Raw genomic sequence first — 63,291 nt, forward strand, 5'->3', positions numbered from 1 at the left:
ATGTAAGAGATATGATCATATTCTGATTTTAAACTGTAATTTTGGCAGCTCTTGAAATACTGATATTGGACTGAGCACTGAGCAATTGAAGTAAATAGAAAACTCGGCTCATGTAAGGACACAGTTATTGCATGGACAGAGCAAGAACAATGTAAGTGTCTAAAATGTAAGTGTCCTCACCATTATTAACAACAACACTAAAATACGAGCGCATGCATTTTTACATGCATCTTATTATAAGTGCATCTGTCAATCAGCTATAGCAAAAGTGGACTCATTTTCAGTAAAAAAAAAAGAAAAAAAAAGAGCATTTTATTTAACATGATAACCCATTCCCCACTTTATTTATTTATTTATTTTTTTTTACTGGCACCTTTTTATTCACATTGTTTTAATCCATTATTTCTTTGATCAAACCTCTTCAAACCACTTACCCTTCGTTTCTTTTGCCCTTCAGAAAAAAAAAAAAAAAAAAAAAAAAATTCAAATGATCTTACTTGGACACAATCACTCCCTGGTAACAGGAATAGCTTGTATATTTGCTTAGCATAGCGTCAAATATGACAATTTATTAGACTAATATCATGTTTTGCTCCAAAATCATTATATAATGTCAGTCGTGTTTGAAATAACTTCCTTCTGTGGCCCCATGTTGCTTCTTATCACAGAATGAAACAGAAAATATATTATTTTATAAAATTCTATACTGTGATACAGGCTGTGTAGATTAGTGTTGCATTATAAATATACATCATTCTTATGAAAATACCTGAGATGGCTTGAAGAACACAAATAAACTCAGATATATCATTGCAGTCATGTGTTTACTGTATTTATGTTTCGTCAGTCAAAATGTGTCTATCTGCATGTTATTCAGCTAACGATATCTTATACATTTGTCCTTATGTCACTTGTGGACGTTCTGTGCAAGGGCACCCTCCAGCTTCCAGTATGAATGAAACAGACATTACATGAGAGTGTTTAACTTTCCATAATGCTCACATTGCCGTATTTTGTAATGTAGTAACTGGAGTAGTTTTTCAGCAAACTACTTATTTACTCTAACTTGAGTCATATTATTTTTCAGTATTTCTACTTGTACTCAAGTTAATTATTTCTTAAGTAGCAATACTTTTTACTAAAGTAAATTTTTTTAGCACTCTTTCCACCACTGTCAGAAGGGTCTTTTGTGGATCTGAGGGAATGCCTGCCTCATTAGCTCTGCCTATGCTCAACCACAATGGGCATAGCATTATTGACTCTCAGAGTCAGAAGCTTTAGTCATACAGCTGACAAAGGTGCCTAATAACAAAAAGAGCTGCCAGAAGGCAAATTAACCTTTACTTGCCAGGTTCTAAGGGACCAGTTTAGGCTCCAGCGGGGAGTGGAGGACCCTACTTTAAAACCCAGACAGTAGGGGAGTGTTCTACTCTACACTCCACTCAGAAAGACTGCCTGGACCTGTCCAGGTTCCCAAGACTTCCAGCTCCTGACAAAAGATGTCTGATAACAAGAAAAGCTGCTAAAAGGCAATTTAACCTATACATGTTAGGTTCTACAGGACAGGTTGAGGCTCCAACAGGGAGTGGAGGATCCCACTTTAAAACCCACACAGTAGGGGAGGGGGCTACTCTACTCTCAAACCTGTCCAGGGTCCCAAGACTCCCAGCACTTGACAATAGATGCCTGATACCAAGAAGAGCTGCTCTGTGAGAACAGATTGGAGTTTATTACAGATGATGTTTTTGGAGAGCGGGCATTCCACACCAGGTTGAAAATCGTGTTTGAGGCCAGACAGTAAATAATTAGTGAAGTCGGTGTCCAGGTGGTGAGCTAGTTCAATAGATAAGCCAGAAATATTCACAGGAGTTGATAAATCATTTTTAGAATTTGTATTGGCTGTTTTAAACTCTAGGCAAACATGAAGGCCATGAGCGCTGCCACAGAAGTAGCAGATAAAAAGATAGTGGCAACTCTGTCTGTAACACTTTCCAGTGTTAACACTGTTGCAGAGATGCCTGCTGTTTGAAAAGGAGGGGGCTCTTCTTCCAAGATCAGGATTTGTGCTGGTTGTAGTTCTTGGCACATAGCTGGTGGATTTAACTGGGGCTGTGTCCGGGCAGGGGGGAATGGAGAGGTTAATTTGTGGGCATGTCATGGTGGAATGTGTCACTGACCTTATTTCTGTGAAATGGCTGAAAGCAATGGTGAATGTGGATTTTGGTTGGCCCATCACAGTCAACAACATGCCGAGGTCTGATTGTCATTAGCCCTGTGCTTTCTTTACTTTCCAATCTTATGGTTGCCACACCAGAGTCTGTTCACAAGATAGCTGCCACGCTATAGCCTGTGCACAACATGGCTTCCACACCAAAGCCTTCAGCCAAAATGGGCGCCACACCAGAGCCATCAGCCATCATGGGGTCTCAGTGGTGGTCCCACAGTCAACTGTACTCCCTGTTAAGGCGATGGCTGTTGTGTGTGTTTGGGCCACATACTGCTCTTCAGCCATGAACCTGTTCCAGCCAATGAGTCCACTTCAGCCCATGAGTCCACTCCAGAGCCCACTCCAGTCCAAGAATCCGCTCTAGAGCCCACTTTTGCCCCTGAGTGTCCTGTCTGTCTTGATGCGACCACTTAGGTCGTCCCTGAGTTTCCTGTTTGCCTTGATGCTACCACAGAGATCATTGCTGAACTTCCTATCTGCCTTGACGTGATTGCAGAGGTAGTATCTGAACTTCCTGTCTGCCTTGACGTGATCACAGAGATTATATCTGAACTTCCTGTCTGTATCAATGCGACTGCAGAGGTCGTACATGAACTTCCTGTCTGCCTCGACGCAACCACAGAGGTGGTATCTGAACTTCTCGTCTGCTGCGACATGACTGCAGAGGTCTTCTGATCAACCTGAGACACCTTGCCGGACCCGTTATGTCCATGGAGGACGCCCTCAAGCTCCCTGCCTGTTTTGACATGGCCCCTGTGGCCAACGCTAACCTATCTGTGCTCTATGTTTCAGTTTCACCTTATCAACCTTATTTATAGTTTATAAGTCTTTAAATATATAGTCAAAATTTAAATAATTTATATTTGCAACAATGTTAGAATGCGCTTTACATTTCTCAGAGGTAGTAATGACTGGTAGCTTGTGTTTGTATGTACGTTAGTGGATGTGTATTTGTGTGCATGCATGATCTGTATCTGGTTAATGATCTCACTGTCTGATTGAAAGCTGCCTTGTCTTACTGCATTTCCCAGCCAGCCAGATGTGTTTTATGCTTTACAGTTGTTAAAGAAAATACAATAAACTCTTATTAATCTCCAAAACTGTTATGACTGCACTATATTAAAACTGACAATATAATCTGAAGTGTATCAATTTTATACCTAATACAGAGAAATTAGACTTCTTGTGTACAGTTTTAATAATATATGACATTCCACTGGTTACAAGCTGTGCAAATATCAGACAGTTTTATTATGAAACTCTCCAACTTTTTCTTTCTCTTCTCAGTCAATCCATGCAAAAAATCCACCCACTAATGGCCAAGAAACGTAGTCCTGGATGAGTTATAAAAATAGGTCTGGATTGAAATGTTTCTTTTTGTCTGTCAAGGACACATTTTTATGTGACCTGTTAAAATTAATTATGACTTGAACATGCTGGACTGAGCTGACACAGAAAAAATATGACAGTGTTGGTCTGTGTAAGACGACATGACAAAAAGGCATAGTCAAGACTGAAAGAAAAAAAAACTCATATAGGATGATTCAGACAATACAAATATCTTGTGGTTTTGCTCTAACTGTGACTTGGAAACACTTTTAGTTCTGAATCACAAAATAAATTTAAATAAATTATATATCATTCTTTTCAGCTTATCAAACCATTGGAAACAAATGTTACAAGGCACTATTCGCACTATTAAGTTGTGGTTTTGCTCAGTGCCATGTGATTTTCTATAATTTTGGCAGCAAAAAGAGTATGTTCACCACCAGCATTTTAGTGCTGGCTGGAACAAAACAGATTTAACCCTCTATGTGCTGCTGAAAAATGTAGTAATTCAAATGAGAAAGAATTTTTAGCGATAATTTGTTAAATACAGACCTACTGTGAGCTACAAGGTTGTTAATCAATGGTGTATGCTTTTGTTGAAGCCATCAGCCCACATTATTTAACCTTTCTTTTAAAAAAACATTTTAAACAGTGGAAATTCCAGGTGAAAAACTACATTACCGATGATTCAGCAAAACAATCTCCACCAATCAAAGAACTGAAACAAGCAAATTGCACCAAAATATCCAGGTGTGTTTGACTTGAAGCAGCACTACATAGACAGATCGGTCTATGGCATCAAATGCCACCAGCTCTCTAATCACTCTTGGGGTACTTTGATGTCATATACGATCGGTCTGCACACCACCTCTTCAAGAATTAACATTCAGAAACTTGGTTCAGGCAGTAAGAAGCATATAATTCATTCCCCAATTATTGTGTGCTATGATTCAAAGCATTTGTTGATTTAGGCTCACATAAATTGTTCTTATAACTTAGATTAAAGGAAATTAGTTCAGTTAAATGCAGCATCTGTGGATATTTGCCTTTAGATGCAACAAACCACAGCAATAAAAAAAACTGATTGAAAGAACACAAAAAGCAGCACAAAAAAATCACACTACTGTTCAAAAATTTGGGGTCAAGGCAATTTTTTTTTCTTTTTTTTGAGAAATTAATACTTTTATTCAGCAAGGACACATTAAACTGATGAAAAGTGACAGTAAAGACTTGAATTACAAATAAAAAAATTAATTTCAAATAAATGGTGTTCTTTTGAACTATTTATTGAAATATTCATCAAAGAATCTTGACAAAAGTCATGGTTTCAACAAGCAAGCAAACAAACAAACAAATAAGAAGCACAGCTGTGATAATATTTAGAAATGTAACTTGAGCAGTGCCAAATAAGCATATTAGAATGATTTTTGATGGATCATGTGACACTGAAGATACAATTTTGCTTTGAGATCAGAGGAATAAATTATATTTTAAAATATATTAAAATAAAGAAAAATAGATATTTTGAATTGCAATAATTTTTTACAATAAAACAGCTTTTACTGTATTTTTGACCAAATATATGCATGTCTCGGTGAGGATAAGAGACACACACACACACATACACACACACACAAAAAAAACAAGTAAGTTGCAGAGTAACACTGCTTACATTAAAAAAACAATGTATGATTTTCGTAACTGGATCCACTGAGGACTTGTTTGCACCAAGGTATCACATCATAAAGACTGTACAGTGTTACTGAGGTGTTTGAAACTTGATCCCATAGCAGCACAAGGTTCATTGCCCACTGCTAACGTGCGCCAAAGGTCTGACTACGTGTTCCAAGGCTCTGTTAGTCCTGAAGTCTTTTTACAGAATGTTTTGTGTATCTTTATTGATTCCAGGCATGACTACATTTGAGCAACTTACGTTTTCAGAAATTAAGAGTAATGTTGTGAACATGCGTTGAACTTCATGGCATCTCTTTTTCAATAAATCTGTTTTGTGTTGATAAATATTCTGAGTTCACTTTCAGTATGAAAATAATTTTCCATTGCTTAATGGAAAATTAATTTACAGCAGGAGTCCTGGTTTATGAACCAAATCAAATTCATATTATGATCAAAGTTGTTTTCTATCATAAGATTTATTGGTTGAACAGTGGTTTCTGTTGCTAAATTTACTTCCTCGGTCAAGAAATATATGAAGTTGGTTATTGAGGAACAAAGAAAGATCTGGGTTTCTGTGTGAGGTCGCTAAGCCATGCTTATGTAACACAGTGCATGTGCAACCAATCAAAAAATGAACTCTCTCCATATAGTCAGGGCTCTGGAGCATGTGGTAAATTAAGCCCTTGTTTCACCCTCTCTTTTTGTTTAAGTCAGAAGCTATTAATGATTAAGTACACCATGAATTGCTTACGATAACAGTGTCCTTCCTTTCAAATGCAGCTTTTTGCTTAAAATTGCACATGGTACTTCAAACGAAACCCCTATGCTGCATTTGCATCAGTGATTAATGCCGGACCAGCTGTGGTCTGATGCCTCCACATGCCTTGGGAAGATGAAACTCGTTCCTTATACTGCATCAGGTACCAATTGGGATCTGGCAAACCATGGGAGACCTGGAACAACTTGACCTATACTGTATAGAGTCTGTGAACCTCCGCAGAACATATATGGATTGTTTCCTGCATGATTTAGGCATTGTGGGCCAGTGCACTCATTACCCTTGTCAGTCACACGCCAGCATACTGCTCACCCCAGCAGGCCATTTGAACTGTGGACTGCCAGGGTGTAAATCAAAAGCTTGCTGGCCTTGACCTGGCTACCGCCCTGGCTAAAATGCATTCTGACTTCTAAAAGACTGGAGTACATGGGTCAGTCTAGGAATCCCAGTGTGCACAAGATGACTAGAATGATAAATGTTTGTGGGCCTCCTCAAAGCCAAATACTCCACCTTCCCAAATTTTGCTCCCTACTGGTTGCCTGACCCAAAAAGTTACTCTTCAGCAGAGGTCAGTTTGACATATGTATAGTCACTCTACTTGTTTTCAGTGAGAGTTAATCAAGACAGAGACTCTGAATTACATACATTTATCGGTAATCATAGATATTTGTATGGTAATATTCTAGCATACATATGTGCACAGGCATTGAAACATGCATTATTTATATTATTTATATTTATATGTATTTATCGACAACCTCTAAGGTCCTGTTTACGCTAGTGCATTTTCATTTTAAAACGCTTAAGTTTTGCTACGGTTTACACTACGCCGGCGTTTTCAAACTTTGAAAACTGAGACTTTTGAAAACGCTGCAGACTCCGTTTTACTTTGAAAACGCCGGGGTTGCATTTCAGTATAAACGGACCAAAACAGAAGTTGCGTCCCAAATGACGCACTATACACTATGCACTTATACACTATGTACTTGTGCACTATGCACTCATCCATGTAGTGCGTGAATTGTATAAGGTTATTTTGTCATTTAGCAACGGAGTCCGATCCTCCCTTCCCCTCCACTACGTAATTAAAGCTGAAACAGTTGAGTGCACAAAGTGTTTTTTCCGTTAATTTAGTGCATCATCCGGGTATTTAAAGTGTACTTTTTCTTTTTGGAATTTTCAGTGTGAACGCACTACTCGCACTATTTATACTTAAAAACGTCATAGAATAGTGCATAAGTACGCGAATTGGGACGCACCTAGAGACTTTTGAAAGTGATGTCGTGGCTGCCCATGTTCGTTCTGTGTATCCTTGATGACCGTGTAAACAATAACATGGAGACTGAACTGTAATCTTTGCTGGCTTTGCTGTAATTTTTAGCAGCCATTGTGCAGTTAAACTGCATTTTTTTCAGTACTGCAGCAACCTACATGCGAAAGAGGCAACTGTTTACACTTGCACGCGCATACCCAGTGAGCATGAACAGTAATGTGAGTGTAGGAGGCGTGGTCAGGAGAAAAACTTCATAATTTAAGTGCATTTAACTTACATTTATTAACACATTCAAATACACCCACAAATTAGTAGAATATACTTATAAAATATAAGTAATGCAATCAAACTTAAATATTTTAAGTATATTGTAATTGTATTTTTAAGTAAATATAAAATGCGGGCTAAGAGTGTGATGCTGACACAGGAGCTAGCCAATAATGAGTCTGCATTCTGGCGTCAAACAGAGAAGTGCTTAACTGTGTTCACTACATCAACTTATTGCTTCCTAACATTAAGGTTGAACCACTGTAGTTCACTATTTTAAAAAAGTCTTTGTACCTTTCTGGACCTCAAAAGGTGCAATGATGTTACTGCCTATGTGTGCGGATTTCATCAAAAATATCTTAATTTGTCTTCCGAAGATGAACAATGGTCTTAAGGGTTTGGGACGACATGAAGGTGAGTACAGAAATTCCATTTTTGGGTGAACTAACCCTTTAAACAATATTTTAGTTACCATATATTTCATTTTTTAGTTATACATATAGTTACCATTTTTCAAAGACAAAACTTTTTTTTTTTTTTAAATTACATCATAATCTGAGTGTTTTGTAGAAGAATCAGTAGGTTTTTTTGGGTGAACTAACCCTTTAATGTAATTTCTTTTGAAACTTGTATGTCATGTAAAACAGTTGTAATTATACATTTGTAATGATGAACTTGCAATTTAGTACAGTGCATGAAAACATTTTGACTTTAAATGTAATATCGGATAACACTACATTTGTTAATTATAATCGGGTACTTGCCTGTGCTTTAGTATGTTACTTAACACATCAAGATTTAAGATTTGAAGTAAACTAACAGTGCAGATTCAAATCAAGTAAGTGCTTTTCTTTGCAATCTTTTCTTTGTATATGCAATGGTAAAATTCTACAATACAAATATATTTATAATATAATACAAAGGATCTGTGAGATTTTAACATTTCTAAAGCTGCACATGCATTTTTACGCATATTCAGCACATATTCAAATGTGGGTATACAAACCCGATTCCAAAAAAGTTGGGACACTGTACAAATTGTGAATAAAAACAGAATGCAATGATGTGGAAGTTTCAAATTTCAATATTTTATTCGAAATACAACATAAATGACATATCAAATGTTTAAACTGAGAAAATGTATAATTTTAAGGGAAAAATAAGTTGATTTTAAATTTCATGGCATCAACACATCTCAAAAAAGTTGGGACAAGGCCATGTTTACCACTGTGTGGCATCCCCTCTTCTTTTTATAACAGTCTGCAAATGTCTGGGGACTGAGGAGACAAGATGCTCAAGTTTAGGAATAGGAATGTTGTCCCATTCTTGTCTAAAACAGGCTTCTAGTTGCTCAACTGTCTTAGGTCTTCTTTGTCGCATCTTCCTCTTTATGATGTGCCAAATGTTTTCTATGGGTGAAAGACCCATTTCAGTACCCAGATCCTTCTTCTACACAGCCATGATATTGTAATTGATGCAGTATGTGGTCTGGCATTGTCATGTTGGAAAATGCAAGGTCTTCCCTGAGAGAGACAACGTCGGAATGGGATCATAATGTTGTTCTAGAACTTGGATATACCTTTCAGCATTGATGGGGTTTTTCCAGATGTGTAAGCTGGCCATGCCACACGCACTCATGTAACCCCATACCATCAGAGATGCAGGCTTCTGAACTGAGCGCTGATAACAACTTGGGTTGTCCTTGTCCTCTTTAGTCCGGATTACATGGTGTCCCAGTTTTCCAAAAAGAACTTCAAATTTTGATTCGTCTGACCACAGAACAGTTTACCACTATGCCACAGTCCATTTTAAGTGAGCCTTGGCCCAGAGAAAACGCCTGCGCTTCTGGATCATGTTTAGATATGGCTTCTTTTTTGACCTATAGAGTTTTAGCCGGCAACGGCGAATGGCACGGTGGATTGTGTTCACCGACAAGCCCATGTTGTGATTTCCATTACAGTAGCATTCCTGTATGTGATGCAGTGCCGTCTAAGGGCCCGAAAATCACGGGCATCCAGTATGGTTTTCCGGCCTCGACCCTTACACACAGAGATTGTTCCAGATTCTCTGAATCTTTGGATGATATTATGCACTGTAGATGATGATAACTTCAAACTCTTTGCAATTTTTCTCTGAGAAACTCCTTTCTGATATTGCTCCACTATTCGCCGCAGTATTGGGGGAATTGGTGATCCTCTGCCCATCTTGACTTCTGAGAGACACTGCCACTCTGAGAGGCTCTTTTTATACCCAATCATGTTGCCAATTGACCTAATAACTTGCAAATTGGTCCTCCAGCTGTTCCTTATATGTACATTTAACTATTCCAGCCTCTTATTGCTACCTGTCCCAACTTTATTTGGAATGTGTAGCTTTATACAGTTTGCTTTATACAATAAAGTCCTATTGATGTTCTTGCAATGCTATGAACATTGTGACCACATTATGATACACTCCATTCCAACATATGGTCAGGAATTAAAATCTGTCAAACTAGCTGTTGCCAAAGCAAAGAGATAAATCACGAAGTAGCCACAAACATTGTTTTCCCTAGTTTACAAGAAGAATTCTGCAGCTTTAAGGACAAAAAAAAAAAAAAAAAAAAAAAAAAGTAAACAACTGCAATATAACTACTGCAATGCATGGCAATACAACTTCTACATAGCAAACAAGTATGAACCGAATAAATCAGAGCTGCCAACTAGGACTACTCTGAGACTCTAAAAATCGAATCTGCCACAGGCCTTGATAATCCAGTTCCTCTATCATTGAAACTGTTGTCACCTCATCCATAACTGTGAAGAGCCAGACATCAGTGTGTTATCTAATCAGCAATGTGATTCACTGGCTGCAGTGTGTCAAGATCATAAATGATAACCCTTCACCTCTCACTCTGATCTTTTGGATCTCAACCTTAAAGAAACATTTCAGAGTCATTAACACAGCCAATGAACAACCAGGCGCAAATAGTTTCTTCCAACTGGGAAGTGTCTGTCATCAGCAACTTCATAATTTAATACATTCAAGTAAAAGAAAACATATTCTCATATTTATTCCTATAGTGTTGTATTACACTTTTATGCTTCTACAAAACATTTAAATCATGTTAAACACACTGGTCACCAAAGTAACTTATAGCTTTATATGTTTTATTTACAGTGTGTAATATATATGCTTGTACTATTGTGTAAACAGATGTATAGTATATTGAAAACATTTTTAGATTTTTTTGCTCTATTAGTTATGTAGCAGGTCAGCATGTTTCTTTTTGTTTTTATTTTTTTTGTATGCGATGTGTGAGAACCAGTGAAGTTTGATGCTAGTTGATGTTTTACATTGGCCTTACTTAAATCTAGCAGACTGCATTTTAGAGAATTGCATTAACTGAAAGCACAAAAATCAAGATTAGAGTAGAAACACAAATTCGTAGTGTAGATCTCAAATATATGACATATGGACCTTTCCCTTTCAAGGGAACTCGCGTTGCGTCGAGATATTGACGCTTTGGGAACGCAACGCGTGATGTCGTCATGAAGCACATGTGAAATCCGTCCAATGGTGTGACGAGACGTCAGAGGCGGGTGACGTCACGACCAGGAAACTATAAAGCACACTCAAACAAAGCAGCGCTAGCTTCTGTGTCTTCAGTAGCGCTTTATGTGACTCGTTTGTCTTATTTGGTGTTGTTTGTGACTCTCTATATATCTATATATTATGGCGAATCAGCAGTTCAGACCGTGTGTTCATCCCTGCCCACGTTTTATTACGAGTGGGGACACACATGGTCTTTGTGTTGCTTGTTTGGGAGCGGAGCATGCACGGTCAGCACTCGAGGGTGCTGGCTGTGAGCATTGTGAGCTGCTTCCTTTACGGACGCTCCGCTCCCGCCTGGCACTCTTTGAGGAGGGCGCTCAGGCTCGCGGTCCTCAGGGTTCGGGTCCCGCTGTTGCCGAGGCACAGCGTCGATCTAGATCTTGGGGATCGCAAATGGATTTATCAGAGGGGTTTGAGACGGGCGCTGCCTTATCTCAGCCTTTACCTGATAGATCTAGTGCCTTTTCTCAGTGTTTGGAAGCACGCCCTGCGGTTCCTTCCACACTGGATCAGGCACCGGTGCTCGAAGCGTACAGCTCTGAGGAGTTGGATGTGGAGAGCATCGATGCAGCGGAGAGTGTGGACTCGCCATCCCACTCTCCGGCTTATGAGGAGTTGGTGGAGGTTGTTACTCGCGCTGTTGCTAGATTAAATCTTGACTGGCCAGCAGAAAGGCAGGACGTTCGTCCCAAAAGCAAATTAGATGAACGCTTCCTGCCCTCGCGAGCACAGCCTCCGCGTCGGGGTCTCCCGTTTTTTCCAGATCTCCACACCGAGGTGTCGAGATCTTGGAAGAAACCAGCCTCGTATCGTGTGCATAGTGCTCAGACCACGCACTATGCATCGATAACGGGGCTTAAAGAGCACGGTTATGGGGCGATGCCTAAAGTGGAGGAGACGCTCGCGAGCTATCTTTCTCCACAGTCAGCATCGTCCCTAAAGGCCCGACGCTGCCCACTAAACCAGTCAGAGTCACATCTGGTTTGGTGGGCAAAGCTTATACAGCTTCTGGTCAGGCGGCAGCATGTCTTCACACCATGGGCGTGCTGCAAGCCTACCAGGCTGAATTATTGGGGGATATTGATGAGAACGGGGGCATTTCGCCCGACGTAGTCGATGAGCTACGTCGGGCTGCAGATTTATCTCTCCGTGCCACCAAAGAAACGGCCAAATCTGTAGGCCGCGCTATGGCAGCTCTAGTGGCCACGGAGAGACACCTATGGCTGAATCTTAGTTCCATCAAGGATAAAGATAAAAACTTCCTTCTGGACGCCCCACTTGCGCCCCCTGGCCTTTTCGGCGACGCCGTCAACACTGTCGTCGAGAGGTTTCAGGAAGCTAATAAGCAAGCGGCGGCGTTCCAAAAGCTCCTCCCCCGTAGATCTCATATCCCCGGGGCTGCTCAGCAACACCAGCAGCCCCAAACATCAAAAGCCAGCTCCTCACAGCAACACCGTGCCACTCAAAAACAGAGCGTCACTACCCGCGCTCCTCCTCAAAGATACGGGGGGTCGGGTGGTCGTGCTCAGCCGCAGCCTTCAAGGGGTAGGACAGATCTGAGGAATGTCATTATCGCCAAGAAGGCTGCGGCGAAGAAGTCCTGACGCCACGAGTATCAGGACTCTGAGGGCAGCCCCCTCTGGAGGGAAATGGTGTACACCTCCTCCTACAGTGCCCAGTTCCCTTCAGTGCCCTCAGGGGGCCGTTCTGCTAACCCTGCCACCTCGTGTGTTTCAGGGCGCAGTGGTTCCCAGCGAGCATTTATCCATGTGTCCGCCCGGAAACGTAGCGGCACTGGGGTGCTCGCTCCCTCTGAGGAGGGTCTCAGAACAGTCAATTCTGGTGCCCCCTGCCGGTGCGCCGCTTCAGGGCACCGAATTGATTGTTCAAATTACACCAGAGGCCAGCCTCGAGAGACTGGTTCCCTTAGTAGAATATCTGACAGCGTGGAAACTACTGCCAAATATTTCTCAATGGGTCCTGCGTACAATCGAAATAGGTTATGCCATTCAGTTCGGGTCTCGCCCGCCCAGGTTTATGGGGGTCCTTCCCACAGTAGTGGGTCCCGAGCAGGCTCTGGTTATGGAGCAGGAAGTAAAGACTCTCTTGGAAAAGGGGGCCATAGAATATGTACTCCCAGCCAACAGAGAGAGCGGCTTTTACAGCCGGTACTTCATAGTTCCAAAAAAGGATGGGGGGTTGCGTCCCATTTTGGATCTGCGTCTGCTGAACCAGTCAGTGATGAAGCTCAAATTCAAAATGTTGACTTTACGACAAATCGTGTCACAAATCAGGTCCGAGGACTGGTTTGTCACGATCGATCTCAAAGACGCGTACTTCCACATCTCCATCCTTCCACATCACTGGAAGTTCCTAAGGTTCGCTTTTGGGGGCAAAGCTTACCAGTATCGGGTTCTTCCGTTCGGCCTAGCACTTTCACCCCGCACTTTCACCAAATGTATGGATGCAGCCCTGGCACCTCTTCGTCTTCAGGGAATTCGCATCCTCAACTATATCGACGATTGGCTAATATTAGCGCAATCACAGCAGTTAGCGATTCGGCATCGAGATGTCGTCCTCGCTCACATGGGAAAGTTGGGGCTCAGGTTAAACGCCAAAAAGAGTGTGCTCTCTCCGGTTCAGAGGACCACTTTTTTGGGTGTGGTTTGGGACTCAGTAACGATGCAGGCGCGTCTTTCGCCTGCTCGTATAGAATCGATCCTTTGTACCGTAAACCGAATGAAGCTAGGCCAGTCACTCACTGTGAAACAGTTTCAGAGACTATTGGGGCTGATGGCAGCAGCGTCCAACGTGATTCCGTTTGGCCTGCTGTACATGAGACCCCTACAGTGGTGGCTCAGAACCAGGGGGTTCTCTCCGAGGGGGAATCCTTTTCGCATGATCAAGGTCACGCGGCGATGCTTACGTGCCCTCGACATGTGGAAGAAACCCTGGTTTCTATCCCAAGGCCCGGTGTTGGGAGCTCCTTGTCGTCGCAAGATGCTAACGACAGATGCTTCCCTCACGGGTTGGGGAGCGATCCTAGATGGACGCTCAACTCAGGGTCTGTGGAGCAGACATCACCTCTCCTGGCACATCAACTGCCTGGAGATGATGGCTGTTTTTCTGGCTCTCAAGAATTTTCTCCCAGACCTCAGGGGCCACCATGTTCTTGTCCGGTCAGACAACACATCGGTGGTTGCCTACATAAATCATCAGGGGGGTTTGCGTTCTCGCCAGCTTTACAAACTGGCTCACCAAATTCTCCTGTGGTCCCAAGGGAAATTGTTGTCACTTCGTGCAGCCTATATTCCGGGGGTCCAGAATATCGGAGCAGATGTCCTGTCGAGGCAGGGGCTGAGGCCGGGGGAATGGAGGCTCCATCCCCAGGTGGTGGAACAAATTTGGGGGGTATTTGGAAAGGCTCAGGTGGACTTGTTTGCGTCTCGGGAGATGTCTCACTGTCCGCTCTGGTTCTCCCTCACGCATCCAGCTCCTCTAGGGCTGGATGCCATGGTACAGACGTGGCCGAGGCTTCGTCTGTACGCTTTTCCCCCGATCACTCTGCTCCCGGGAGTCCTAGAAAGAGTTCGCCAGGACCAGGTCCGGCTCATCTTGATAGCCCCTTGTTGGCCGGGCAGAGTATGGTTCTCAGACCTAATATCCCTTCTCGACGGCTCTCCTTGGAAGATTCCGATCAGGAGGGATCTCCTGTCTCAGGCGGGGGGCTCAATATTTCACCCTCGCCCAGAACTTTGGAGCCTGTGGGCTTGGCCTCTGAGGGGGCTCAGCTCATAGACTCTTGTCTTTCAGCCGAGGTTGTTAGTACCATTCTTCATTCTAGGGCTCCCTCCACGAGGAAGTTATATGCGCTGAAATGGAAGCTTTTCACTGCTTGGTGTACTGTTCGTCAGTTGGACCCAGTTATCTGTCCTGTTGGTTCAGTTCTCGAATTTTTGCAGGAGAAGTTCTCTGCAGGGTTATCTCCCTCCACCCTTAAAGTTTATGTGGCGGCCATTGCGGCTTACCATGTACCTTTGGCTGGGGTATCCCTGGGGAGGGACCCTCTGATCACCCGCTTCCTTCGTGGCACTCTGAGGCTGAGGCCTGCGGTACGCTCGAGGGTTCCGGCGTGGGATTTGGCCGTGGTGCTCCAGGGCCTTTCCCTAGCTCCCTTTGAGCCTATTGAGGAGGTGCCAATTAAGTTTGTCACTTTAAAAACTCTTTTCCTCCTCGCTATTTCTTCTCTCAAGAGAATTGGGGATTTGCAAGCTCTTTCGGTGTCTCCGTCGTGCTTGGAATTTGCACCTGGTATGGTTAAAGCTTTCCTTTATCCCAGACCTGGGTACGTCCCTAAGGTCCCCACTAATGTGGCTAGACCCATTGTACTGCAAGCCTTCTGTCCTCCCCCTTTTAGGGATTCAGACCAGGAACGCTTCAATCTGCTTTGTCCTGTTCGGGCATTAGACACTTATGTACACAGAACTGCCCTGGGGCGTAAGTCAGAGCAGTTGTTCGTATGTTTTGGGTCCCCTAGTGTTGGGGCCCCGGCGTCTAAGCAGAGAATGAGTAAGTGGGTAGTTGAGGCTATCTCACTTGCGTATGAGTCGGCCGGGCTTCCTTCCCCTTTGGCAGTCCGGGCCAACTCCACTAGGAGTATGGCGGCTTCTAAGGCTCTGCTTTCAGGAGTATCCTTACAAGATGTTTGTGATGCGGCAGGCTGGTCCTCACCACATACATTCGTCAGGTTTTATGACCTTGACCTTGGCTCCACTCCTGGGGCCAGGGTTCTGTCTAGTGCTGACGAGTCACATTAGACAGGCATTGGTCAATATGGCTGCGTGGGTATATACGTTCCCAAAGCGTCAATATCTCGACGCAACGCGAGTTCCCTTGAAAGGAAACGTCTCGGTTACTTATGTAACCTTAGTTCCCTGAAGAGGGAACGAGACGTTGCGTCGCCCTGCCATACTTCCTGCATGCTTGTCAGCGACTACTTCAGACTCTTGAAGCTAGCGCTGCTTTGTTTGAGTGTGCTTTATAGTTTCCTGGTCGTGACGTCACCCGCCTCTGACGTCTCGTCACACCATTGGACGGATTTCACATGTGCTTCATGACGACATCACGCGTTGCGTTCCCAAAGCGTCAATATCTCGACGCAACGTCTCGTTCCCTCTTCAGGGAACTAAGGTTACATAAGTAACCGAGACGTTTTTTCTTCGTTCTTTAATATCAATCCATAAATTGCATACTTTACAAAGAATTTTTAGCTTGCCGTCTTAAATAAATATGAAAGTTTCTAAATAAACATGAAATTTTCTATCAACCATTTAGTTTGTGTGAAAAGCTAGAGTCTAAATTGTTAAATCAAAAGTTCTCAAGTTCAACCTACATCTTCGATGGAGCAAAAGCAAGTCTAAGAAATAATCTAGATGCCCAAATGTGCATAAAAATAAGGCATTCCCTTTGCCTTCTTCTCAAGGTCCAGAGAGCGATTTGGAACACATCTGAAAATCATAGAGCTAATGTTCCACATGTTTTTGATAAGGTCTGATGTGAACAACAGAATGTGAGGGAAGCTGAGGCTTATTGTACAAAAATACATGAAGTCATAAAGGATATGCAGAGATTTAATGCATTCTCTGTCACAAATCAAAAGTACTTTAGCTTTTAACTATGTGACAATCATATATGTAGCCTATATTATATGAAAAAATATAAAAAAAACCTTTATAAAAAATATAAACATTCCAAGACCCATTAAGTAGGCTATACATACACTCTAAAAAATGCTGGGTTGTTTCAACCCAAGTTTGGGTCAAAAATGGACAAACCCAACCATTGGGTTAAATTTTTAAATGCATTTTTTTACCTGACGGTTGGGTTTGTCCATATTTGACCCAAATTTGGGTTGAAACAACCCAGCATTTTTTAGAGTGTATGGACTTCAAAATGATACCAGAGACCAGCAGGCCGATGCAGTGAGTTTAGAAAGTACCAACAAAAAAATAGCTCAAATGAACTTGGGGATTTTGGGGCAAAGCTTTGACCCTGTCCTCATTTCCCTAAACGTCTGGCTTTGTGGAGATTGTTCAGCGGAGATGAACGTTTGCCGATCATTTATACAGTGCTCTACTGTAGTGCTGAAAGACAGTAAACAGAAAACTGGAGCTGCTGTAAAGTCTGCTGTCTGTCATTTATCTGCATTTAACGCATCACTCTAAGCTGGCTGAAATCTAACACAGATGTGTAGTCTCTTTTTCATGTTCTTTGGCTGCTTTGTCTTAAAGGCCCTGGAATATTGTCGACAAATGGCATGATTTAAAGGTTTGGGATTGCAAGGTTTAATTTTTACCAACAAGTGTTGGCAAGTGGCTCAAAGCTCATGGAGTTGATGTGTAATATACTTTTGATGGCTTCTGCACAAGTTGAACTGAAATGAGAGTATTCCAGAAAAGGGTGGACAGTTGAAAACTGAACTTTCCAAACTGGATACATTGGATGATTGGATGGATATGGACAATGAATGTTTGGAATCTTTGGTCTGTAGTTTATTCTATTACGGTGTTTATTTTAAATAAGCAGTATGCTTCAAATTAGGCAATAGTGTATTTTCAGAACCATCGCCAAAGACATTTATCCAAGATCTGCACTGTTTTCTCTCCATGAAGAAAACCTGCCAGAGGCCACTGCCAATGGACATCTTTTTTAAAAATCTAAATACACATTTTTGCAATCACACAGATTTATGGGACAATACTTATAAAGGACTTTCAAATTCCATTATGTTCAATAAAGCAATATTTGAAAATATAAATTTAATTAATATTAATTACTTGAACTTAAAAGAGATAAAACAGAAAAGAAATACAGAAGACAGTTTTGGCATGTAAAGGGACATGAGGTTGATTATGTATTTCAGGAAAGAACCAAACAAACAAGGAAAGGCAACACTCCCAGATGCTTTGTTATGAGGCTTCTGTATGTTTGAACTTAAGTCTGTCCAAGCCTGAAAATTATCCATGTTATCAACAGTGGAGCACATCTGTACACATTTAAGAGCTGCTTCATAGTGTTTTGTTTACGTGCTACAAAAAAGACCCAGTATATGTGAAACTTTACATATGCAAAGCAATCAAATACACATACTGAAAATGGGCCTGCAACATCAAGCTCAATACATGAAATACACATATTCCACACTTACAGTATAACGGCTTCCTTGGTGTCCAATGATAGCATGGTTAGTTTGTTGTCAGCAGTTAGTTTGTTGTTGTTTGTTGTTATTAACATTAATGTGCGGATCTGATAAGGAGAAACGATTAATGACTTAGCTGTTTGTTTTCTTTTTTCAAAGCCGCTGGGCTGAGAACATTCAAAGTAGATCACATAAGTTGAAGTCACACATAGACGGTAAGTGTCTGGGGGTTGATTTGTGGGAAATGTGGTCATGGGCTTTTACTGAGTTTGGATTATAGGAGTTGTTAAATTGGCTAAGGCATAGCTGCCATCTCACTCATGGCTTTAGAGCTCCTTGTCATGGTTCTGGAACTTGGAATTGGCAAACAGGTGGCCACATTTAACAACTCAGCTATAAGAACATAATTCTGCCTCTTCGTTCCAACAAAACCTTAGATCCACTTCTTCAAAGCAACATATAAACATAAAATATTTGGCCACAATATTTTGGTCATGTGACACAGGCTTGAAGAGTCTTGCGGTTCATACTTTGCATGAGGCCTTATTTGTAATTTCACTAAACTCATTCAATGATCCGACATATTGAAGAAACAAAAAGTGAGAAATTCTCATAGTTAGATTTTCTCATAGCAGACCTGAAAATTTGGGCAGGCACACACTCCTGTATTAAACTTCCAACCATTTGAAATAAAATGTAAGACATAAAAAAATGTCATGCCATGTTTAATCCAAGTTTCAGGTCATAAAAGAGTACTGTGTGTGGTTCAAAAAATTTTACTGCAGTAAATCCTTTTTTTTTTTTACCTGTATCTGTTCTTTATATAATAATCACACTATTAACTTTTTTTGTAAAGTATAAACTAAAACTATTTTAACACTTTTATTATAATTTATGTAACTACAAGAGATGCACTGTTATGAAATTTGTATGTTAATATAATAACTGATTACTTGCTACTTCCATTACTGATGTTCTGCTTTTTTCTACTTCTTTTGAAATGCTGATAATTATTTAAGGGAAACTGAATAATGTTTTCCAAACTTTATTCAGCATAATATAATGTGCTTTATAACTCAATTTCTCAAGATGGAATTAAAGATCAGCTGAGATATAGAAAATAAAGTGTTGTTATTTTCTATATCACAAATGTAAACCGATGGGTCCACACCACAATTAAACTGTATGTTTTTTCTTTCATAAAACACAAAAGGTGATTTATTTATTTTTTTTACATTCTGGCCACAAAAGTATCATAAAATGGTCCATACTACTTGTATGTTATATTCAAGTCTTTAGAAATTTAAGTCGTTATTCACTGATAATGTTTATGTTAACTGCTTAAACCACAAAACAAACAAACAAACAAAACAAAGACCTATTTTTCTAACTGGATCACTGAAAAGCTCAGATCATTTAAATAATAATACATTTTATTTGTAATGCACCTCTCTCATAAGCGCTACAACACGTTACAAAATGAAAAGAACAAACAAGTACTGTATATAACAGCAATAATCAAAATAATAATTACAAATTAAAAACTTAACCAAAAAGATGTGTTTTGAGAAGTTTCTTAAAACAATCAAAAGGAGGACGATTCCCGATAGAAACAGGTAATGAATTCCATAACTTTGGAGCAATGAAAGAAAAAGCCCTCCCTCCCATGGTTTTAGGTTTAGGAGGTTTTAGAGGCTGATAAAGAGAGAGAGAACCAGCAGAGTGAAGAGGAATCGAGGTATGGATGGTGTAACCAAATCACAAATGTAAACTGGAGCCAACCCATGCACTGCTCTATATGTTAAAATAAGAATTAACACATAATTGAACATAATGGAAGCCAGTGCAATTTAGGAAGCACAGTGGTAATGCGTTGCCAGATAGACACAAGATAGACAGATTTTTTCTGTCATTATATTGTTTAGACTAGAGCATAAGAAAAAAAATTGAAAAATATATTTTTTGAAAAATTATATTTTATTCATATGTTATGCTATGTCCTCTGTAGTGGACACCAGGAGCAAAAAATAAGACACGAATAGACATGAAAAGGCTTTTTAAAAGCACCAATCAATTTTTAGGTTTCAGTATTTTTTATACCAAACTTTGTATAAAAATGATTCTCAACTCTGTTATGAAAGATATGACAGAATTATTTGATATACCATTTTGCTTTATGCAATATGTGTGTAAAATGGCCATAAATGTTTTTCCCCATTATATACAATTATCTACACGCTGTGTGTAATTTGCATATTAATATGTTCTTGGATCAACATGTAATGAAAAAAGAACTGTAATAATGAGAGTAAGAAAAATGCAAGGAATATTGATATATTATTTCTTTCCCTATTCACTTGTTGTGTATCCCAAAATGTCTGATAAACATGCTTTGATTTCACATGTCCTCTGTAGAGGACACCAGGACTTAATGTCCTGTTTCGTAACAAAGTCGTATTTTGATTTGAAACTAATAACATTTTCCTGAGATGTTGATTTATGACAAACAATTTGAAAATTAGTCAGATGTAAATAATAAAATATTATTATATTTCCATAAGGGTGATAAATTTGATCAGTAAATTAATGTCAGCCATTTTTAAAGACCAAGGAGAGGGAGTGGTCATGGTGAAACTTCCAAACATTTGGTATCTCTGAAAAGCCCTTTACAGGACATCCAGAAATAAAATGGTGACATGTAAGGTCTCAGAGAAATTCGCTAAAATATAATGTCCTCTACAGAAGACAAAACTACATAGCTGGATATGAGGATTGCCACCTCTTAATAGAATTTGTCGGTAGACCTGCAAAAAGTGAGTAATAGAAATCAAGCCTCAATGTAATAAAGGCATGAATAAGCCTTTCTGCATCAGGCCTAGAAAGAAAAGGTCTAATACACGCCATATAGCGAAAAATTAAAAGAAAAAAAAAAGCAACTTTGGTTGCACCCAACTTCCACACCTGGACAGAAGGGGAAATTAGGCTATTGTCCATGGTAAGTTTAAAGTTCTTATACTTATTAACATTAATTGAAGTGCCGGTTAACAACATCTCAGGTTTAGAACAATTTACTTAAAGAAAGTTATGCCCATGCCTTTATCTCCAGGAAACAAGCACAGTTGAAGAGGCAGAAGTGAAATCAGGCTGAGTGCTAATATAAATCTAGATGTCATCAGCATGGGAATGATAGCCCAGCCCATACTTCTGGATAATCTGCCCAAGAGGCAACATATAGATAATAAACAGAGGAGGACCCAACACTGACCCCAGAGGGACACCCTGTCGTAATAGCACAGTCTGAGATCTATTAGTACCCATGTTGACAATATGTGAACGTTCTGCAAGATAAGATATAAACCAGTTCAATGCAGTGCCAGAAAGGCAAATCCACCAATGCAGTTTGTCCGAATGCAGCATTAAGATCTAACAAAACCAAAATGCCACAAGCACCGGAATCAGCTGTAATGATAAGGTCATTCCATACCTCCATACTATGTTCAGATCTAAACCCAGATTTAAAAAGTTCTAGTAATCTGTTCATAGAAAAGTGATTTTGCAGTTGGCCAACAACCATATGCTCAAGAACTTTCGCAAGGAATGGCAAATTCAAAATCATTCGAATAAAGGCTTATAATTGGACATATCGGTTGTATCAGTCCTTGGCTTTTTCAGAACTGGCATAACTGCTACTGATTTAAGAGGGCAGGGACGAACGCTGTATCGGCTTTTACGCGGCCGGTCAATATAGCCTGGCAAAGCACACATATGTTTGAAATAGTCTGTTTGAAATAGTCATTCAACTGATGCCAAGTTTCACAAAGGCAGAAAAATTCCAATTCAGAATCCGCTTTATTGTTTATGGAATGGGTGTTCAAATGCGTAAACCTGATTGTATCAAGGTAGGAGAGTTTAGTGGAACAGACACCACAAGTAGCTGTGTGACAACGATCCAAGCGCTTTTGAGACCAAACTGAGTTTATACCAACACCGCTTGCATGATTCCGGTGTAAGCCTCAATGAACATATTTGGGCCGGTGGAGAAGAAAAATTGCAGCATTTATTGTGTTTAGGCGAACCTTGCATGAGTGCTCAGTCACATAATCATCATCATTCAGATCATCACGGGGGGGCTTGAGATCATCATGGGGGGGCTAAGCACTTGACACCAGGCCTGAGCCTTTCACTGACTGCTTACAGATTAATGGAAGTTACACCCATAATTCACGCAAGCGTCAAGGGGCGTAGGAATAGACGGATAGGAGAATATTTTAACATGATGAAACCCGGGTGTTCAAAATAATTATTGCCGTAAACTCCAAATAAACCATAATGTAAATAATGAATTTAAAGCAGCAAGGCCACATATTGTCAATGGATATAATCAAAATTAGGGATGCACGATATTTATCGGACAGATAAATTATCGGGCGATATGGGTGAAAATGACGTCATTTTTATTTCTCCGATAAATAAATGTAATCCGATAACTGGATCCGATAAAGTACTTGCTGGCAAATCAATCAATTAGTCTGATTTATCCGAGATTCATCCACTTTCCGACTGCGAGTGACTGCAGCTTTAAAACTGTGTCGCGCTCACTGCGTCATCACCGTTGAACATGTCTTTGGCGGTCTGGACGTTACTCGGTGGCAGCGGAGGAAAATGCCATTGCTATTTGCAGTTCAACAAGTATTCCGAGAGGAGGAAAAAATGCATCAAGTTTTAACACAACAAATCTTATATCTCACATGAAAGGTCATCACCGCAGAGAAGCTGTATTAAAAGAATATGAAGCAGCCGCGGCAGCAGCTACCAGCGCTAAGCCTAAAACACAGCGTCGATGTCCCCATTCAGCAGGCATTTAAAAATTGTAAAAAGTTTTCCAGAGATAGCAAAAAGGCTAAAGCCATAAACAACAAAGTAATGAAATTTATAGTTATAAAATAGGGTTTTCGCAGGTTAGTAGAAAAACAAAAACATGATATAACTTCCTCATCCCTCATATTTATTTTATGTTAAACTATGTAATTTCAGAGAAATCTCAACGTGTCTATGCCCTATGCTCTTTTGTTCAAGATGCACTTTTGTTTTTCATTTTTTTTAGAGGTTTGTAATGTATTTTATTTATGTATTTGAAATACGTGACTTAAAGTCTATACACCTTCCTCATGCACTAAAGGTTGAATATGCATTTCTTTGTCATGCATGAAATTCTTGAAGATAAATTTGTTGTTAATGAGTTGTTAAGTGCACATAAACCATAGTTTTGTCATAGTTCTTTTAAACCCTTTCTACTAAGTATTACTAAGTATTGTGGTGCCTTTCACAAAAGAGTCAGGACTGATGTTTGCATCAGAACATCAGTTTCATCAGTGCATCTTAGATTTTCCTATTCTCCTGGGAGCACAAACTGCAGATTATATGAAAATTATAATATAAAAATATGAATTTATTGGTTATCGGTATCTGTATCGGAATCAGCCATGAGAAGGACTATCGGTCTCGGTTAAAATTTTTCATATCGTGCATCCCTAATACAAATATCAAATAGTTAGGAGTCCAGGCTGATTGGGAGGCAGCAGAGTCACCGCGAAAAGCAAATCCACATTGGCAGCCACATTGCACCATTGTCTTCTCACCAGAAACTATTTTTTAAAAACTCGACAGCCCCAGTCCTCATTCAACTTTAATGTAATGGTAAAGTGTGGCTCAGGATATTTATATTAAATTACGATGAAAAATCTATTTTCTGTTTCACAAGAGTCATACAAGTAGGTAAGTAAAAATTCATAATTTTCATTTTTGAATGAACTATGTATGATACGTATGAAGTGTGAATTAAGACTTTGTCAGTGCGGATAATTATGATGATTAGTCAATACATTGCTAATAACTTATCTTAAAGGTGCCCTAGATTCTAAAATTTAATTTACCTTGGCATAGTTGAATAACAAGAGTTCAGTACATGGAAATTACATACAGTGAGTCTCAAACTCCATTGTTTCCTCCTTCTTATATAAATCTCATTTGTTTAAACGACCTCCGAAGAACAGGCGAATCTCAACATAACACCGACTGTTACTTAACAGTCGGAGTGTACGCCTCAATATTTGCATAATGCCGGCCCATGTTCCCAACATTATGAAAGGCAATAGACAAGGGCAGCCAGTTAGCGTCTGGAGCTGCACACAGCCGAATCATCAGACTAGGTAAGCAAGAACAACAGCGAAAAATGGCAGATGGAGCAATAATAACTGACATGATCCACGATAGCATAATATTTTTAGTGATATTTGTAAATTGTCTTTCTAAAAGTTTCGTTAGCATGTTGCTAATGTACTGTTAAATGAGGTTAAAGTTACCATAGTTTCTTACTGTATTCACGGAGACAAGAGCCGTCGCTATTTTCATTTTTAAACACTTGCAGTCTGTATAATGCATAAACACAACTTCATTCTTTATAAATCTCTCCAATAGTGTAGCAATAGCCATTAGCCACGGATCACAGCCTCAAATTCACTCAGAATGAAACTTTTAACATCCAAATAAATACTTTACTCACATAATTCGAAGCATGCATGCAGCATGCATGACAAACATCTTGTAAAGATCCATTTGAGGGTTATATTAGCTGTGTGAACTTTATAAATGCGCTGTAATATAGTCGACAGCTCGTGTGGCAGGAAGCACGCATCTTAAAGGGGTGGCACCGAGTGTAAATCAGTGCATTGTTAATGGTGCCCCAAAATAGGCAGTTAAAAAAAAATCTATGGGGTATTTTGAGCTGAAACTTCACAGACACATTCAGGGGACACCTTAGACTTATATTACATCTTGTGAAAGAACGTTCTTGGGCACCTTTAATTTAATCTTAATCTTATTAGTACCTATAGGTACTCCATAATGTACAATAAAGTGCTTGTTCAGTTATATATACTCAGTGTAATCAGAGAGATCCTTGCATAGCTTTTTGTTTCCTAGCCACCAAAATTCAGAAATTCCAAACCAAATATTTGGCAAAATAAAAATGAGATGAGAACAAAAAATAATTTAAGTGAATTGACATTAAAACAATAAAAATTTATAAAAAGCTAATATAACAAATGTTTGTGTTGAATTTTCATAACTATAAAATATTATGATTAGAACTTTGGTTATTTGCATTATATATATATATATATATATATATATATATATATAAAATATATATATATATATATAAAATCACAGTCATTACAGTAATCTTGATTCATACAACACCAAAACACAAAAGCACATTCTGGCTTAAAGTAGTTAAGATTTTTACAATATTTTTGTAAAAATATATATATATTCGAAATACAAGATTACACTTGAATCTCTGCGTCGTCCAAGTTGTCTCTTGGCAGTGTTGCCATTTTTCTATAGCATCCCAAACCTGTTTCTGAAACCACTGGCGAGGTACTGGGTGTTCTAACGGTAAGTAACGACAGAGAGGGGGAGAAACTAGGAGTCATTGCTGAATGGGTCAACTCTGTGTTTCTAGTGCAAGTCTTGGTGTATGTGGGCAATCTGACCAGGGGCAATCTTCTATAGGGCATTCTGGGAGGGACAGCACGTATTCCTGGTTGTGCAACTGCTGTGATGAGAGGAGGTGGGTGCAGAAGGCTCTGTGACTCTGGCTCCACATTTCTGGCCCTCATCCCTTCATCTGGAAGCATCCCAATGTCTGTAAAAACAGAGGCCAAAGATTGGAAGCGTGGCTGCCAATTGAGAAAGTAGTCCTGACCATAGCTTCCATGAAGCTGTTCCTCACAGGAAATCAGATTGGTGAGTGAGGCCTCAACTGAACCCTGGTCATCAGGCATAGACATGCACCTTCTTATGACCTCCTCCACTTCCTTCATGTTGACTACCAGAGGAAGCATTTCCTCACCTCCTCCTTCATCCCTGAAATTATGGAGACTCTCAGAACTGGGCATATTCACTATTCTGACTATACCTATATTGGCACCAGAAAGTGGGTCTTCATCTACCGAGTGAAAGGAGAGTTGGTCTGAGTCCCTGGGAATCCCTGAGTCTGAGACTCTTGATGTCTGTTGTGTTGTGACAGAGTCAAGCTGTTTGTAACATGGAAACTTGTTGATCATCTTGATCTCTTGATCCTCAGCAGTCTCTTCCTCTGTAGATCCTCTTCCACTTGAGGCTTTTGAGTTTGAGTTTCTTGAAGGGTTTGGGATATCCATTGTTCCCCAACTGTCTAATGGTTCTTGTAAATCGTGGAGGTTAATACCGCGGATACTGCTGTTAAGGTTGCCATCTGTTGTTCCTAAAGAGTCAGTCTCAGGGTTGAGGTTAGCAGATAAGGAGGTCGCCTTCTTTACAACATTCTTTTTGGACCTGTACCTTAAAACAAGGGCAACGAAGATCATTAAAAGTAGGAAGAACACTATTAACGACACACTGAGACTGGCAGTGTGGACACTGAGATCAACACTTGCCAGAGACTTTGCTGAACTGGATATGTTCACAACTACATGACAGGTTGACGACCTGGAGTCCAGTTTGGGGCTGCTTGCTAGAACTATCAGGTCCTCTATTGTCTCATTTGAGATCGATCTTCTTCTCTGATACACAGAGTTTGAGATATATAGACAGCCAGTTGTTTTGTTGACATTGAAAAATGGGGATGGGTTGACTAAAGAGTACTCCACTAAGCCATCCAGACCACCATCATGATCCATAGCCATCAGGTGGCCTATACTTTGGCCAACCTTGGCATTAGTTGGCAGAGAGAAATGGTACACATTCTGGGTGAAGATGGGGCTGAACTCATCAATGCCTTCGATTTCAATTTGTACTCTCAAGGTTGCCACTTTATCTCCTTTGTCACGTGCCTCTACCACAAAGCAGAATTCACTTTCTCGTTCATAGTCAAACATCTGCTTGGTATGGATGTCTCCAGTAAGAGGATCAATACCAAAGGCTTCTTTCTTGTCTGGGTTGCTACTGTCATAGTCCACAAAACAGGGGGTTAAAACGGAATAAGTAAGTAGACCGAAGATTCCTGCATCTTCATCAACAGCATGTACTGTACACACAGGAGTAAAAGCTGGCAGGTTTTCAGACACAGAGCAGTTGTAGGTAGGGAACATGAAGAATGGGGAATTGTCATTCTCATCAAGTACCAATATGTAAACAACAGCAAAAGATACTTTTTTGTCACTTGGAGCACCACAATCTGATGCTTGGACTGTTAAGGTCATTTTTTTATTCTCTTCATAGTCCAGTGTTCCATTAACTTCAAGGACACCTGTTACAGAGTTCACTCTGATCAAGCCTCTGTTGTTACCTGAGATGATGTTGTACGCTACAGTCCCATTTGTACCTTGATCAGGATCAGAGGCAGAGATATGGATAAGAGCTGTACCTATAGGGCTGTTCTCAGTGACCTGTGCATGATACTCTGGATTATTGAAAACAGGTGCATTGTCATTAATATCAAGGACTTTGACTGACACTACAGTTGAGCTGTTCAGGGGTGGTGATCCCTTGTCTGTTACAGTCACAATCAATGAATAAGTGTCTGTGGTTTCTCGATCCAGAGTGTCACAGAGCACTACTTGGCCAACAGTTTGGCTGTGGGGTTCAGCTGGAATGCTAACAACTTCAAGGCAGAACTGCCTTTCGTCATTTCCACCTATGATTGCATACTCCAAACGGGTGTTTTTATTTGAGTAGTCACTGTCCTCTGCTAATAGAGTGAGTAGAGTGCTTCCAACAGATACATCCTCAGGAACATTCACCTGGTATGAGTTCTGTGTGAAGAAGGGGGCATTATCGTTAAAGTCCACCACCTCTATGTCCACAGAAGTGACACTAAATAGACTGGGGTCACCACTGTCACGTGCCTCCACCAGCAGCCGTAACATGTTTCCATTTGCAACATAGTTCAGAGGCTTGTTGGTAAACACTGAACCTGTAGGCAGAAGAAAACTCACTTGAAATGCAATTTTACACACAGGATTGTTTCATTATTATAGCATGATTCACTAAATAGAACTACGGTAAAACTTAAACTACTCTAATTTACATAACTGAATAAAAAACAAATAAAAAAAGAATTAATGTTGTATATATATCTAAGATATTTGTATTATACTGTATGCTCCACTTTTCTGTTTTTATTAGCATTTATACAACAGTTAGTTATGGTTCTCAAATTGGCTGATTGGCCTAGCGCCTTTTCCAGGCATGCAATATTCTAATAATATCACACAGAAAGCGTTTCACAATTTGTATCATGCCGTTTGTTTCTGCCGGATCTATACTGGCAGCATTTTTCACAGCGAGCATCAATAGCGGAGGAGCAAAACCCACTATAATTTTACAAATACTACTGTTAATGTGCCACAGAATGTAGTTGAAAGAGTTTTTTTAGGTGATAATGTAATTGTTTAGACCTCAAATGAGAGATATATAAACAGTGCCATTTTGAAAAATAGAGCTCTAAGCGGGGGGGCAGGGGGTGGGCTGTAATTATGATAATAATGTGACTTATTCATGTTTGTTTATATATATTTTTATTATTATTACAAATTGAATTACATAAACAGAAACACTGCACAGCAGTTAAAAACTGTGGTGCATATAACTGTGGAACATATAACAAAAACATATGTATTTCATGTATTTAACACTGTACATTAACATTACATTGAAGGTTGAAATGGCCGGTGTGCCCTTCTGTGTCACTGTGATTTAATGTAATGAGTCATTTATGTGATATTTAATGTGATTTAACGTCATTTTCACTACCGTGTTTGATATTAAAATCAGTGCGACACACTTTGCAAGAGGCGTGGGCATTGCCAATATGGCTTCGAGATACGAAATTAAATTCTTCTGTCCAGCTGTTATTAAATTTACATGTATTCAGTTTTTCTTCGCCGGAACACCACCTGAGTTTTTTCTCCGCCCATTTCTACCAAAGATGCTTGATTCCTGCGTCTTCCAACGTCTACTACTGCGCAGATATCAACAGTGCAACTGGGTTGTATTAGGTTGCCAGGTCACAAAAGGGTTGAAATGTGTATGTGTCTGGCAACTCCACAGCCTTGGAATAATATATTGATCACATCATATAATGAGGTTTGGGCCATACAAATTATGGGAGTTTCCCTGAAGAAATAACAAAATGGGAGGGCGGTGGATGGTGGGCTTGAAATACGGGAGACTCACAGGAAAAATGGGACTGTTGACAGGTATGCCGAGAACAGATATATCTCGGCCAGTCGAGAATTGGGAATTCTCGACTGACCAAATTGGGAATTTGCCACTGGCTCTTATGTAGATAGTGGTTAAACATGTGATATAATTTGTATTAGGTATATCAAACGGGCAATCTTTGGTCATCAATCTATAACTTTTTCAACAGCAAATCAATTTGGCTAATGGCAAAGTTAAGTTTCATAACTTTATATTTTACACACTTGTGCCACTGAGCTGTTGTATAAAAGCATGCTTGCTTTATTGTATTACTTTAGTTAAAGATTTGTTAGCAAAGAATTTGTGGAAAATTACCATTGTCAGGATCAATGTAGAACCCTCTCACTGGGGAGGAAAGAAGCCTATATGAAATGTTTCCATTTTGGCCAGAGTCTTTATCAGTTGCTGATACAGACACAACATATGTGTCTGCTGATGTATGCTCTGGCAACAAAACCTGGATGTGTGCAGCAAAAGATGGTCAGTACTATAAGAAGAGCATGAATAGTGCATGATTTTATCCTACAATACTAAAAAAAAAAGTGATCAAGACCTCTTAAAATAGTTTAATATATTATTTTTACCTGGTAAAATTCCTGAGAGAAGACTGGAGGGTTATCGTTGACATCCAACACCTGGATATAGATTTCGGCCTCAGTTTGATGGACAGAGTCTGATGCTTCCACTGTCAATGTATAGACAGCTTGATCTTCATAGTCCAGGCTCTTAGTTGTGGTAATTACCCCTGAGTACTGGTCAATTGCAAAACTTCCACTTGTCCGATCTTTATCTTTGAATTTGTATGTTGCTGAAGGACTAAGGTCTACATCATTTGCAATCACTTGGGTGACAATGTGGCCAACAGGAAGATCTGTGGAGATGGCAAGGAAATAATATTTTCAGTGTGTTGTTCTTTAACATTTTGAACACATATTGAAACTCTTTAAATCAAATGCTGGGATTGTATCAGTAAACATAAATAAGTTTCATACTTTCTGCAATGGTCACTGGTTCCATGGATGGAATTGTAGGACTATTGTCATTTACATCTACAACCTGGACACGGACAGTGCAGGTGCCTGTAAGTGGAGGGCTTCCCATGTCCTTGGCCTGAAGAATTAATCTGCATTTGAAAAAAATAAAATAATAATAATATTTTATTAAAAATAGAAATTCATAACCTTTAGGACCAACAGGAAAAGGAATAATGATGATATGATGTCTTCCATGATTAGTCAAACAATTTTCAATAGACCATTAATTGCGAGTAGAAGGTTTGTCATACTTGTAGGATGAAAATATTTCTCTGTCCAAGACAGCATTGGTGGCAAGAATCCCACGAACAGAGTCGATCACAAACGCATTATTGTGGTTTCCATCCAAAATGAAGTAACTGATCTGCCCATTTATACCACTGTCAGAATCTGTCGCTAACACCTACAGAATTAAAGTTATATAATGTTAAAATTAGGATCTGGAATGCAAGTTAAAAATCATTTTGGTTAAACTGATGATCATACACATGTGAATATTTATTCACAACAGCCACTTGGTTACCAAATAATTCTGAAGTTATAAAAGATTTTTTGTGTTATTTTGTGTTATTGTGTAAATCAGAGTTACAAGATAATTTTGTAATAAGTACCATAATAATCATGGCATGGTCAAAAAAATCCCAAGATGTACCTGCATGACAAAGGTGTTATGAATTTGTCCCTCCCATACAGCTGTTCTGTAGTAGCTTTGCTTGAAAACTGGTGTGTTATCATTGATATCCTGCAGAGTGATGGCCACCCTGGCATAGGCGGATTGGTGTCCATTTTCCGCCAGAACCACTAGGTAAATTTTAAACTGTACCTCAAAGTCTATAAGTCTTTGCTCCTTAACTGTGATATCACCTGTCAATGGTGAAATTTCAAACAATTAAAAGCTTGACAATACCTCTGGACTACATACTTTATACTGCAAAGCACTTTACACTACAAAGCATGATACTGTTTATTCTTCTACAACAACTTTGTTACATTTACTTTCTCAATACTAAAAATATTTAGAATTTATTTATTTATTCTATTGTCAACAAAACTGCCAAAAGATTTTAAGAATTTTTTGAAAACAAATGTTTTATTATTATTATTATTATTATTATACATACAATTCATTAATTATAATGCATTGCAGTATCATCATTACCAGTACCACGACTAATAATAATAATAAAACAGTAACAATTATGTATTGCTGTATTATTATTATTATCTTCATTACAAATACCATTAATAAAAATGTTGATGACAATAATAATAATAATAATAATGAAAATAAATTAGTACATTTAATTAAGACTTTTAAATTATGATGGTGACTATACAGTTCTCACCTGTAATTGGGTTAATAGTGAAGGCTTCATTTTCATTGCCGCTGAAAATACTGTACTTGATCGTTCCTTCATCTGCTGTCTGGTCATGAGCTACAACATTTGCAACCCAAGAGCCTTGGAAATGATAAGTGGTACACACAAACACAGTCAGTTTAGTATCCACAAATACTGACCTTCTCAGAAATACAAGCTTTTCAAAAATGACACTTAAGTAAATTACATTTAAGTAAATCAATGCTGAAGTGTCAAGAGAAACATCTTAAAAGTGAAAAACATCTAAAATCTGTAAGCTTAAAAAAAGTTGCTCAAAGTATACCTGTTTTGCTATTTTCTGGCATTGTGACTTCATAGAGCTCCTCAGTAAACTGCAGCGGCAGCTCTTCACCATTAAGCTGAACGAGCAGAAGGCAACTAGAGGTGAGGGAAGGTTTACCTAGATCCACAGCCTGTATACGGAGCAGCTTTGTCCCAAACACCTCATTACTCAGGGGGACTTTTAACTTGACAGCTCCAGACCAATCAACTTGAAACAGCTCATCTTCTTCTGCTAGGCTAAACACTACTGTCCCATTGTCTCCTTGGTCCGGATCTTGGGCTGTAACTGTTATGATGGACCGATTAGGACGTGTGGTCATGGAAGATACTGACATATGCATAGGTTCCTTAACACATGCAGGTGGATTGTCATTAATATCTTCTACTTGTATTGTAACTGTAGCAATTGAGCTGCGTGGACCTTGGCTGCAGCCGTCAGTAGCTACAGCGCGGAAGACATGCTGGGAACGAGTTTCACGGTCCAATGGCTTTGTGAGCCTTATCACACCAGTTGAGCCATCAACATAAAAGTTTCCAGAATTTTCCTCCTCCAAAGAGAAGGTCACTACACCATTAGGCCCCTCGTCAGGATCCCATGCTATCAGATGTAGGATCTCTGAACCCACATGGAGCCCCTCGCTAATGCTGGCACGATAGCTTTTCCGAGTGAATGAGGGGCTGTTATCGTTTTCATCTGAGAGGGTGACGTGCAGCAGTGCAGTAGAGCTCAAAGGTGGACGCCCATGGTCAGAAGCAGTGATGAGGAGGGTGTAGTTGGATCGCTCCTCTCTGTCCAGGAATCTAATGGTGCTGATCGCCCCAGTCACAGCATCAATGCTGAAACACTCTTCAGCTTATAATAGTGGATGAAAAAGAGACACGAGCACTGATTCTCAACCTGAAAGGTTTTCTTTAAGTATACATTTTTCATTACTGCAAGACTGCAGTAATGAAAATTAATGCAATGAAGTTGGAGTAGAAATGCCCCTATTATGCTTTTATCAGATATTACCTGTCATGTAGTGTTATACACTGCGTTCCAAATTATTATGCATGTGACATATCAGTAAAGCTTCGGAGCATTATGAATCAGCGTATTGAATCATGATTTGGATCGCGTGTTAAACAGCCAAACTTCTGAAATCATGTGACTTTGGCACTCTGAACAGCTGATTCGACACGCTGATTTATAATGCTCCGATGCCTCCTGAAGCAGTGTTTTGAAATCGGCCATCACTATATAATTCGTTATTTTGTTTATTTTGGCGCACCAAAAATATTCTCGTCGCTTTGTAATATTAATATTGAACCACTCACATGAACTGATTTAGATGTCTTTAGTACCTTTATGGATCTTGAGAGAGGAAATGTCATTGCTGGCTATGGAGGCCTCATGGAGCCATCGGATTTCAACTAAAATATCTTAATTTGTGTACATGGAAATATGCATCCTTCAGGTCTATCACCATGAACCACTCCTGTTGGCAAAATTTGCCTCAGTGTCAACATCTTGAATAGGAGTCTATGCAGGGCACTATTCAAAACTCGTAAGTCTAAGATTGTTCGTAAACCGTCGCCTTTCAGTAGTACGATAAAGTGAGGGCTGTAAAATCCCTTCTTCTTCTCGGCTAGAGGGAAAGGCTCTATTGCATCCTTTGCCAAGAGAACTGCAATTTCCGCACACAGGACAGGGGCATCTTTGCCTGCCACTGAGGTAAAAAGTATGGTGTTGAACCTGGGCGGGTGCCTGGCCAACTGAATCACATAGCCGAGTCTCAACAAATCTTAATGAGTGGATGTACAGCTCCTTTTATAACCATATGTCAGGAGAGTGGCGCATACAAATGTCACTTTATCGACACTGCATTGAAATGAGTAACAGATAGGAAACCACATTTTTTGCAGAAAACAAGGACTAGATCCCCTTCAGTTTCCCAGAGTGAAAATTTTTGTTAATTTAATTTTTTTATTTTGCAACATTTTATTATATTATATTTAAATGATGTAGAAAATAATTATTTTTAAATGCTAACCAGTTAATAACATTAATATTTAGTTGAATCCCTTAATTGTACACAGGAGCATCACTTCAATAGGACACTTCAACAGCTATGTTACAGTACTACTAGCTGTAAACTAATATATAATAATTGCTGTTAATTATACACAATTTGAAAAGTAAGCTATGGAACGCCAGAACGCCAAACATTTTGTTTTCTAATCATTTTGTATCAATGCATAAAATATCATAAAAGCAGTTAGATGTAAAATCAGTAAATGTCAATATTGTGAAGGACATATGGATTTACTTACCTTCTATAGAGTACTGAATAGTTCCATTTTGTCCATTATCAATATCTGAGGCCTGGATGATGTGGATGACACCAGGAGGCAAGTTCTCTGGGATAACTATGTGAAAATCAGGGTGAGAGAATTCTGGAGTGTTGTCATTATCATCCAGGATAAAGAACAGGACTGTTGCAGTGCCGGAGAGAGACGGAGTCCCACTGTCCTCTGCCTGAACTGTATAGCAGCCAAAAACACACAAGAAGGTTATTATAATCAGGAAACCATTGACCAGTGAAGGTTGCAACAGCACTTACAGTTCCAGTCGTTTAAGGATTTTGTATTGAACATGCAATTACAAATTTTTAAAAACTTTGCAAATATCCTGAAACAGGGGGGAATGTCTTGACAGGGTTATTATGGTTAACTAAAGATAAAATTAAAACCATAAAAACATTTTGTTACTTGAAATAAAATAAGAATTATCTGAAATAAAAATGTTTTATTTATCTTAAAGGTGTCCAAGAATGCTTTTTCACAAGATGTAATATAAGTCTAAGGTGTCTCCTGAATGTGTCTGAAGTTTCAGCTCAAAATACCCCATAGATTTTTTTTAATTAATTTTTTTAACTGCCTATTTTGGGGCATCATTAACTATACACTGATTTTGGCAGCGTGCCACCCCTTTAATTTTCCTGCTCCCTGCCACACAAGCTCTCGACTATATTACAGTGCATTTACAAAGTTCACACAGCTAATATAACCCTCAAATGGATCTTTACAAGATGTTTATCATGCATGCTGTATACATACTTCGAATTATGTGAGTAAAGTATTTATTTGGATGTTTACGTTTGATTCTGTAGGAGTTTAAGGCTGTGCTCTGTGGCTAACAGCTATTGCTACACTGTTGGAGAGATTTATAAAGAATGAAGTTGTGTTTATGAATTATACAGACTGCAAGTGTTTAAAAAGGAAAATAGCGACGGCTCTTGTCTCCGTGAATACAGTAAGAAACGATGGTAACTTTAACCACATTTAACAGTACATTAGCAACATGCTAACGAAACATTTAGAAAGACAATTCACTAAAAATATCATGATATCATGGATCATGTCAGTTATTATTGCTCCATCTGCCATTTTTCACTGTTGTTCTTGCTGGCTTACCTTGTCTGTGCACAGATCCAGACGTTAATACTGCCTTTCCTTGTCTAACGCCTTGAACATGGGCTGGCATATGCAAATATTGGGGTTATACATATTAATGATCCCGACTGTTACGTAACAGTCGGTGTTATGTTGAGCTCCGCATGTTTTCCGGAAGTCTTTTAAACAAATAAGATAAGATATAATAAGATTTCCATAAGAAGGAGGAAGCAATGTGGTTTGAAACTCAATGTATGTCTTTTCCATGTACTGAACTCTTGTTATTTAACTATGCCGAGGTAAATTCAAATTGATTCTAGGGCACCTTTAAAAAGATTTTATTTTAGTTAGTTGCTTAGGCAACATTTCCCATTTTCAGTTTGACTTTATTTACTAAAATAACTAAAACTAAAGGTCTGGTCCCTGAGTACCTCAAGCAATGCACATTTTAAACTGATCAGCTCATTAGTAAAGACTCCAAGACTTTAGATGGGTGAGTCAAATAAAGATGGGTGCACATTGTGCAATTTATAATAGTCCTTTACGATTGTTGCTTGTCAGACTGTACGAACATGATCCTCATGTCAAATTGTGGGATCTCGGCTGTCAAAAAACGGACGTGCGCATGATCGGTGACTGTGAGCTGCATTACACGTGGGACTGAAATGGTGGCTAACAGAGAAATCTCTAGTGTTCATTTTGATCACGTCTTGTCTTGAAAAACACAATTTGACGTTCGTCGTAGGAGAAGTCACACTGCTGGACTGCCAGAATTTCGTCTGAGGTAAAATTTGATTGCAATAGTCATTAATTGGCTGTCGGTGAACATGTCAAACTAGCAATCAAAGACTACAGATTTTAGCCTAGGATCAGAGGAATTTTTTAGGATTCTCAAAATTTGTCTCAGATGACCAAATTGTGGCCAAAGTTGCACAGTATGCACCCGCCTTTAGAGAGACATCGAAAAAGTGCAGTGTTAGGGGTACACCAGGACCAGGGTTGGGAACCACTGTTCTAAAATAACACTGTGGCTTGATATTTGTATTTGTGTTTCACAATAATCATTCCAACACCGCCTTACCATCTTCATGTTATCCTACAGATTTCTGTTAGTGTATCTGATGATTAGCTCTAATTGCCCATTACACTCTGTAAGCAAACACTGACTTGTAAAACATCTGAAACCATTTACCATGCTAATAGTCCTATTCCAAACCATATAATTCTACAAATAATATTAATACAGCAAAAAAAAAAAAAAAAAAAAAAAAAAAGATCTGTTAATGTATCTGTCAATATTTTGTCCTACCGCTAAAAACACACGAATCATGGCCTTCAGTGATTTTCAGAAGCAAGTTTGAATAGACAGTGTGACTGTGTGCATTCAAAATATTCAATAATTGATAAACAGTATATAACTTAAATAGTGTGTTCTATAGATTCTGCACACTCAAACATTAAAAAAAAAAAAGTTTAGGAAGGAGAGGGAGGGAGGATTCAGGCAGATGGAAGATCTCACCTCTGAGAATAAATCTGGATTGGATCTCTCTGTCTAGCTGAGTGGATGTGCTGATCTGACCAGTGTGGGAGTTTATCGTGAAGAGCTCATATCCTGGACCAGGTAACAAGCTGTAGCTAACAGCATTATTCGCCTCTGTGGGAAACACACATATACTCATACAACTCTTGGTCATTAGATCAGAAGATTTTTTTGTCTACAAGAAGTTTCTGATTATGATTGCATGATGTCATGAGAAAGTACTTTTGCACTAGTAATTGCCTTTTTAATGTGTGCCTTCTTCCACTTTTGTGCTGCAGGTGCCAACAAATACAGGTGAGTTGAGCTGTGATAAGTATTTGACAGCTGAATGATGTCTATTTACTGTCCTGTCCGGCAAAGTGCTATTTCTGAGCTTCTTATCTGATCTCTGAATTGAAAACAGTGCTGAAGAAACAAAGCCTGCTACAATTAAAGGCATTACTATAAAAAAAACTTTTTTTTTTTGGATGTCACGGTAATTCATTGTTTCACTGATTAGTGCACACATGTTTTGTATTGAGTTCCACTATCTAAGGCCTTTATTTATCTCAGTTCATTGTCTTGTGTTGGTTGTGGTTACTTCACACTGTTTTTTTTTCTTTCTTTCTTTATTTTTTATTCTTTTTGTTCTTTTGTTTGATTTAATAACGTTTTAGCTGCAGTTACCTCCGCTACGCCTCTCACCGCCTCTTCATCATCGTAACGTTACAGTTTGGAGCAAACTAGTACATAATGAGGTTTCCCTTTTCAAGAATATTCTTTTAATGATGCATTTTTCTTGTGATATCAGTTGTACAACCCTGTCAATGTTTGCTTTGTGCTGCCAAAAATATAAAAATGAATTTTAATTCAAATTTTTAAATTTTACTGTTAATGTATTTTTAAATAAATGAATCAATAGTAGAAAATCATTGACGCGCACACACGCACACACACACACACACACACACACACACACACACACACACACACACACACACACACTCAAACAGACACACTCAGAGCAACTCATATGCTGGAAACTTCACCAGCAGCCACAAACATCATATATCAGCTTTATGAGTGTACTAAAATCAAACTATTAATGCAAAAGTATGAGATAGTTGAATCAATTACTAACAGTATCAATCTTCATCTGATGACCATTTGGCACAGTGGTTTCATGGGGTTTCATGAGGTTTAACGTAATGGAAGTTCAAATCAAAGAACAAACCATAGACCACACTGCTGAAAGGAGTGAATTCTGGGAGAAAAAATAACGGGCCTTTATTAGCACAGATGGCTTGAGTTAGTGAATCATCACACAATTTCAAATATCCTGCAGGAGGCCTGACTGCTGTTCTAGGATAACGTCAGAAACGCAGGGACAGGCAGACACTGATATTGAGGCTGAGGTATTTTAAAAGGGCCTGGTAGATTTGTGAATATTTGGACTAGGCACAAGACGCACAGAATAACACACGGCATGCGGAAAAGAACACAAAGACCCGTTGATTTATGTTAGCAATCAAGTTTGACGAAACATAATTCAGGTGGATGTATGTTTTTAACACCAGTCTACTAACTAAATAAATTTAGAGTCTGATGACCAAGGACATCTGGACTTCCAGACTGAAATCATGATGGACAAATTATAAAAGAAATTCACTACCTCAAGTTATTAATGCTAACATGTTTTGCTACATGGAAATTTTTGCAGGCTACTATTACAGAAATGTGTAATATGGAATAGTAAATAACAAAACTATCAGAAAACTAGGTGAGAAGATACATGCTTTCAGGCTCAGTCTCACACTCTCACGCTACCCAATTACATCTCATGAGTCACGTAAAATAACAAAACATGAACAAACAAACATGAAGAACATGAAGAGTGTTTGTGCCAGGGAAAAGTTTTTTAATTTGGCCAGGGAATATCACACAGGCCAGACAAGTGATCATTTCATTGTGGACTAGTTGAATATGTGCGCTGTGGTATGCAGAACTTCTATTACTTCATAACATCACTTAAAGAAGTGATGCATTTAATGCATTAAAATGCCAGAAGCTATTTATTAAAGGTTAGCAAACCAATTTGTCTTGAACACTGAAGGAACATATTCCTAGAGTTTCATGTGAATCACTGCTTCAGCCTACATTATGCACATATTTCCATTTCACAACAGTTTTGAATAACCATGTATAGCCGAACCAGCTACAGAGTGTCAAACAGATGAAGCAAACAGAAGAATTACTAATGCAGTAATAGTAATTTGCATTATGAAGATGAAATTAAAAATCTTTTTTTGGATCTTTAAAACTTTAAATGGGTATGTCATTAATTTAGTCCATGTCATCAAAATCTCACTTCAGCCAGGCAACCTAAGTTGGCAATCCTGCAACTGACAAAAGCTAAAATATAATTAAGAGAAATATAAGGCAAACTTTAAGCAGGTGAGACAGCAAGATTAAAATGTAGACAAAATGCAGACAGTAAGGCAATTATGATTGACCCGTGAAGTTTTATGAAATGCTTTTTGCTGGTAATGACAACATCATGATGGAAACTGCAAGTAACCATGCTGCCATCTTGTGGTAATTTCCACAACAGTTTGACTACCAACTGTTATTTCATGTTTGATTACATTTGACTGTGTTAAATGTTAAAGGGTTAGTTCACCCAAAAATGAAAATTATGTCATTAATGACTCACCCTCATGTCGTTCCAAACCCGTAAGACCTCCGTTCATCTTCGGAACACAGTTTAAGATATTTTAGATTTAGTCCGAGAGCTTTCTGTCCCTCCATTGAAAATGTATGTACGTTAGACTGTCCATGTCCAGAAAGGTAATAAAAACATCATCAAAGTAGTCCATGTGACATCAGTGGGTTAGTTAGAAGTTTTTGAAGCATCGAAAATACATTTTGGTCCAAAAATAACAAAAACTACAACTTTATTCAGCATAGTCTTCTCTTCCGGAATCCTTTCCATTGAATTGATTCCATTGAATCCTTTCATCTGTCGGCATTGGTAATGCACTTTTACGTCGTTGTTTTTGGCGATTAGGACATCCACGACATGCACACTTACGCACCATTTTAACAGAAAGCTCTCGGACTAAATCTAAAATATCTTAAACTGTGTTCTGAAGATGAACGGAGGTCTTACGGGTTTGGAACAACATGAGGGTGAGTTATTAATGACATAATTTTCATTTTTGTGTGAACTAACCCTTTAAACTAAATTGAGCTGAAATTTTGTCAAGGTCTCATCATGAGTTTAAGGTGGTAGCCTACCTGAATCCAGGTCGATTGCAGTAACTGTGACAATGATCTCTCCTGGTTCTCTGTTCTCCATGACAGTGGTATTGTAAATGTGCTGCTGGAACACAGGAGGATGGTCATTAACATCCAAAACCTCCACTGTGAGTGTCTGAGTGGAGGACAGAGAGGGAACGCCATTGTCTCTAGCCTGGACATTGAGAATGTAGACATGCTGGGATTCATAATCCAGGGATGAATTCAGGTACAGATGCCCTGAAAGAGAGAGAAAATTTTATATACTCTCGATTTATTCCATTCTAGATAGGGGCACCCCAAAACTTAGTGATCAGGCAGGTAGGAATCGAGTATTATTTTATTAATCCTTATTTATTTATTTATTTATTTATTTATTTTGGTAAAGCACTTTGAATTACCATTGCGTATGAAATGTGAAAAAGAAAGTTCACCCTTTTGAATTATTATTTTTTTTTCTTTTCTTATCAGGACATAATAAAAAAATCATCTGGTCCTTGGCAGGTCTTAAAATTAGGTAAATACAACCTCAGATGAACAACACCAAATGATATACACCCTGTCATGGTTTATTTTTAATAAACTAGGCCAAAATGGAGAAGCCATGTGTGACAAACTGAGTACACCTTTACTGCTTACATAATTTATTAAGAATTAAGAGGGTAAGTAGCAGCAAGGTGCTGACCAACTTTATAAAAGCAGAAGTTTCTGGCAGTTTGCTTGTCTAGAGCATTCGGGTGAGTGTTAACCCAATGCCAAGAAGGAAAAACAAAAGCAATGATCTTAGAGAAGCAATTGTTGCTGCCTATCAATCTAGGAAGAGTTACAAGGCCGTTTCCAAACAACATCTACAAAGAGGAAGTTTCAAAAGTGGAAAACATTCAAGACAGTTGCCAATCTTTCCAGGAGTGGACGTCCCAGCAAATTCACCCCAAGGTCAGACCGTATACTCTTCAAAGAAATGGCAAAAAACCCAACAGGCCCCAGTTAGCATGTTAAATGTTAAAGTTCATGACAGTACAATCAGAAAAACACTGAACAAGTATGGCTTGTTTGGAAGGGTTTCTCTCTTAAAAGAATATGGTAGCATGGCTAAGGTTTACAAAGTTGCATCTGAACAAATCACAAGACTTCTGGAACAATGTTCTTTGGACAGACAAGACCAAAGTTTGATGATGTTTGGCCATAAAGCACAGCGCCATGTTTTGCGAAAACCAAACGCAGCATCTCAACACAAACACCTCATACCAACTGTCAAGCACGGTGATGAAGGTGCGACGATTTGGGCTTGTTTTGCAGCCACAGGACATGGGCACCTCATTGAGTTGACCATGAACTCCTCTGCATACCAAAGTATTCTAGAGACAAATGTAAGGGCATCTCTCTGACAACTAAAGCTTGGCCAAAACTGGGTCATGCAATAGGACAATGATCCTAAGCACACCAGCAAATCTACAACAGAATGGCTGAAGAAGAAAAGAATCAAGGTGTTGCACTGGCCCAGTCAAAGTCCAGACCTCAACCTGGTTGAAATGCTGTGGTGGGACCTTAAGAGAGCTGTGCATAAACAAATGCCTGCAAATCTCGATGAATTTAAACAATGTTCAATTCCTCCACAACGATGTGAGAGACTGATAAAGTCATATATTAAATGATTATTTCAAGTTGTTGCTGCTAAAGGTGGTTCTACAATTAAATCATAGGGTGTACTTAATTTGTCACAAATGGCTTCTCCATTCTGGCTTTATTTTTGTTCAATAAGTAATAATGTACTAATTAATCATGAAAAATAAGAAGGTAGGCTCAATTTTACATTTTGTTGTTGTTGTTTTTTTAATGATAATCGATTTTCTCTTAGACCTACATTTGCATTAATACAATTATCCCATAATGAATTATTTACCTGTGTGCTGCATGTAAAAGTGGCCCTTCTCATTGCCTGAAATTATACTGTATATAACGTGTCCATTACTCCCTTCGTCTTCATCTTTGGCCATAATATGATGAATCAGCAGTCCCAACTCTGCATCCTCTGAGACACAAGCTTCTTCCATGGAGACGAATTTGGGGCTGTTGTCATTGATATCCAAAATAACCAGCTGAGCTATGACTGACATATGTTTCCTATTGTTAGGCTCTTCCGAGTTGTCGCTGAAAGTCACTTTAAATACAATGTTCTCAGTGCGTTCACGGTCCAACTGTCCATTTGTTGTGACAACTCCAGTGTAAGGCTCGATGTGTAAAGGCAGTTCCTCAATGGCAGGGTCAGGGTCATAGGTCAAAGAATAATAAATCTCACTGTTACGCAGACTTCCATCGCCATCACGTGCGTTAAAGACATAAACTGCCGTTCCGTTGATAACATCTTCATAAACGCCGAACACAACATAGTCGTTATTGCCAGGGAACCAGGGGGTGTTGTCATTGACATCAACAACACTGATCACCACAAATACAGTGACATTGAAAGTGGGAGTAGCATCTGCACGTACAACCAAGAAGTAACGTTGTGTGACTTCATAGTCCAGATGCTGTGCCAGATAGAGCTCGCCACTTGCACTTTTGATGTCAAACTGCATACTACCATCACCCTCAACAATACAATATCGTATCTGCGTATCTGGTGTATTGGAAATCCCAAGTGTTCCAATCACAGTTCCCAGTTTGGCATTTTCCTGCACAGTAAAGTGTTTGAGGCTCTGTAAATCCTTGGAGTTCCCATTTTGTTGGTCTAAGACATAAACCTGTAATAAAACAAAATTTGAGTGGCTGTTCTTAAAATTTATGATTTATATACCACTTTATTTCTAAAAACATGGTGAAAATTAAATGGTGAAAAATCTCCTCTGTAAAAACTTTAACTCTAAAATGTCAACAAAATAAAACAAGAATTTTGAACCTGGGTTTATCCAATGTTTAGATTACAATAATATAAAATTAGGCAGCACAATAGATGCTAAAAAAAAAAAAATATTCCCACTACTCTATACCTGTTAGTTCTGTCAGGACCACTATCGTCAAAGTTGATTGACGATTAGCATACAGTTTGAATTGGAAGTATGATTCTATAAGTGTAGTGTGCAAAACTAGATGAGTAGACACTGCCAGAATAAGCATCTTGTTAATTGAGGTTTTTCAGCTTGTTGCTAAGTTACGGATATCTGCCCACACAGAGGTCTCTGCCGAACAGAGAGGCTTGTTATTTGGCATCGCTGCAAATTTGCGTGTCAAAGTTCAACAAACTTGAACTTGACATGAAATTCATATAGGGACCATTGAAATAAATGTATTTCCCCACAAAATTTTACAGATAAACAACTGCACTTTAAGAAGCAACTTTTCTTTGGATTGAACAAAATAGAAAAATCCATAAGTAAATCTTCAGCCCTACTCGGCATACACAGTGTTGTTATATGCCTGAACCAGCTTCACTAACTTGTATGTGAACAACTGCAGTCTCCTCCAGAGGAAAAAGCCCATTGTCCGTGGCAACCACTCTCAGGGTGTAGCGCATCTGCGGGTTTGAGGAGAATCGTGATGTCACCTTGACATCGCCATTATGACTATCAATACTAAAGTGGCCCAGCTGATTATCTAAAAGTATGTAGAAAAAAACAGGACATCTCAGATTAAATCACAAATAAATTTTCCCTTCAATCAGAGGGATATAAACACAAATGAGCCATGAATTAAAAATAAATTGTCATCTCCTCATCAGTTTACCTTTCATGGAGAACTTGACAGTTCCATTCTCTCCAGCATCCAGGTCTTTAGCAAACATACTGATAACAACAGAATTCACTGGAATGCCTGCCCACACCTGAAAAAAAGAAGCCATATAAACATTTGCATTCTGTATATGCATTTGGTAGATGCTGTTATCCTAAGTACACTGAAGTTTTTCTTATCAGTTTGCATGTTAGCTGGGAATTCTTTATGTTAGTAGCTCTATCATCTACAGGAATGTAAAAATGATGGCTAACTCACAGAAGCACTTTTCATGCAAAGTGTAAATAATTTACAGTGCCAAAAGTTGGTCCACAGTGAAGAATATTTACAAGTGTCCACAAAAATCCAAAGTACCAAAGAAACAACAAAAAGGAAAAATAAACCAGAAAGTAATCCAACAACGATATATACAGGTATCCACAATATACAACAAAGGGTTTTTGGGTTTGCTCAAGGCACCACGTAGCACTCTTGCGTCGACTTGGTAAACAAGTACTGTCTGGCTTTTATAGGCCAAACCCTGCCCCTTTTCGGGCCACACCATCTTTGGGTACATATAACATAATACACATACAAACACACAAAATACTTCAACTATTTGATATTCAATATGATAAAACAATAATAATTAATTCCTAAATATATATATATATATATATATATATATATATATATATATATATGAATAATGAAAACATAATCCATTCACACATAATACACTTAACACATAATCTGGACATTTAAATACACACTGAAACACCCATTCACATTAGACAATGGTTTCGTCAGCTTCCGGTTGCGCTACGCCGGCGCGACTAGGCCATTATGTCATAAGTGGCCGCCGCTCGATCTTTCGGTTTGGCCAGCGCAGCGTTTCCTAGATATTGTTGAATAAAGTCCTTATTTGAATAAACTAGATATTGTTGAATAAAGTCGTTATTTTGGTTTTTGGTGCACAAAAAGTATTCTCTTTGCTTCATAACATTAAGGTTGGACCACTGTAGTCACATGAACTGTTTTAAATATGTTTGTAGTAGCTTTCTGGGCATCTGAAAGTGTTAATTATCTTGCTGGCAATGGAGGCCTCACTGAGCCATCGGATTTTATCAAAAAATATCTTAATTTGTGTTCTGAAGATGAATGAAGGTCTTACGGGTATGACAGAATTTTCATTTCACTGAACTAACCCTTTAATGCACAGTGAGGAGGAGAGTTTGAGTGGCCAAAGAAACAAACTCCAGCATATTCAGCTGTCAGACACAACTGGAACTTCAAACAAAACTGGGTTCTATGGTCAGATGAAACTAAAAACACTAGCTTTTAAGAGATGGTTTTGGTGCACACAGGTATAGAAAAGTACCCCATGTCCACAGTTAAATAAACTGCTGTATCTTTAATGTTGTGGGCCTGTTTTTCTGCCAGAGGTCCTAGACATCTTGTTTATGTACAAGGCATCATGGATTCAAAAATCAAGTAAAAAATCAAATATCAACAGATCTGGTTGGATCTTCCAACAGGATGATGTTCCAAAAACAAACATCTAAATCAACACAAAAATGTCACTGAGCACAAAACCAAGCTTCTGCCATGGCCATCCCAGTTCCCTAACCTGAACCCTAAAGAAAATGAATGGGGTGAACTGAAGAGGAGAGGCACCAACATGGAGCTGGGAATCTGAAGGGTCTGGAGAGATTCTGTATGGAGGAATGGTCTGATTTCTTGTCAGGTTCTGCACTATTTCTGTTACTAATCAAAAAAGCAAGTTTGTCATTGATCAAGTAATGTTTGATCATCAGGTTTCAACTGTGAAACTGTGAACTGTTATGAACTTTTAAAATATTGTTATGTGCATTTATACATGGGGAGGGGGGCAATAATGACACAGTGATTAACTAGGAAGCCTAAAAAATGGCACCTCGTGACAAAAGGTGGCTGAGCCCTGACATAAATGATCATTGTACATAAACTGTACAATTAGCCAGAAGGTTAATTTAACTTAAATTATAAAATTATAAAATGTACAATTTTTTTTCTAGAAAAAAAGTATTATGACCTGTACGTTTAGCTCTTTAGCCACAGGTAAGTGTATGAACTGTGGGGGGTTGTCGTTGACGTCTGTGACAAGGATGCGAACAATAGTGGTGGTGTTGAGACGAGGTCGACCCTGATCTGTGACCATCACCCTTAAAATATGCTGTGCCTGCTCCTCACGATCCAAAGCCACCAGGTTTATGATCTCTCCTACAACCAAAGAAAGAAGACAGAGAGTGAAAAAGGTTTAAAACTTTTTTTTTTTAAAGGAGGTTTAAGTTTTACTTGGAAACAAATTTCACTCAGAATTTAAAATAAATAAATAAAACAATATATTTAATTTTATATGATTAATTAGTTTTATTTCATTTCAGTCTTGTTTCAGTTTTAGTTTTATTCAAAATAGTGTAAAAAATAATTGGAACAAGTTTAAAAAAAGATTATTTATACCAAAACACTTTTCAAGCTTTGACTATGTCTGTCCACAAAATATCAGCAGAACTCAATGCCTCAAAATATGTTTCTTTTGCTTTATGAATTTCTGTAATGCTTTTTTGACAAAAAAATGTATGAAAGATAACTTGAATGAAATACAACACTAATTCAATAATAGCTAATTCAACAGGTCAGTAATTCTGACCTGTTCTGGTGTTGATGCGAAAGTATTTTCCATCAGACAGCAGGATGTAGGACAACACTCCATTGTTTAGCGAATCTCTGTCTGTAGCTTTTACCGTTCCAATCAGGCCATGAGGAGACGGTCCCTCCTGCACGCTGAAGAAGTACATATCTCTACTGAACACTGGTTTGTTGTCATTCTCATCCTGAACCATGACGACTACCGTTGCTGTGGCCTCCGTTTTGCTATTTTGTGCCTTTGCGCACACACAAAATCTATACATGGGTTCAGTTTCATAGTCCAGACTGTGAGATACAAACATCCATCCAGTCTCTGGGTGGATCCTGAAAGGTGGGACTCCAGAGAGGGGTTTAAGAGAGTAAGTGATGACAGTGGGCACTGTTCTAGGGGTCTCTTCATGCTGGGACCTGGTTCCATGAGCACGTACCTGAATCATTCTGGTGTCTTTTGGAGCACCTTCTCCGATTTCCACCTGGTAAACCAAAGTTTCAAAGGCTAGTGTGTCTTCCACAGAGCCTAAGGAATCTATCTCTATCACAAGCCCTAATGTAGAGTTCAGTGAAGGATGACCCTCATCCTTAGCTATAACACTGAGCTCGTACCTTTGGCTCGTACCTCTTGAGAGGTCGCCATTCAGCATGAGAGTCCCAAGATGTGGGTGAATTATAAACAAGTGGCTCTCAGGACGTAACATATAGTGAATTCTACCATTAAGGCCGCTGTCACTGTCATGGGCATGTGCAATGAAGAGTGCCGTTCCTGGAGGGGTGTTATGGGATATGGTGATGTGTTCTGCAGTTTTCGGGAACACAGGAGGGTTGTCATTGACATCAGTGATAGAGACATTGACCTGAGCACTGCTGTAGATAGGATGGGTTCCTGTGTGGAATTGTATGGTCAAAATAACATAAGAGAGAGACTCGTGGTCCAGGGGCTGGGCAGTGGTAATGATGCCTGTCTGGGCATCCACTGAAAAAAGCCCCTGCAGATCACCTGAGGATATGACGTATGAGACTACCTCCACTGAATCTGCAATTAGAAAGACAAATACCAGCAAAATATTATCAATAAGACAAATAGTTTTTACAGTGAAAGGCATAGTTGACCCAAAAATGAAAATTCTGCCATTATATACTCTCTCAAATGCCATTCCAAAACCATTTGCTTAATTTCTGTTCCATGAAACACAAAATGAGACTTTCTGAAGGATCTTCAGAAAAGGACCATAAGCTCCAATAAACGTACACTGTTAAAATATATTTCAGATTAATAATTTAGGAAAGCATTACTTTCACAGTAATTTCACAGTAGGACTTCTCTTGTATCTAACTGCTCTCAAAAGATTCAATAAATAAATAAATCAGATTCCTTTAGCTCAAAATATTAGAGCATAGCATTAGCATTGGCAATATCATGGGTTCCCTTGGTGTGTGTGTGTGTGTGTGTGTGTGTGTGTATATATCATAATATAGATTATTTTATGGTTAAAATAACTATGTTAAGATTATTCAATAATTCTTCCTTTGTTTCACCGTTTTATTGTCACATAAATCTTTGTCAAACTCACACAAACTGTATGCTTATAAATTCTAATAAAATACTCATCCCTGACATATGTATTAAAAGCAGTGTGGCCGTTATTCTATTGTTTGACAGCTGGAGAAAACCAAAGCCCCCAGAGATTAAGGGATCTGCCCCCCTCTCCAACTCAGAAACTCAGAAATTCTGGGCCTTCATTTGACCTGAAAAGAGGGTTAATCATCTAATCTAAAAGTTAACCTCAAGTGACTGTCTACTGTTCAACTATTAAAGTGGAAGGCTAAACATTTGTGTGTGTGCATGTATGTTAGCCAAAAACTAATGACAAATCACTTAAATAAATCAATAATAGAGTGTTTTAAATGAGTAATTCAATACTCATTATGCTTCATCGTATGATTCAATCTGATACATTCTTACTGCAAAAGTAAATATCAACTGCTACCATTCCTTTATGTCACCTTTTAGGCATTTCCACAAAAACACATATATGCACCATCACAACAACATACCATAATTAAATAAATTACTAAAATGACCTCAAAGCAGGTGTAGTTGAGAATCACTGAGTAGGTTAAGAATGTGTGATTAACCCTAATACCAAGATACTGTTCACTAAAGACAATTGATTGTAGACTAAGAGAGCCAAAAGAAACACAGTAAATCTTGTTATCTACCCTAACAACCCTGTCAATTAGACTGATATTTAACGCTCTGATCAGCTAATCCCTGACCTGCAAGCTGAATTAGTCATTGGGGTAACAATGTCTGGAAATTCTAGGTTACTAGTGGAAAGGAAAGGTGTAAAAAAAAAAAAAGGGTGGATGTGTTTTGACACCTTGGTGTTATAGAGCTTCCAACTAGATTTCATATTTCATTATTGATACTGGAAAAAATAAGTTTCCAATAAATAATTAATAAATAATTTAAAGTGATCGACATCCATTTCTTGAAATAAATGACACGTGGTTCAATATTTTGTCTATTTTCTCCATTCTACTAGTACAGAATATAAAAAAAAGTTATCACTTTAAAATAAGGTTGTATTTATTAACATTAACAATTAACAAGGCCTGTATACAGCATTAGTTAATCTTTCCTAATTTTAACTTGTGCATATACATTTATTAACATTAATAGCTTAAATTGTTACGTTAGTTAATGGATTTAAGTTAATATAAACCAATAATAAACAAGATCTGTTTACAGCATTACTTAATGTTAAAGTAATCTTTGTTAATGTTAACTTGTGCATAAATTAATGTATTTCTTAACATTAATAGCTTACATTTTTAACATTTGTAAATGCATTAGTTAATGTTAACTAACATGAAATAACACCTTAATTTATACATTTACATTTCCTAATATTTAGGGTGCATGCTCTGCATTAACTTTAATTAATACTATTTACATGTATTAACTAAACATTACTTAAAGCATTAGTTACTATGAACTAACAATAAACAGCATTAAGTTTTTGTGAATCTCATTGTAGAAAAAGTTCTTCACATTAACACCAGTTAAATTGTTTCTAATGTCTGTGGGCTCTTTACTCATGTTATTTAACAGGAAAACAGAGCATTTATTAGAGGTATTGCTGGACCTTACTGAAATCTGTATATAGATGTTCATTGTTAGTTTATGTTGACTAATGAGTAATCTAATGCTAACAAATTTAAGAGATACATTAGTATATGTACAAGTTAACATTAAGAAAGATCATATAATGTTGTAAACAGGTGTAGTTCAGTTGTTAGTTAATGTTAACTAAACTGTTAACTAATGTTAACAAATACAACCTTGTTGTAAAGTGTTACCAAATAGGATTCTTCTTCAATTACATCGCATCACAGTTTAAAACAGGGCACAGTGTGACAGCCACAACATTTCAGAGAAAAAGCACAGAAAACTCACTGGCAGGGATAACAGCCTGAACCAAACCAACGGTGGAGCCCACGGGTGCATCTTCAGAGATGGAGAAAGTGTAGTGGGCTTTCTGGAAAAGGGCAGGGGGCTGGTCACTCTGCAAGATGTTCACGGTGATGTTAGCAGGATGAACGGCAGTCATGCCTCCTCCATCCTGAGCAGAGACAGACAGCTTCACGTTGCTACTGCGCAGCAAGGAAAGTGAAGAGCTCAGGTAGACAGAACCTGAGGAACACACAAAATCTACATTAACATCTTAAAGGACACATTCATAAGGTCTTAGCTATTATTGCAGTGAAAAAAAAAAAGTTTACATTTGGCTACAAGTATATTACAGACTTAAATTTAAGGTAACTGAAATTAAAAACCTTAGTGATTAACTCTTTGAAATACTATGTTAAGGTTAATATCTGATAAAAGTTTATTCTTTGATAGAGATAACTAAGAAACTCATTGAACATGAGGTGTTCATGATGATTTTTTGAAATCATACACTATCTCAGTGTAGCCCCTCCAAGTTCGCACATGCCCACTCCAAGAGGGACGTGAACCCGGGCTCATCCGCATGGGAGCCGGGTGCTCTAACAAGGAGGCTAAAGGCTTTAACCTCTAGCATCATTCATTATAGCATCTCTTGAGATCAAGGGAGTGAGGTTTATAACACACAGTTCTTACTAGCCTACATCTGTTACATCAGTTTCTCTCAGATTCTTTTAATAAACTGAACAAACTTTAAACAAATATGTTCAATATAATATTGAACAAATATGTTCAAGTTCCACTTTTGACAGATGGTTGGGGTCCTGCTTCTGTCACCTTGATCTAACTTAAAATCCTTAGCCTCTGTTAATTTAAACCAGGGGTGGGTAACACATGCCCCCACTGGCACACAGAAGGGTAATCACCGGCACGCAAGCAAAAGCAAGAGAGATTAATCTGTGTGTATTTTATTTAGATGTTTTTTTTTTTATTGAAGTTCCTAACGCCTGCATGCCAAAAAAAAACAAAAAAAAAAAACAAGAAAAATTATTTCAAAGTTAGTGTTCCACCGATAAAGACGCAGAAGACGCCGATATTTGCCATTTTTTAATTACCAACATTAAGCGTTACGTTTTTCTGTTTGGTCAATAAGAGTCAGAAGTGGGACCTTTATTTTGACAGCGCTGAGAATCTAGCACCAAAGCGCAGACGCACATGAGTGTTCATTCTCTGTGTTCATTTGTTTACTATTCAACAGTTCTGTTAAATAATCGAAAGGCAAACACTATAACACTTTTTTTGTCATACTGAATCGGCATTCAGCAAATACACCATTACATCATCTAAACAAGTCTTTGGCCCAGTTTCACAGACAGGGCTTCGACTAAGTCAGGATTAGGTTTTAGATCAGTTAGGATATTTAAATATCTTTTATAAACTTACACTAGAAAAAAACATTACTGGTGTGTATCTAGAGACAAAACAATGGCAGTAACATACTTTAAGATATGTCAGTACAAGTTGCTTTCCGTTAAAACAACTCAAACAATCTAGGACTAGCTTAAGCCTTGTCTGTGAAACCAGGGGTAAGTGTATCTAATAAACATTTAATGCCACAAACCTCACTAACTTTGGTGAATCCGAAGAGATCATGAAGTGTCCAACATTCCAGACTTCGTTATTTCTGTTAATTTAGTGCATCATCCGGGTATTTAAAGTGCATTTTTTTCTTTTTGGAATTTTCAGTCTGAACACTCTACTCATTATGCACCGTTTATACTTAAAAATGTCACAGAATAGTGCATAAGTACGCATATTGGGATACACCTCATGTCAAAAAGGTAAAAGCTCTGAACCAATGATGCTTAGCAGGGATTTCCCTAAGAGAGTAAGAGAATGTAGGCGATTTAAAAGAGGGGGTATTTACTTTGACTTCCGAGCGCTATTTAAGAGTAAGCACGTCTTAGGACAGAAAGAATTTTTCACATGTGTCACTGCTGCATGCTCTCAACTGCTGTCTGCTAAAGGAAACCAAATGAAAGAAAGAGAAGCATATATGTAGCATCATTAACAGCAGAACTGTGATTGAAATGGGATTATGGAAAAATAAAGAGCAGACCTCAAACTTCCTTACAGTGTAATCTGATTACTGTAAAGCGTCACGCCAAAGCTCTATGTGTGTGAAAATCCAAGGACAGTGATAGTAACAGATGCCATACAAATGACTTTAATAAGAATTATCTATATTTATCAAATCAATTTATTAATGTGATTTTTATACACTGCCCGGCCCCAAAAAAAGTCACTGTTTGGATTTTAATAAGCAAATACTTAAAGGTGCCCTAGATTCAAAAATTGAATTTACGTCGGCATAGTTGAATAACAAGAGTTCAGTACATGGAAATGACATACAGTGAGTCTCAAACTCCACTGTTTCCTCCTTCTTATATAAATCTCATTTGTTTAAAAGACCTCTAAAGAACAGGCGGATCTCAACATAACACCGACTGTTAAATAACAGTCGGAGTGTACGCCCCCAATATTTGCATATGCCAGCCCATGTTCAAAGCATTACACAAGGGCAGGATGTCTGGATCTGTGCACAGCTGAATCATCAGACTAGGTAAGCAAGCAAGGACAATAGTGAAAAATGGCAGATGGAGCAATAATAACTGACATGATCATTGATAACATTATATTTTTAGTGATATTTGTAAATTGTCTTTCTAAATGTTTTGTTAGCATGTTGCTAATGTACTGTTAAACATGGTTAAAGTTACCATCGTTTATTACTGTATTCGCGGAGACAAGAGAGCAGTCGCTATTTTCATTTTTAAACACTTGCAGTCTGTATAATTCATAAACACAACTTCATTCTTTATAAATCTCTCCAACAGTGTATAGCATTAGCCCGTTAGCCATGGAGCACAGCCTCAAACTCATTCATAAACAAATGTAAACATCCAAATAAATACTATACTCACAGGAATCGATGTATGCATGATGAACACTTTGTAAAGATCCATTTTGAGGGTTATATTAGCTGTGTGAACTTTGTGTTTGCTGTTTAAAGCAGTTGAGAGCTTGCGGGGGTGGGAGAGCGGGAGATTTAAAGGGGCCGCACGCTTAATCGGTGCACATGTAATAATGGCTCAAAATAGGCAGTTAAAAAAATTAATAAAAAAAAAATCTATGGGGTATTTTGAGCTGAAACTTCACAGACACGTTCAGGGGACACCTTAGACTTATATTACATCTTTTGAAAAGGCACCTCTAGGGCACCTTTAAGAATCTATGAATGGATCATTATTACAGTGATTATTAGGTTAGCATGTTGTATGTTTGGCAACGGTTCTTTTAACCCTTAAAGATGGAATGTATAGCTTTTCATTTCTTAAACAACCATGTAGGAAGACACATCATGGCCATATTCCAGGATGACAATGTCAAGATTCACCAGGGTTAAAATTGTGAAAGAATGGTTCAGAGAGCATGAAGAATCATTTTCACACATGAATTGGCACCTCTGAGTCCAGACCTTTGGGATGTGCTGGAGTAGACTTTACAGAGTGCTCACCTTTTGCATTGTCAATACAAGATCTTGACCAAAAATTGATGCACGTCTTGATGGAAATAACATTTATTTTCATCGAGAGTTGCATCATTTTTTGGTCAAGATCTTGTATTGACAATGCAGGAGGTGAGCACTCTGTAAAGTCTCCTCCAGCACATCCCAAAAAACTTACACTGAGGTTAAGGTCAGTCCAAATTCATGTGTGAAAATGATTGTTCATGCTCCCTCCCAACAATTCTTTCACAATTTGAGCCTGATGAATATTGACATTGTCATCCTGGAATATGGCCATTATACATCTTAATACATGGTTGTTTAAGAAATGTAAAGCTACACACTCCAACATTTTATAGTAAGATAATTAAGTACATCAGTCATCATATAAAACCTAATCACAGATTTCTGTAGGCACTCAGTGCTGAATGACAGTCCACTTCAACACTTCACACAGCTTTCACACAGCAAGGATTTAGGAAGATGCTGTGTAAATCCACAGGCCTCCAACTTGGCTGTGACAAAAGCAATTACTATATCTGCTACTGAAGATTCTCAGTCTGACTGCCAAGACAAGCATGCTCTATGATGTCTAAGATTATATGAGTTATCTTCACTGTCCTATGGGCTATAATATCACGCATGTCTGGCTTGTGTGACAGAATTTTCTTCATTCTAATCCGTTTTATTGCCTCTATATTTTATTTAATATAAAAGACTCTCTTAGGTGAACAGTGTGGTTTTGTGCAAAGCACTAAATGCTCACTATAAATACAAGTCATCTGCAATGTGGCAAACAACACAGATTTCAGTCCCAGATAAATACATTAACATGCGGCATGTTACCTGTTGACTTGTCCACAGTGAATAAAGAGGCAGAATCTCCAGGCAAAAGCTCATAGGTGATTTTTCCATTGTTTCCAGAATCTCGGTCAGAAGCAAAAATGCTGAAGAGCTCAGTGCCAGGTTGAGCATGGATGCTCACACTCGTGACATATTTCTCAGGACTAAAAACAGGAGCATTATCATTCACATCCTCCACATCGATGTGAACAAATGTCTGTGAACTGAACCCATCCTATTCCAAAAGAAAACATAATTACGACCTTTTTATATGAAATCCCACAATACCAGGATTAACAAACTTGAACTCACTTGATCTTCAGCTTTAATCAACAGATCAAAGGTCACACGACCAGCTTCATGGTCAATATCTTGAGAGACACAGATTTCCCCAGTAACAGAGTTGATGTGAAAGAAAGGGTTGTCATCCTTGCTGCTGAAGCCATCATAGAGGGAGTATCGCACTGATCCAGACTCCGCATCATCAGCATCTATGGCAGTGACCTGGACCAGATAAAAATTTATAATTAAAGGAGACCTATTATGCAAAATTCACTTTTGCATGGTGTTTGGACATAAATGTGTTTTGGCAGTGTGTGTACACAACCACACTATAATGATAAAAATCCAACCACTCCTTTTTTTTAATCCCCATAAATCATAAGAATGAACCCACGAATGTTGAGAGACACTGCCGTTTTAACATAGAACCGCCCTGAGCGAGTTCATAGCGAGTTGTACACAGTCCGCTATTGCTGCACTGACGAGAATGTCTCCCAAGTGTTTTAGGTGTTCTGTAGCTGGATGGATTAATCCACATAGCTCTCTCCATTTACTCTTTAAATCTGAGCTGCTGAAGACGAGGTGGATTCATTTTGTTTTCGAAGAAAACGCTCCCTCAACTCTACCAAAATTTGTTTATGTCTGCGCAAATCATTTCACTCTAGACTGCTTTGTGAACGAATGTCAATAAGGGACAATACAAAACAGAGGTTGTGCTAAAAATGTGTTACTCAAGGATAGATCAGTACAAACTGTTCGTGATCCATCTTATAGCCTCCTGATACTGGATACAGCAATAATAAAAGGGAGAGCACTTTACTAAAGCTCATCAGAGTTAATTTACGGATATAAAGTTTACCAGTTTATTAAGCACCACCCAAAAAGCTGGCTCCTCTCGATGTGAAGGAGCAGCGGCTCTACTCTGAGTTCCTCCTGAGTGACTGAGCTCCTCACCCTATCTCTGAGGGAGCGCCCAGCCACCCTGCAGAGGAAACTCATTTCGATCGTCTGTATCCGGGATCTCGTTCTTTCGGTCATGACCCAAAGCTCATGACCATAGGTGAGAGTAGGAACGTAGATTGACCGGTAAATCGAGAGCTTCGCCTTGCAGCTCAGCTCCTTCTTCACCACGACAGACTGGTACAACGTCTGCATTACTGCAGAAGCTGCACCGATCCGCCTGTCAATCTCTCGTTCCATCCTTCCCTCACTCGTGAACAAGACCCCAAGATACTTAAACTCCTCCATTTGGAGCAGGACTACTCCACCAACCTGAAGAGGACAAGCCACCCTTTTCCTCCTTGAACCGCCACCTTAACGTGGTGGAGGGGTTTGAGTGCCCGAATGATCCTAGGAGCTATGTTGTCGGGGGCTATATGCCCCTGGTAGGGTCTCCCAAGGCAAACAGGTCCTAGGTGACGGGTCAGACAAAGAGCGGTTCAGAAGCCCCTTATGAAATATGATAAAAACAAGGTCCGCTATGTCGCCTGGTATGGCGCAAACGGGGCCCCACCCTGGAGCCAGGCCCGGGGTTGGAGCTCGCATGTGAGTGCCTGGTGGCCAGGCTCAGCCCGAATAAATGACGTGGGGCCGACCTCCTATGGGCCCACCACCTGCAGGAAGGACCGTAAGGGGGCGGTGCATTGTGGATTGGGCAGCAGCCGAAGGTGGGGGCCCCGGCGACCCAATCCCCAGACATGGAATCTGGTTCTATGGACATGGAATGTTGCTTAGTGTAAATCACAAAGTTTTCACTCACAAGTTGTCTGTTGCTGATTGGGGTATGAGTTCTTATCTTTAGCAGCCCCTCGTGATCTCATCCTTTCTGTCATAAAAGAGATATTATATACTGTACTACCATTTATGAGCTCAGTGGTAGGTGGAAGGACTGGGACTTATGGTCAAAGTCTAAAAGCAACTGTCTGAGATCATAAATTGCAGGAACACTCTTTGCACGCAGAGCTGATTGCGGCTGTGATCAAAAAGAGAGAGATCTAAAAATATATGCTCTGAAATATGGCCAAAGTAAATACCTATCAAAACTTGAAATGTTCTCACGATATAGAGTACTATGTATTTGATCTTTTACAAAAACACATAAAAGTTATTTATATATTCTGCTTCGGTGTGTCAGTAGGAAACATTCATTTCAGTTGTCTACATTCCTCTGAAAAACATTGTAATAATCCAATGAGAATTTTGTATAGAGTTGGTGACCTACAACAGATGGTATGGCATCCACAGAGCCCTGATCTCAACATCACAGAGTCAGTCTGGGATTACATGAAGAGACAGAAGCAGTTGAGACTAAAACCTAAATCTCTAAAATGCAAACTTCCTTAAAAACTGTGGATCAAGTATATTTAGAATTGAAGGCAAATGGTGGTCACACCAAATATTGATTCGACTTAGTTTATAAAGTTCACTGATATAACAAAATCTATTGAAGCATACAGCAATTTTTTTTTATATATATATATATTTGAATGTTTTTTGTCTTATGCCCACCCAAGCTGCATTTATTTGATCAATTATAGTTATAAAATAGTATTGGAAATATTACTACAACAAAAAATAAATAACTCTAAATAACTTAAAAAGGGGTCTGTGATACTTTTTTCTATTCTTTGATTAATAGAAATGTAATGTATCTTTACAATGTAAAATATACATCATTGCTAAATAAAAGAATCATCTTACATACAGACTTTTGAATAGTACTATAGCTGTTTCCAATAAAATTTTGAAACTACAAACACAATTTCATTCCGAGTACACTTGTGCCAGGCAACAGTTTCACACACAAGGAGACAAAGCAGAGAGCAGTGTGTTGTGGCTATTTTGCAACACTGCGTTCTTTGTCTCAACAAAAAGTCTTAGTACTGTCTCCGTTTTGAAAGTGAGTGAGTGTGTGTTGTTGTGATAGTAACTGAGTGTTTCTTCTGACCTTGTGATCCCTACAATGATTTATTTGTTGTGCACAGGCTTCATCCACGATTTGTTTTCTTGCTTGCTTGTTTACAAATTAAAGGGATAGTTCACCCAAAAGTTACAACAAATTTGATGGTCATAACAATATGCCACTATTATGTTTATATCTAATTCATTCCAGCATTTGCTTTGTAAAAAATTAATGGTCAATAGTTATCAAAACTCTTTAGTTGCAACATTCTACAAAATATCTCCCTTTGTGTTCAAAATAAGAAAGTAAGTCATACCGGTTTGGAACAACATCAGGGTAAGCATATCATGACAGAATTTTAATTTCTGGGAGATCATTAATATTGACACAAATCCTTTTTTCTTACAAATAATAGTAGCATATTTTATCATCATCAAACTGGCTGCAGTACAATTTCACGAAAAGGAGCGTAATAATAATTACCTGTAAGATGCATGTCCCAACAGCTGTGTGCTCTTTGACGGTTACATTATAGAACTGTTGTTGGAATATGGGGTTATTGTCATTGACATCCACCACATGGATGGTCACAGTGGCTGTGGAGGACAGAGAAGGGGAACCACCATCGGAAGCCACCACCAAGAACCTCAGCTCCGTCTCTCTCTCATGGTCTAGGCCTGCAGATGTAGTAATGAGACCTGATGTTGGATCTATGTTGAACAGATGCTCCTGCTCTGACTGTACAATAGAGTAGATGATTCCAGAATCCCCTCCTAGATCTCGGTCCATTGCCTTGACTCGGAAGAGAGCTGTTCCCTCATGCACATCCTCAGGAATGCTCTCCTCGTAGTTGTTTTGATCAAAAACGGGTGGATTGTCATTCACATCCGTGATCTGAACCTGAAATGTTATCTCACTGCTCAGCGGAGGAGAGCCAAAATCTGTGGCAGTCACAGTGAGTTCATACAAGTCCTTTATCTCTCGGTCCAGTGGGCCATCCACACAGAGAACGTAAAGAAAATCATCAGTGGATTTGAGGGAGAACATCCCATCCTCACCTTGGAGGATCACATCAATCTTTTTGATATCTCCTAAATCTGGATCTGAGACTGCAATCCTGGCAACATAGTCTCCAGGTCTCGCTCCTTCGGATACTTTAGGTGCTCCGGCCTCATTTAGGAACAGGATGCTAATATTTGGGTGGTTGTCATTGACATCCAGTACTTTAATACTTACAAATGTGCTGGAAGATTCAGGCTGAATCCCAGAATCCCATGCGGTCACAATAAGCTCAAAAAATGACTGGTTTTCGTAGTCTAAAAGCTTATTTACACTAATGATACCTGAGGAACTATCAATAATGAAAAACTCATTTGGATCACTTTGACGGCGGTTGATCTCATAGGTGACTCGACCATTGCTGCCAAGATCTGGGTCTGTCGCAAATACCTGGCAGACCGGTGTCATCAATGGGGCGCTTTCCAATAAAACAGCATGATACTCTGACTGATTGAACACAGGCTGGTGGTCATTTTCATCAAGTACAGTAATATGCACTTGCATCTGGCCTGTTTTGGGTGGTACACCACCATCGAATGCCTCAATTGTGAAACTGTAAAAGTCTGTAGTTTCTCTATCTAATCTTGCAAGCAGAATAAGGTCTAAATTGAACATACCACCTCCACTACTGCGGATCTCCACTTTAAATCGTTTCCTCGTGTCTCCATCTGTGATTCTGTAGCCCTGGGTGCCATAATCACCCTTATCCTGGTCCTGAGCTCCTTCCAACTCAAAACGGGTTCCTGGAGGGCTTAATTCAGACACATTCAAATGGATTGTTTTTACAGGGAATACAGGGGAATGATCGTTCACGTCCTTCACCTCGATGCTTACTTTAATAACCTCTCCTGTTAAAGTGGCGGCCGCGAACTCGTACTTATCTGTGCGCTCTCGATCCAACACCACGGCGGTGGAAATGATCCCTGTGTCTCCATCGATTTCAAAGTCTCTGAACACATCCGAATCTCTGCTCTCGGATATAAAGAATCCAGAACTCTGGGTTTGCGCCGGCAGTCCAACACTTAAATCCCCCACAATAGTTTTTGCAGGTAAACCTTCTTCTACAGAGAGACTGAGATTGAACACCTGCGCGCAACCGTCCTCACACAGTAATGTAAATAAGAGAAACTGGAGTACAATCCGTACGTAAAACTCCATCTTTATGTGAAAACATTAGTATAAGTTTGTCACATTCATTATAACGAGAGAATAAAGTCTTCGCACTATAGCTTCGGGCTGAAGTTCACTCTCCAAAGCGCTCTTCTTCAGTGGCGAATGTTCCTCCGTGACTTTACAGCTTTTACAGCCATCACTCCTCCGCTGTGTGTATGTGTTGGTTCATTATAGAATAATCTTCTGCCGGTGAAGTAGCCTAAATGCGGCACATGAGAAGATCAGCATGAAGTGCCTTATGTTGAGCGGCACGCACGCCTGAGGACTCTCCCTGTCACATGACGCGCGGTATCTTGAAGCAGGTGCAAAAGACCTCATTTAGATTTTTAAAATTCCCTGATTATTATATTATATTATATTATATTATATTATATTATATTATATTATATTATATTATATTATATTATATTATATTATATTATATTATATTATATTATATTAACCCTTATATCTGGTTTTTCCTAAAAAAAAAAAAAAAACACGGTTATTGTAGTTAAACCAACCTCTGAATTCAATCGGCCAAAATAAAAAATAAAAATAAAAAATGAAAAAACATACGTTTTTACTCTTAAAACCATGGCTAATTTTCGTATGCATTATTTAATAATCTAATATATTTTAGGAAAATAAATCTAAAAATCACAGAACTATAGTAAGATCCCCAATGACTGACTGTCAAATAACAGAATTAGACTCATAAAGGAACTTTCACTGTTTTGAGTTTTGCTGAATCTCTTGTATGTTACTTAACAGTTGCACTTGAACCTAAATTAAAATAGTTGATTAAGTGAAATAAAGGGTGTTGTCAGCTTTACTCTGTGTATTTAATACAGTTGCAAGAAAAAGTATGTGAACCACTTGCAGAATCTGTGAAATTGTGAATAATTTTAACAAAATAAGAGAGATCATACAAAATTCATGTTATTTTTTTTTTATTTAGTACTCTCCTGAGTAAGATATTTTACATAAGAGATGTTTATAAAATCCACAAGACAAAAAAAAAAAAAAAAAAAAAAAATAGCTGAGTTTATTAAAATGGCCCTGTTCAAAAGTTATGAACCATTGATTCTTAATATGTAGTTACCTGGATGATCCACAACTTTTTTTTGTTTTTGTTTTTTGTGATGGTTGTTCATGAGTCTCTTGTTTTTGTCCTGAGCAGTTAAACTGCCCAGTGTTCTTCAGAAAAATCCTCCAGGTCCTGCAGTTTTCCAGCATCGTTTGCATATTTGAACCTTTTTCCAGCAGTGTCTGTATGATTTTGAGATCCATCTCGTCACACTGAGGACAACTGAGGGACTCAAACACAACTATCACTTAAAAAAGGTTCAAACATTCACTGATGCTCCAGAAGGAAACATGAAGCATTAAGAAAACGTTTGAACTTTTTAAAAGTTTGTTTATTCTGATAGATGCACTTTATTTTACAGTACATGCACTTACTTGTACTTACTGTGTACTTAAATAAGAAAGTACTGGTATTATAAGGTAACTGAATAATATGTATATGTTCATGGGGAACTGGACTGTAAAATAAAGTGCTACCGATATTTCTGCCCCTGATTTTGCATAGTTTGTTTAAGGTGATTATTGATTCAGCTTGGTATCTCTAGCTGGTGCCCTGAGGAGAGAGGCTTGCACACCTTTATATTGAATGTAAAAGTGCATGGGGACCTCCAGGGAAACACGTGAAGTTGGCCTATACAGGGCCCACGGGTCCTCAAAAAGTCTTAAATTCAGTTTTATCAAATTTATGGTCATTAATATATATCTTAAATCCTAAACATCTTAAATGTCTTCAATATCTTAAATGGTATAAGAAAAGTCTTCATTATAATTTCAAGAGGACTAAAATTTGGGGATGGAACAACAGAAATTGCGATGTGGAATAGTGTGATTATTAAAGTTAAAAAGGCTATGATTTAATCACAGATGCGTGCTACATATTCCAAAGTAAAAATACGACACAGTTGCTCTCACAGTTTCTGCACATCCATAATGTGAATCTTCCGTTCCACTACATCCCAAAGGTGCTCTATTGGATTGAGATCTGGTGACTCTGTAGGCCATTTAAGTATATTGAACTCATTGTCATATTCAAGAAACCAGTTTAAGATGATTTGAGTTTTATGACATGGCGTGTTATCCTGCTGAAAGTGGTCATCAGAAGATCACATGTGGACATAAAGGGATAGACATGGTCAGCAACAATAATGAGGCTGGCTGTGGCATTTAAATAGTGCTCATTTGGTACTATGAAGCTCAAAGTGTGCCAAGAAAATATCCCCCACACCATTTCAGCACCACCATCAGCCTGAACTGTTGAACCAAGGCAGGATGGATCCATGCTTTCATGTTCAAATTGCAGCCTCAGTTTCTTGTTGTTAGCTGACAGGAGTGGCACCCAATGTGGTCTTCTGCTGCTTTAGCCCATCTGCTTCAAGGTTCAAAGTTTATATGTGAACTGTATACCTCGGTTGTAATGAGTAGTTATTTGAGTTACTGTTACCTTTCAATTAGCGCAAACCAGTCTGGCCGTTCTCCTCGGACCTCTGGCATCAACAAAGCATCTCCATCCACAGAACTGCCGCTCACTGGATATTTTCTCTTTTTCTGACCATTCTCTGTAAACCCTAGAGATGGTTGTGCATAAAAATCCCAGTAGATCAGCATTTTTAAAAAAAATACTCAAACCTGTCTGGCACCAACAACAATGCCACAATCAAAGTAACTTAAATCAGCTTTCTTCCCCATTCTGATGCTCAGTTTGAACAAATATGTATTTAGTATATATAAAAGAATGGTTCTATTTAGAGATATAAGCATGTTGGCGATCACAGATTTCTTTCCAAATCATATTAAACTCTGGACAGATACTGTAAGTCTGTCATGGTTGTGAACATTTATTTATGTGAATCTATTGTACCATGCCAAACAAGATCAATAAGACAATGAGACCTATGAGAATAGCATTTCATATCTTGTTGACAACATTAGTATTAAAGCCTTCCTATGTCATTTATATTGATATAAATGGCTGATCATTTAGAACTTGCTATAACCCCCTTTGCATATATTTGTGTA

The 63,291-nt window shown here is 38.7% G+C and overlaps 1 protein-coding gene across 2 annotated transcripts; it reads right to left on the reverse strand.

Moving 5' to 3' along the window:
* Positions 1-25,596: 25,596 nt before the first annotated feature.
* On the reverse strand, positions 25,597-60,387 carry dchs2 (dachsous cadherin-related 2). Of its 2 annotated transcripts, XM_067405226.1 has the most exons (21): positions 58,459-60,387; positions 55,104-55,295; positions 54,795-55,026; positions 50,390-50,626; positions 46,934-47,962; positions 46,316-46,503; positions 44,257-44,353; positions 43,970-44,127; positions 42,437-43,277; positions 40,534-40,773; positions 37,237-37,371; positions 34,596-34,805; positions 32,284-33,135; positions 31,968-32,081; positions 31,274-31,485; positions 30,873-31,024; positions 30,580-30,710; positions 30,172-30,458; positions 29,903-30,044; positions 26,356-28,298; positions 26,195-26,269 (listed from the first exon to the last, which is right to left on the reverse strand). In XM_067405226.1, the coding sequence occupies exons 1-21, from the start codon at positions 60,190-60,192 to the stop codon at positions 26,264-26,266; spliced, it is 9,132 nt and encodes a 3,043-aa protein (XP_067261327.1). In that variant the 5' UTR covers positions 60,193-60,387; the 3' UTR covers positions 26,195-26,263. The 2 variants fall into 2 exon arrangements, with proteins under 2 accessions (XP_067261326.1, XP_067261327.1); XM_067405225.1 differs by having other exon boundaries at positions 25,597-28,298.
* Positions 60,388-63,291: the final 2,904 nt, after the last annotated feature.

Source organism: Chanodichthys erythropterus, chromosome 12 (genome assembly GCF_024489055.1).
Source record: "Chanodichthys erythropterus isolate Z2021 chromosome 12, ASM2448905v1, whole genome shotgun sequence".
Classification (NCBI taxonomy): Eukaryota; Metazoa; Chordata; class Actinopteri; order Cypriniformes; family Xenocyprididae; genus Chanodichthys; species Chanodichthys erythropterus.

Coding starts and splice junctions, on each gene's coding strand:
- dchs2 (XM_067405225.1), bottom strand. CDS start 60,192: ATGGAGTTTTACGTACGGATTGTACTCCAGTTTCTCTTATTTACATTA. Junction 46,504..46,933: donor TCGCATCAACACCAGAACAG/GTCAGAATTACT, acceptor CTTTGGTTGTAG/GAGAGATCATAAACCTGGTG. Junction 28,299..29,902: donor CTACATTGATCCTGACAATG/GTAATTTTCCAC, acceptor TTCTGCCTACAG/GTTCAGTGTTTACCAACAAG.